The 72,089-nt window shown below is 37.9% G+C and overlaps 1 protein-coding gene across 1 annotated transcript; it reads right to left on the bottom strand.

The window, feature by feature from the left end:
- Positions 1-27,096: 27,096 nt before the first annotated feature.
- On the bottom strand, positions 27,097-59,400 carry ELOVL4 (ELOVL fatty acid elongase 4). Its single transcript, XM_046004187.1, has 6 exons — positions 58,996-59,400; positions 36,658-36,845; positions 35,426-35,506; positions 33,955-34,126; positions 31,611-31,738; positions 27,097-29,172 (listed from the first exon to the last, which is right to left on the bottom strand). Exons 1-6 carry the CDS (start codon positions 59,093-59,095, stop codon positions 28,897-28,899), a joined length of 945 nt encoding a protein of 314 aa, XP_045860143.1. The 5' UTR covers positions 59,096-59,400; the 3' UTR covers positions 27,097-28,896.
- Between the last annotated feature and the right edge of the window lie 12,689 nt (positions 59,401-72,089).

Below are 72,089 nucleotides of genomic sequence, written 5' to 3'. Positions count from 1 at the left end.
ATGGCAAGGGAAAATGACAAAATGAAAATGGCCAAATCTGTATATGCTCCATGAAAGTTCCCTGGCCATGGGGGTGACCTTCCAACCACCTACTACTTAAAGTGAGTTGTACTGACTAGAAGCATCAATATCATCAGGAAACTTGTCAAAAATGCAAATTCACAGACCTCACCCAGACCTACTGACTGACTCTGGAGGTAGAGTCCAACATGGACTCAATGATCTCTCCAGATCATTCTTACACATGCTGAAGTTTGAGAACCACTTCTCTCAACTTTAGAACCTCCCTTTGGAATCCTGCTTTGTCTAGTACCTACCCAGGCTGGGTTTCCCTTATTGAGCCAATACTCTCTTTAGATAAGCAACAGGTGTGTGGGGTTTGAGTGTTAAGTGTAAGGAGAGGTGGGGAGGACCAGGAGGAGGGGTGATTACGTATTTTGCCTAAGAGATAACACTCTATACTTCCTATTCCATATGAATAGAGAAGCTAAACAATTGTTTTAAACCAAATTTAAGCCCAGCATTGGACTGGATAAGCAGGCAAAAAAAAAGAATCTTGGGAGATTATCTCCCAGTTGCATCTTTCCTTCTTCTCACTCTGGCATCTAAAGATTACGATCATCAACAGCATTGCACTGTGGCTTAAGCATTTCTTCAAGGATCGACAATTCTCTTGCATCAGAGTCCCAGTTCAGGAAGAGTAGAAGGCCGTCGGTTACACTGGGGGTCCTCCATCCATATGCTGTATTGGACCATCGCAACCACGTGAATTCACTTGCCTAGAACACAGATACTACACTTGTCTCATGTGCATTTCCTACAATATTACCACCTTAAAAAATTACCCATCATAAGACTGAAAAAGAAGCACACATCTCTTTAAAGTCTGGAGAGACTGAACCACTCGGCACAGGGGGGTAGATCCTAACCAACACTTCCCTTCAAAGGGGGCAGACCCACCCTTCCCAGGAATGAAGAGTAGTCGCTGCTAATCCGTGACAAAACAATCCACGTAGGATTCCTAATATTTTCACAAGGAGTAGCCAGGCTTTAGGAAACTTGGCGTTGCTCATGTGATGTAGTAATTTTGCAGGAGGCTTAGCATAATTATTTCAAACAGAATTTGCCTTTTGGGCGGAGTCCAGCAGAAACATTAAATGTTTACACTAACCAAAAAAACAGTTTGAGCACTTTTCAGCATGTTGTAAATACTTTCAAGGAACAATGAGATTTTAGAAATGACTTGGAGGAGATGCAGATCATTTTGTTCCCCTCAAGATCATTGCTCACAATAGAGTTAGGATGCCCTTTACCTTTAATTTTTGAGCCAGTTATTTGTGTGCTGTGTGTCATGATAATTAGACCAAATTTAGATTCTCTTGCTCTTACCTTTCATAATTTTTTTTTTCCATTTGAGACTAAGGACAATAAAACTCTCACCCTCTATGTCGTTAGAGCACATGTTGTACAAGGTAAAAGTAAGGATTAAGTTGATGAGTCAGGTGTAGCAATGAAGAATTGGGTGGAGCTTAGCAAAATTTTGAATTTCATGAGGAGAAATTTTATTACCAAAACAATTTTTTCCAGGTGCTTTTCTTTAGGTTCGAAGGTAGATTACTATTATATAAGAGCCATAGCATTTTGATGGAAATGTTTTTTCAAAGACAGCTTATTTGCAAACATAAATGACTAACTCTTACATCATGGCTTTCCTGTTTTCATCCTTGCCTCTTTGTTAAGCTCGTGTCTGTGCACCAGAGGCAAAACCAACCAGAACTGAAAAACTTGGTAACTGTAACTCACTGTGGTTCGCCCGGGTGGCCACACCTCACGATAGGAGCCTGGAAATGCCAGTTTTGCTCGTCCCAGTCAAAAATGTTCCACACCTCAGAAACTGATCCTCTCCATTTCCCATCTCGTCCCTCTCTCCTTATGCACCACTTCATTTCCTCTAAGGACATGAATCTGCCTCTCCTTTTCTAGAAGGACCTGTGCTGCTTCTATCCTGAGTCTGATGCTTTGAGATCATAATTAAGAGAAAGAGTCCGGGACGTGGTGTCCTCTCAGGAGGCCCGTGTCCAGCTCCACCTCTGCACTATTTATCCGTCTGAGGTGGCTGGGGGGCACAAGCTCTCCTGCCCTCACTTTTCCTCACCGGCAGGATGAGAGGGCTGGCATGGATTCCGGCCAACATTCTGAGACTCTGGTTCTTAAGTTATTCTCTTCTACACTGTCCCCAGCTGACCTCCTCAATACGTACTTTACAGTTTGCAAAGCTCCTTCTTACTTTTACAGTTTAAAAAGCCTTTCAAACAGCTGATCTCCTTAGATCGGTATAGCCACTCTGGGGAATAGGCAGAGCAGTTTGTATTACCTTCATTTCGGGAGGCATGGAAATAGGCTAGCAGAGGATCTGCAACATGCTCAGTGGCTCATGGACTCTAAAGGGTGAATCCAGGACAGGAGCCCCGCTGTTCGTACCCCGTCACCATCCCACGGAGCTACGTCTCATGACATGTCAGTATGTAACAACTTAGAGGCTGCGTCCTTCTATTCTCACTGCCAATAGCTGAAAACACAAACTCCAATTTATTCAGTTTTTTGTTTCTGAAATATCTTCCCTCATCTGAAGCTCAGAAAACTTAAAAGTAATTCAAGGGATAGACTCCAACACTGATCAGTATAAATGGGTTGAATAAGGATTGTTGCAGGAATCATAATAGGCAGGGACAAGACTGGAGTAAAGCAAGTGAGGCCTTTGCTTTAGGCACCAAGTTTAAGAGGATGTAAAAAAATCAATAATCCAGATAATATTATAATGCAATATTTTTATAAATCAAAATTAACGGAAAAGATGCATCACAAACAAAATATCAACATCTTAAAGTTGGAATCAGTAGAGAAATAAATCAGTAGAGATAAAAATTATTTGAAGTCAATACTCCTAACTAAATCAGTAGTTTTGAGTCTCATTGGCTGAACATACCTATTCCCTAGGACAACATCTTATTCCAAGGAGATGCGCAATAAATATTTATTGATCTGAAAGAAATTCGTATTTAATTGAGGATATCTATAAATTAAAATGTTGACAAGTTATGGGAGTAATTTGAAATTTCTGGGGTAGACAGACTCGAGAAGCAGTGTTGAAAGGGCCATAACAAGTATTCAATCGATAGAAGTATTAATGGTGATGCTTACTATTGATTATGTTTCAGGGAATGTTGACTTTATTTCCAAAGCTTTCTAAAAATGAGATACCCATCTTCTTTTATGGATGTAGTCCAAGTTATCAGTTTAGTCCTGAGGTCAATTCTATATTAATGACTTTAGCCACTGTTAGACTAATCACAGTAGGTACTTTGACACACCTGCTTTTGCCAAACCCTAAGGCCTAACACATCTATTCAAAGACAAATAAGATATTGCTCAGCCCTCAAAGAACTCAACATCTGATAGAAGGCTTATACCTAGGTGGGATAAAGCTGTCAGAAATGCTGTGTGGCTCCATGGATTCCTGTTTCCAGTGTGGTGAGGACATCAGCGATAGAATGGGCACCTCAAGTTAGAGCTCTGAAAGCTTTTTCCTAGATAAATACTGTTGAGTTACTTGATGGTTAAGCTTCAAGTACAACTTTTTATTCCAGATTAACTCTGAATTCAGTAGTCTCTGTGGGTAAGCCTGAGGTTTGATACCTACATATGACCCTTTTAGCTGGAGTGCCAAACAAATGAATAATTAATACATTTTTGAAACACAACTCAACAATAACTGGGAAACTACTGATACAGATGTTTGGTAGATTGTGTAATATCAGCATGCCCAGAGAACATTCCCATAGTACCAACTTAAACTAGTAACAATGAATCCAAACTTGCTTAGCAAGGCAAACTCTGTCATCATCCTTTATGGATAATAAACACCTAGTTAGTTACTATTGCATACATTAATAATTACAAAATGACCTGGATCAACTTGGTCTTGACCAGCTCTTATTTTAACATGTTCAAAATTTTTCTTAACATTCACAAGCACTTATTATGTATACTCTTCTAGCAATATGTTAGCACTTGGCCATTTTCCACAACTACATATTAAAGGAATGGATTAAAATAGAGTGCATTTCCAGCACCATATTAACAATCCTTATTTCTGCAACATTAACTCTAGAAATTAGTAACTAATAGTAAAAATCCACTGTACTGGTTTTAGAGATTCTTTTTTATTTTATTTTTTTAATTTAATTTATTTTTTTTCAGTGTTTCAAAATTCATTGTTTATGCACCACACCCAGTGCTCCATGCAATACGTGCCTTCCTTAATACCCTAGAGGTTCTTCTTAAAATTGTACCATGTTCTTATATTAAACCATAATCTTATTTCCAGCAGATATGAAACAAGCTGACAAATTACCTGCTTCTTTGAGCTGATTGTATTTCACCTCTTTCCCATGTAGTAATGGCTTCTAATTATTTAAGGTAACAGTACAGACTAGGAAAGAGGATTCTGAGATTCTGGCTGGCTGAAGAGCTTGGTCAAATTTTTCTTGTTTGTACTGTATTTTTTTAAACATAGCCAAAATAAGGTGATTTTTTAAAATTAAATGTCTTTCCAGATTCATGTTTGCATTAACAAGTTTCAGTCAATGAATTCTTCAATTAATTTATAGAAAAGGAGAGTGATCATTAATGTTGCGTCAACAGCTTCCATTATATCTGTCACATATGAGACTTCAGTGGCTACCATAAGTGTTAAATGCAAATGTCTTCGTGTCTAAGGTATGAAAATATTGTTCCAAAAAGCTCTTCACAAATTGGAAACAAGCTTTCCTAAAGTGGTTAAAACTCTCATCTTTGTCCAGACCTCTATCTTAGCACGTTTTATAATATAATTATTTGTTTCTTTGCCCATATTCTCCACAAGTCAGCAGCTTCTTCATAAGTGTGGGATGTATATTATTATCTCCCTCAGCCTAGTACAATAATTGGTACATAAAATTTGTTTAAAAAAAGAACGAATTTGTTAAGTATTTGTGAAATGAATATATGCAACAATGTTAGTGTATAAAGTGAAATTACCATAGAAATGATAGTCAAAGTTCTCTTTATATATATATATTACAGGTTCTGACATAACCACACTACTTCTTGACAAGGAAGTGTTTCCAGAATTACATTGTTGCCTCTGCCCCAAATGTTTATATAAATTATGGTTATAATTTGGAAATCTCTGACTTAAATCTGAATATGAAAGGGTAAAGTTTGCATAAATCGTTGCAATTTTAACCTTTAAACAACCTTTACAACCGTTTTAAGTTGTGATTTTTTAAAAAGATTTTATTTATTTATCTGTTAGAGAGAGAGCACAAATGGGGAGCAGCAGGCAGAGCAGGCAGAGGGAATGCAATCTCCCCCCTGAGCAGGGAGCCCAATGTGGGACTTGATCCCAGGACCCTGGGATCATGACCTGAGCCAAAGACAGACACTTAACTGACTGAGCCACCCAGGCATTCCTTAAGTTGTAATTTTAATAATCTCTGAAGATGTTAAAAATTAAGTCTTTGAAAGATGGTTAATTTCAGGTGGTAATAGAATTCCATAGCCACATCTAGTTATCTTAAGAAGCACTTAACACCATAATTTATATATATATAAATTAAATTAATTATATATATAATTAATAAATAATATAATAATATAATAATAAATAAATAATATAAATAATATATTTATTTATTGACTGAATTAAATTTTTTTATTTATTGACTTATTTTATTTTATTTATTATTTTATTTATTATTTATTTATTGACTTATTTTATTTTATTTATTAAAAAATAAATTTTTTATTCATTGACTGAAATAAATAATATAATAATAAATAAATTAAATATATATATAAATAATATATATTTATATATATATATGACACTTCCAGATTAAAAGTTTATATATAAATGAAACTTCCAAAAACTAAAACAATATGTCTTTATACTAAATATTTAACAAATCTATGAGAAAAATATTAAATGACATGCATATCTGCTTTGCTTTTTTTACTCTTCCCCATGTTACTATCATCCCTTTCCCCTTATTATAAAATAGTTAACGTTGTACACCTACAATGGTAAGAAGTCCCATTAGGTCCTGGTGATTCATTTTATATAATTCTATGAATAGGAAGATCAAACTTTCCTCCAGTTGCATATGATATGCTTACTAGTCATCCTTGAGGCTACTTAAACAGGCTCCCAGTCTAGGGTATGTTGAAGGCAATCCCTTTCCTGTACTGAGCTGGTCGCAGGGGCTGTGAACTTTACAGCAGATGAGTACTGCTCCCCAAGGTGATTTATGTTGATATTTATTTATGTTTGCCCCAAGTATAGTTATATTGATAAATATAAATCAAAATGAAACAAGTTATAAGTCAAAATAGTTATTAATTAGGTTTATAATTATATGACACTAATCATAAGGATTACTATGATAGCAATATTATGGAAACCCTATGATAAAATTGACTATTTTTTGAGCATTTCATATGTGCCAAGCCCTAAGCTAAATGCTTTTCAAACAACATCTCGTGAATCCTCATCAAAACCAGGGCCACTCATGGGGCGCCTGGGTGGCTCAGTTGGTTGAGCTGTTGCCTTCGACTCAGGTCATGATCCCAGGGTCCTGGGATCAAGCCCTACATCGGGCTCTCTGCTCAGCAGGGAGCCTGCTTCCCCCCCTCTCTCTGCCTACTTGTGATCTCTGCCTGTCAAATAAATAAAATCTTTGGAAAAAAAAAAAAAACAGGGCCACTCAGTTATGATAGAGAAGTAGGAAAACCGACATGAATTTTTAATACAGAAATGAAATATGAGGTGAACTCAGTTTCTCATTGGAAAAAAGAATTCCTCTGTCCCCTTTCCCTATCCAGTCTATAACACACTGATGGCACAAAAAAAATGATGATTCAATCAATAATATCTACATAAAACTAAATGAGTAAATGAGGAACATAAATAATTAACTTTAAATGTCTGTGACTGTTTACTCAGAGAAGCAAGTGGTACTGCTTAATAATAGTTTATGGTTGTTATGACAATATATTTATAAAATCATGATTTGTCTCTACTAAGCAAGAATGACACAATTTTGGAATATATTTGCTCTAGGTCATGTCCCTTTAAAAATGATACATTGGGGAGGGGGGTTATGGACACTGGGGAGGGTATGTGCTATGGTGAGTGCTGTGAAGTGTGTAAACCTGGCGATTCACAGACCTGTACCCCTGGGGATAAAAATACATCATATGTTTATAAATTTAAAAAAATAAAAAAGTAAAAATGCTACATTACTGAATCCAAAAAAATAGAACTTATCAAGACCGAAGGAAGACAAGTCACAGGCTGAGAGGAAAAAAAACTGTGAAAGACACATTGGATAAAGAACTGTTGTCCAAAATATACAAAGCAAAACTCCACAAGAAGAAAATAAACAACCCGGTTTTTTTAAATGGACAAAAGACCTGAACAGTCACCTCCCCCAAGAAAATGTACAGATAGCAAATAAGGATATCAAAAAATAATCCACATCATCTGCCATTAGGAAATTGCAAACTAAAACAACAGGGAAATACCACTACACACCTATTTGCCCATCCTGACAACACCAAGTGCTGCGAGGAACTCTCATTCTTGGCTGTGGGAGTATGAAATAGAACAGCCTCTTTGGAAGACAGTTTGGTGATTTCTTACAAAAGCGAATCTATTCCTACCACACAATCCAGCAGTTTGCTCCTGGGTATTTACCAAGGACTTGGAAACTTATCTCCACACAAACCCTACCTATGGATTTTATAGGAGCCTCATTCATAATTACACTTGCACTCAAACTGTAGGAGACTTATAGATGTATACGAGGATGGGCATGGTATTAGTAATGTTTCTTAATCCAGGGATCCATGGCAGGCCCCTCTGGATTTAAAGTCATTAATTTCTATTATTGTCACAGTGCCCAACCATGAGCCCGTAATCTGATTATCTCTCCTGCTATTCTAACCATAGCTATTGCAGCACTGTCTTATAACAAGCACAAATTAATTCCCAATATAAAACAGTAAGAGCTAATATAGAAATTTAAGTTTATTACACTACTAAACTTCAAAATGCTTCTGTATTTGATTAATAAATCATGCTATTTCCTTTAGTGATGTTCTTTGCCTGAATTCAAATTATAGTATACTAATTCACTATCAACAATGTCAGGACAGCAGAGGTACAATTAAAACCCCAATAACTCTTTAATTGGAAGGTCTCCCTCTGCACTAGAGATTTTATTATTTGCATCTCATTATAAACATTTTCCTAGGGGGCCCCAAATTCAGAGCATCACTGTAACTGGTTTATAATAAATCATAATAACTAGCTATGCTATGCAAATAACAATGCACTGAATCCTTTACTAAGCAGTTAATACACAGTGTCTTATGTTATCTTAAAAAGGTTTAATACAATCAATTCATAAGAAAGGCTCTGCAATTTTCTAAATACAGCAAAGCCATTTGAGAAGTAGGTTTTAAGCTATAAATAGAAAACAGGAAGAAAATCATAAATTATCTTAAATAAGTAATGACTAGTTTGTCTCTTTGAGGGGAAAAATAACCTTTTTTGGAAGTGAATATAAAAACAGATTGTGGATTACTTCCAATTAAAGAAAGCCTAGGGTAGTAGTCTTTTTCCTTTTATAACTGTGGAAAGAAAAACAGTCCTGAAAATGGCCGAATTCTCCCCATTACTGCCACAAAGTAAATTAAGAGATAAAAATAAAACAGTTCCTCCAGATCTGAGAGTGAATGGACTTTCAAGGAGATGCCAAGAAAAATGCAAGGAATTCACATGAAGCAATTTCTACGAGCAACATACTGTACTAAATACCTTATAAACGTTTTTATATTTAGTTCTTATATATTAACTATCTGAGTTAGATATTGTTATCTCTGCTTTACAGATGAACAAACAGACCCAAAAAGATTAAAGAACTTGTTCAAAGTTATACCAGTAACAAACCTTGAATTTGAAGTCCCATTTGCTCTAAGAATGTCTTCAAGAATGTTTTCTTCTTCAGAAACATTAAAAAGCCCTCTGACTCTAGACAACAGAGTGAGCTCACCTATTTATTCTACCTATTTTTTTTAACCTGTGTACCTATTTTATAATTATTACCTACCGTTTATCCCTCTCGAGGCTCTATTTAAAAGATATTAGGGCACCTGGTTGGCTCAGTGGGTTGGGCCTCTGCCTTCAGCTTGGGTCGTGATCTCAGGATCCTGGGATTGAGTCCCTCATCGGGCTCTCTGCTTGGCGGGGAGCCTGCTATCTCCTCTCTCTCTCTCTCTCTGCCTGCCTCTCTGCCAACTTGCAATCTCTGTCAAATAAATAAATAAAATCCTTAAAAAAATAAATAAAAGATATTAAAAGAGTAGTAAAATGTCTAAGCCTACAACAGGGAGAATATGAAGGGGCCATCGCAGGAGAAAGATTTCAATAATTTCCTGGAAGATGGAAAGCACGTAGTTAAATTATTGACGCATGAGGTACGATAGAGGAAGCTGTTCCTGAGTCATGTGCAGTGTTGGCTATCGTGAAGAAGTGACCCAACATTCCCTCATAAGGCCTGGAAAATGCCACCCCGTCTCATTGTCTCATTGGGCATGAGAATTTGAGTTGAAGAGACAGGTTTGGAAAGCCTGTGTATGGCACAATGAAAACACCCATTCCTTTCTAGCACTTTCATCCAAAAAATTCATAGCATTACCACACCAACCTTTACTTCTTATGCCCTCCCTGAAAAAAGCAAAGTTCTTGTCTTGGACAAAAAAAAATATTGGTGAGAACTAAGGCAGCTAGGTAAGTATTGGCACTTTAAATTATAGTCACCCGCATTCTGGCAATGAAACCCGCCCCCCGGAGTGACAGCCCTGTCCTTGCCCACTCACAGTGAAGTAGAGCTTACCAGACAACACACCCTGCCATGAGCACACAACCCCAAATGAGCCTTGGTCTTGGGTCATGCTCAAATATGAATGACAGCAGATTATACAGCTCTGACACAGTAAGACCAAGATAGATACACTGAAAATTTGACTTGAGAGGAAATGGGTAACTCGGGGAACAAGAATAATTTTGAAAAATGCTTTAAGAATGTTAGAAAGATTCCAGAATACGTTGCACCTATAAAACAAAAATAAATGCTGTGGGGAAAATAAATAATCAGAGAATATAAATGTTCTTAGAAATTTTAAGTGTGATTGATGAAACAATAGAAAGATGGGAATATACAATCAAGCAATGCAGAAGAAATAAAAGGCAAAAAATATATATTAGTGAAAACATAAGGGATTCAGAGGATCAATTCAGGTGCTCTAAAGTCCAAATAATAGTTTTTTCAGAAAAACCAGAAAAAAGGTGAAGGGGAAGGAATTGTAGAAATGGTAGAGAATATTCATTTACTGAAAAGAAATGTATTTGTCAAATTAAAAGAGACTTCTAAATGTGTGACAGAATACATAAAAAATAAATAACCACACCAAGACAAATTACTGTGGAATTTCAGAAACCTAAGTGTAAAGAAATGCTTTCAGACAAGGGAAAACATGTCACTAACAAAGCAATAAAATTCAAACTGGCATTTGATTTTTCCTAAACAACACTTGTCACATGAAGACAATGAGTATTTTCTTCCCAAATTCCCAAGGAAAAAATACTGATATTCAACTTAGAATTCTGCACTTGGCTGAATTATTAAGTACACGAATAGACAATTTGAGAGATATAAGCACTCAGAAAATATACCACCCACATACCTTGTCTTAGGAAAGACATGGTCCAGAAAAATGAGAGAATGAATCAAGGAAGGGAAGACATTGATGCAAGAAGCAGCAGTTTTAACCCCTGGGAACCATGAAGGAAATTACTAGAATAACAGCTGTATAAAAGGCCTAGGGAGGACATATTCTGCAAACAACAAGGTGCGAGATAGCTAGGGACAAAAGAGCTTCTGTAGATTTTGTAGTACCCTTGAGACACTGGAAAACAAAGAGGAAATTCAAAAAAACAGAAAGGCAATCCGAAAGTCTAAGAATAACACAAAGCTATATAAAAAATGAAGTGTGATCCGGACATAGTACTTGGTTTTAAAGACCACTGAATCGACATACTCTAAATAATGCAAATGGATTTTATTGATTTTTCGACTTTTAGAATAATCTCGAAGACAAAACATAGGAGACCTAATTATTAGCACCACGCTCTAACCAACTGGGCTAACCGGCCAGCTGGTAAGAGACGTAATTATGATAACAGAACAGAATGTAAACAGTATCACCACTGACAATAGAGGCCACAAAATACAGACACAGAATACAAACTGGGGAGGAACCGAGAGAAAGGAAATAGAGGGGCATTTATATTCACATCTTACAAAATGTGAGATCACAGACACTTTCTATAAAGTGAAGAGAAGCTCAAGTAAAGAGAAGTAGAGGCGCAAGTATATCATTTGGACTTAAACAAGGTGGCTGTGATATAACGGAGCTGAATCCTCATCTATGTGAGTGGAACTCGGTATATAATCCCCTCGAGTGGGCGAATCTTGGAAAACCGTGTTTATTATTTAAAAATATAAATATTAGACCACCAGAAGATAGGAGATCTTTAGAAACACAAATAAGGGGTGGGTGGCTTGGTTTCAGCTCAGGTCATGATCTACGAGTTGTGGGTGGGATCCAGCCCCAGTCTGGACTCTGTGTTTCGTGGGAGTCTGCTCAAGATTCTCTCCCCCTTAGCCTCTCCCCAGCTCGTGCGTGTTTTTTTTCCTCTCTCTCTCTCAAATAATTTTTTTTTTTAAGATTTTGTATATCTATTGGTCAGAGAGCAAGAGAGCACAAGCAGGGGGAGCAGCAGGTAGAGGGAGAAGGAGGCTCCCCACTGAGCAGGAAGCCCCATTCGGACTCAATCCCAGGAGCCTGGAATTATGACCTGACCGAAGGCAGAGGCTTATCTGACTGAGCTACCCAGGCGTCCCTCAAATAAATAAGTCTTAAAAAAAAAAAAAAGAAAGAAAGAAAGAAAAGAAAAAAGAAACACAAATAAAAGACCACAGAAGAAATCAAACAGAAATGTCAAAAAGTGTTGCTTCTCTTCTGCACAGCAAAGGAAACAGTCAACAAAACAAAAAGGCAACCCACAGAATGGGAGAAGATATTTGCAAATGACAGTACAGACAAAAGGTTGATATCCAGGATCTATAAAGAACTCCTCAAACTCAACACACACAAAACAGATAATCATGTCAAAAAATGGGCAGAAGATATGAACAGACACTTCTCCAACGAAGACATACAAATGGCTATCAGACACATGAAAAAATGTTCATCATCACTAGCCATCAGGGAGATTCAAATTAAAACCACATTGAGATACCACCTGACACCAGTTAGAATGGCCAAAATTAGCAAGACAGGAAACAACGTGTGTTGGAGAGGATGTGGAGAAAGGGGAACCCTCTTACACTGTTGGTGGGAATGCAAGTAAGTGCAGCCACTTTGGAGAACAGTGTGGAGATTCCTCAAGAAATTAAGAATAGAGCTTCCCTATGACCCTGCAATTGCACTGCTGGGTATTTATCCCAAAGATACAGATGTAGTGAAAAGAAGGGCCATCTGTACCCCAATGTTTATTGCAGCCATGGCTACGGTCGCCAAACTGTGGAAAGAACCAAGATGCCCTTCAACGGATGAATGGATAAGGAAGATGTGGTCCATATACACAATGGACTATTATGCCTCCATCAGAAAGGATGAATACCCAACTTTTGTAGCAACATGGACGGGACTGGAAGAGATTATGCTGAGCGAAATAAGTCAAGCAGAGAGAGTCAAGTATCATATGGTCTCACTTATTTGTGGAGCATAACAAATAACATGGAGGACATGGGGAGATGGAGAGGAGAGGGAGTTGAGGGAAACTGGAAGGCGAGATGAACCATGAGAGACTATGGACTCTGAAAAACAACCAGAGGGTTTTGAAGGGGCGGGGGGGGGGGGTGGGAGGTTGAGGAACCAGGTGGTGGGTAATAGGGAGGGCACGTACTGCATGGAGCACTGGGTGTGATCCAAAACAATGAACACTGTTATGCTGTAAATAAACAAATAAACAAATAAAAAATAAATTAAAAAAAGTGTTGCTTCTGTAACAGAACTGAGGCAGGAGAAGAAGGAAGTGAGGGACTATTAATTTAAAATTACAAGATTCTGTATACTTTTTAATTGTTATATACATAAAATTTATATCTTAGAAATTTTTAAGTAGTCAATCCTATCAGATGACTACTTGTGACAAGCAATGAATGAGGGTTATACAAATTCTCGAAGCAATTTGCTATCACAGCACCTGTAATGACCCTTAAAAAGCACTACAAACTACATGATGACTTTAGAAGCAACTACACATACTAAAAACTACACTATAAGCAGAGTGAGAGTAACCTCTTTTTCAAAGGCAGCCTTTTTTTTTTTCTTTAAATATTTTATTTATTCGACAGAGAGAAATCACAACTAGGCAGAGAGGCAGGCAGAGAGAGAGGAGGAAGCAGGCTCTCCACGGAGCAGAAAGCCCGATGTGGGGCTCGATCCCAGGACCCTGGGATCATGACCTGAGCCGAAAGCAGAGGCCTTAACCCACTGAGCCACCCAGGTGCCCCTAAAGGCAGCCTTCTTAAGAGTCAAGTCAGATATAGAAGAAGCATTTGTTGCTAGAACCACATTCCCTCAATCTCTCTCTAATTTCAGTTCCAGAAGCGACAGTTCCTTAAAAACAGGCAATGTCCCACTTCAAGCTCATTTTGGTTGCTTTTCTTTGTTCTCTGCCTCAGGGCCATTACACTGAGAACAGACATGTTGCAGAAGTCAGGGGGAGGGGACAGGCACACAGAACACTTTCCAGTGTAATCAACAAGAGACAGAAATGTACAGATAGATGCCTGGGTCTCCCATCCTCCAGATAAAAAATTCTAAGATTTCGGGCGCCTGGGTGGCTCGGTGGGTTAAAGCCTCTGCCTTCGGCTCAGGTCATGATCCCGGGGTCCTGGGATCGAGCCCCGCATTGGGCTCTCTGCTCAGCAAGGAGCCTGCTTCCCCCTCTCTCTCTCTGTCTGCCTCTCTGCCTACTTGTGACTCTGTCTGTCAAATAAATAAATAAAATCTTTTAAAAAAAATTCCAAGATTTCTTTATGGTTTGTCAGAGAGTTCCCAGCAGAACTGTACTCCAGTCACCCGCAGTGCTAACTAACCTATTTGGAGCCTTTATTGGTTTTTCCTCTGTGCCTATCTTACTTTCTTTACACGCTCACTCCAGCTTCTTGGAATCAACTCTCAAATTATCTGTATCTAAGACCTTGTCTTAGGCTTTTCAGGAACCTCCTCCCACTGCAAAAAAAAAAAAAAAAAAAAAAAAAAAAAAGCAAGAGGTCTAGGAATCAAGACTGCTGAAACACATAGATGCCCAAGTTAGGCCAATTATTTGGCACCCCTTCAAATATAGAGAAACATTTCAGTACTTATTTTCCAGCATGCCTGGACGCAGCAAAGGGAAAAGGTCATGTTGAAGATAAGAATGACCATTTTAGATGCTAGAGCCGTATGAAATTGTATTGCTGCTGCCTCCTTTGAGTGGTTTGTATCATACTGTACTTAAAATTTAAGTGCTTGTGAAATTGCTCAATACTCATTTTTACTGGGCGCCTGGGTGGCTCAGTGGGTTAAGCCGCTGCCTTCAGCTCAGGTCATGATCCCAGGGTGCTGGGATCGAGTCCCGCATCGGGCTCTCTGCTCAGCAGGGAGCCTGCTTCCTCCTCTCTCTCTGCCTGCCTCTCTGCCTACTTGCGATCTCTCTCTGTCAAATAAATAAAATCTTTAAAAAAAAAATCTATTAAAAAAAATACTCATTTTTACTACATAGGGTTCTGTGCAGGAAACAGAAACTCATGTTTTCGAGCAGAAAGTGTTTTAATAGAGGAAATCAGGTGCTCACAAATGGTGGAAGTCTGGAAGGAGAGAAGTTAAGAGGCCACCACTCTATTTCGTAATCCAAGGAACCACTCTGTGACTGGAATTCAGGGTCAGGAAACTGCTTCAGCCATTGCTCCCATCAATGATGACATCACAGCTGCTCCACAGTAATGACGCTGATGATGAATGAATGTACATGGGATCCAGCTGCTGTCAATGTTAATTCTGCCTGAACGGTTTGAACTGCCTTCTCCCTCCAAAAAACACAGTCATTAAAGGGCATTTCATTGGCATAATATAAACCAGTTCCAGGACTCTAACTTCAGAGAAGTCTGGAAGTGTGGCTTTTAGCACTCCAGCCCTTGCAATTCATGATGAGGGGAAGGGAAGAATGAAGAGATGGAAATTGATATATCCATGGATATATGATATATCATATATCCATTGATATATGGCATATATCACCAGGCAATATTGGGCACAGTCCACCCAGCATCCATAATCTTCTGCCCATGTTTAACTCCCAAACACCAGAGCAAAACCAACATGTTCTCAATCTTGCATAATACAAGTAGCCTGCATATAAACAAAAATGTTCTCACTGTCTCCCAAAAGAGAAGATCTAAAGTCTGTTCATTGTACTCAACAATGTAATATTCATTTCTCTTCTTGGTCAGTTATAATCCCACCTTGATATCCTTTATAATAAAGAAAAAATTATACATTTTACCACCATTAATATGCCTTATTTCAAGTAGAAGTTAAAGAGAGCAGGAAATTTTTGGTTAGGATATACAAATATATACATCAAGCAAGAAAAAAATATGCAAAACGATCTCAGATCTTATTCCTGCAAGAACTGGTCATAAAACCATAAACAGTATGGTTAACTTAATTTTTCCACGGCTCCTTCCAATTTTGTTTTGCCTGGGCCATAACTTAAGTTGTACAGGTTCTTCTCATGGTAAGTTAACCTGAACCTTTATCGCTGAAAGGTTGGAGCACTTGATAGCCCTGTCCCTTGGGATTGCTAAAGGCATCCACTAAATTTTGCCACTGGCCATGTGAATACTTGGATCCAACAAAGAGAGTTGGTTACAGAAATAATCCTCTTTTCTTCCTTTTGCAACAACAATTAATCCAGCTGGTGCTATGTTCCCTTTTTTGCCTGCTTGCTCAATGCTGTAAGAATCCCTAAATTTCAGGTAGCAGTTTCAACTTCAAGTTCACTGAAATAGTAACTGTATCCCTCAGTAAAGACGCTCCTTGTATGGAAACTCAACTATCTAAACCAATACAGCACAAAGTTGCAAAGGTAAAAAATTCTCAGTGTTGAATGTAGGTGTAATAGCGAAAAGATCCATTTACAAACCTATGCCTTGGTTCCCAAACCCAAATATTCTGGCTAAGGGAGGAATAGTGCCATACATTTGAGACTGGCTCAGAGCATATTCTGCATTGAGTAGGAAAGCACCGAAGCTTCTCGAACTATTGTCTTCACCTATAGCTGTTATAGTCTTCAAGAGAATCTTTTACTGTTTTAAAGGTCACATGCTTCAGGGAACAGAGTATGAGTATATGGGATGTTGCAGATAATGGCTAGAAGCTCACAGCTCTTCCTAGAAACATATTTAGATTACACTTCTTGGTGTCCCTTGCTCTTAAGTGCTGTAATGGAATGAGTTCTTACCAATGGAGTGTGAGTTGTATTTGATGACTGTCACCTCCAAACGAGTTCCAATTACAGGCCACTCCTTCCATAAAATCTTCTGAGCAATCTCTGTCTAATCGCATCTCTGTTCCATAAAATCTTCTGAGCAATCTCTGTCTAATCGCATCTCTGTGACTGAATGCAGAAGGCTAGTTGAAGGAAGGAGACTTGGGGTCCCTGAACAATTGCATGGGGCCAGAGCCTTCCACCTCTACTGCCCTGCCCTGATGATTTCTTCTGGCTTGTGGAGTGCATGCGAGACAGAATTTTTTAAATTATCAATGTATTGTATTTATTATCCTTTCATTTGAGTGTGTTTGTTTTAGTAGTTGCCTATCTTGAAGAATAAATGGAAGCATAACTGAAATCCCAGAGGTGCAAGCCCATTACCCCAGTTCTTCTATTATATAATAATTTTCCAGTTGAGAAGCAATGTATTGTGGCATACCATTTTGTTGAATAAAACACTCAATAAGTCTGCAGCTGGATGGTGTTTCCTGGAAAATACGCTTTAGAATAAGTGTTATTCTAGTAAGAATTAATGGATGCCCTCTCCACAGTGGAGCCACCAAGTGGATGGCTAGTCCAGCCATGGTCCCATACCACAAGGACTGTGTTGGTCTCTGCTGTTGGCAGGTTGGACACTCAGTAGTCCTAGACACATCAGCCTTGCTGGGAAGTCCACACTGTTTGAGTCCCAATATAACCTCCCTCCCTATATATATTAGTTTCCTGTGGCCACTTAACAAGTTCCCACACTACTGTTAGCTTAAACAACAGAAATTTATTTTCTCACAGTTTTAGAGGACAGAAGTCTAAAATCAAGGTGTCAGCAGGGCCACATTTCTTTTAGAGGCTTTAGAGGAGCATCTGTTCCTTATCTCTTCCACTTCTTGACCTATATCACTCTAAACTGCCTCCATCTTCACATTACCCCTCCATCTTGTGTCATCTCTCTATTAGAGGAACAATTACAATGATTTAGGGCCCACCTAGATAATCTAGGGTTATTGTCTCACCTCAAGTTCCTGACTTAATCACATCTATAAAGACCCCCCCTCCTTTTTTTATCTAAATAGGGTAAACTTTTTAGGATTTAGGGATAGGCCTTGATATCTTTGGGACCACCATTCAGCCCATTACATTCCACCTGGCTTATTTTGTTCATGAACCCACTGAGCAAACATGGGGTGGCTCAGAAAATAGGCTAACTGATATCCGTAGAGTCGGTCTCTCTGTCCCTCTATTTGTTGAGAGCCTCGTCTCTAGTGGGTGCCTTTGGTAAGCATTTACATGGGACACAAATAATGTTACGTTCAGAGCTTCTCAGAACTTCTTATTACCAATCCTCAATTTTATCTCTTCTAAACCCTTGAACCTCTGGCCAGACCATTGTCAACTATCCAAAAGCCAATGTATATTTATAACTCTGGTAATTCTTCCTTCTGGAAAAGTGGGCAACAAGATGTACTGCTCAAAGTCCTTTCATTGGGAGCATTTTCTTTCCATATATCTTTCAGGGTCACTCCTAACTAGAGCTGAAATGCCACCACAGTCCACTTCCAGCTTGTGCTTGTATATTATATGGAATAGTTAGTAAACCAGGATAGATTATTTTCTTTTCCAGTTTCTCAATCAGGGTTCCAGCATAAATTAAAATTTATCTTCTGTGGTTTAAATGAGCTTTCAATGAAGAATTGCTTCTAGAGGTATAGGCAAGGTCAAAGGATCAAAGGATGGTGAGGTATCCAAATGCCATCAAGGGTGATGTTATTATCATTTCTAGAACTGAAGAAACGAGAGAAGAAATGTGATCCGGGAGCTCAATGAGAATTAAAACTATGGCAGGGACTATGTTTGTGGAGGGAAATACCCAGAGTCAGAGATAAAACACGGAAGTAGGGAGACAGCATAGAAGAGCTGTCCTACCTACTCTATCCATCTACCTACTGGTCTTCTATAGATTTCAACCAACTGGAAACCAGATGGCAAGGAAGACAAGGTGATGCAGTGTCCATATGAGTCACTATCTTAAGACACAAAACAAGGACAAAATGAATCAGAGGTGTGCACACACAACCAGCCAACATTTCAAGAGGTCAAACATGTGGGTTGAGGGAGAAGTGACAAAGTATCAGGAGTGATGCAATGGTACTTAGGCACTGATCCTGACACTTACCTGTGCCTTCATAACTTTCCACTTGATGAAAGAGTGCTGCTGTGTATGCTCTAGTTTATTACATGGTGGATCAGATAACACCCAGTCTATGACATGCAGCTCAGCTTACATGATCGTATGATATTCTGTGGTTAGAAACACAAATTTCTACCATGGTCCAGAATCAACCCAGGATCTGTTTCTTAAAAGAATCATTACCTGGAGAATAGGTCACAGCTTTGCTCTACAGTGTAATTCTAAATCAAGACTTTCTTTTCCCTAGAGGATTGCTTTCTGCCAGACACTGCAAGCACCATTTGATCTACTGGATCATAAGGCTCAAATGAAGGACAACTTGCACTGCAGTCCACAGCAGTAATGAAGCCTTCTCACAGTGTGGCCCTATGCAGAAGTGGCAGCCCTATGGGGTTACTTGACAAGTGAGTCATTGCAGTACCCTGAAATGTATAAATGTTGTTTCCAAAGTCCAATGATATTTACTAGTCTAAGAAATTCACCTCTTTAACAGTAATGGGTATAGCAATCATCTTTCACTGAGGAAGAAAAGTCTCAATCTCCTATAGATCACAGGACTACCAAAAACTTTATTGATGTCATGGCCCCTGAATTCATATTTTCCCTCCCCGCCCTCTGGCATACATGTTCCTTACCAGGGAATCTATGATACTTGCTACCTCCTATTCACCAAATGCAGTCAGCATGATGGACCAAAGCAGTGTCTTACCCCACGATGAGACAAATGAGGCTCCTAGATTATTAAAAAATACTGAATAATTGATACTGTCCTGAGGCAAGACCATGAGGGAATACAGGTGAAAGAAACTTCTGTAATCTCTTAATTGGAAAGGAGAAGAAAGCATTTAACAGATTGGTCACTGAGTATCAGATGTCAAAATCATGTTGATTTGTTTCAGTTAATTGAGTACATCAGGAACAGCTACTGAACTTGAAATTACGTGGTTAACTTAATGATAATCCACTGTTATTCTCCAAGACTCTCCAATTTCTGGTCAAGTCAAGCAGAAGAGTTATTGGGTGTATGATTAATGACCATCTATTTCAGTCCTAGGAACATCATAATAAATTAGCCAACATCAGAACTACTCATATACTAAGTCATTCTAACAACCACTCTGACTCTGCTGACCATTACTGTAACCATATCCCTTTCGTCTCTGGCATCTAAGTACTGCCATTTGGCCTCAGTCTTCTATAATACCATCATTGCTACTGAAGTCAAAGAGCTCATTTTATTTTTTTTTAAAGATTTTATTTATTTATTTGACAGGCAGAGATCACAAGTAGGCAGAGAAGCAGGCAAAGAGAGAGGAGGAAGCAGGCTCCCTGCCCAGCAGAGAGCCCGATGCGGGGCTTGATCCCAGGACCCTGGGATCCTGACCTGAGCTGAAGGCAGAGGCTTTAACCCACTGAGCCACCCAGGCGCCCCAAAGAGCCCATTTTAGAGACCGCATCCTCCCTCCCTCATCATCCTGAAGGTGATCAGAATATGTCACCCTAAAATATGCTGCTTTGACAAAAAGATTATTTTGAGCTGAAGGCAGTTGAGAAAAAGCAGACAGAAGAAGAGCTCTTTGCCCTCCCTCTATCTGCCTAACAGCAGGCCATGAATTTGTGAAGCTGCCCCCCTCTCCTGTATCAAGAAAAAGACAATAAGCCTTATCTCTGGAAACAATGATGGCACTGAGGCGAGTCTGCCCAAACAGAAGCTTATGAAATAACCCTTATCTACCATTAGTTCTCACCACGTTCCCTCGTCACTTTCCCACAATTTATCAGACTCCCTTTCCACAATGGATTGCCTTTTGTTACAATGGTATATAAGTCCCTAAGGCTAACGACTTCTTTGAGTTTTTCACTTTTTTTCCATGAAGTCCCCATACTCATAAAATTAAAAATATCAATATCAACAAAAGTGATAAATTTTTCCTCCTATTGTCTTTTGTCAGTTGAATTCACAAGTCTCAGTCACTAACCCAAGATTGTGGGGGAAGAGTTTTCCTCCTTATAGTCTCCAGCCTACAGAAAATAGCCACTAGAGAATTTTTCAAGCACCTATTACCAACGTACATTTGCCTATGTAATTCTCATAGGGAGGCAGTGGTCAAGTGCGTTGCACAGGATAAACCATCTCCAACATTCCTTACTCCCTAAGCTTCACATTATTCCAATGAATCTCTAGCATATATTTCATTTTAATGTAGGCCACCAAGGATTTCAAATTTCTGTTAAAAACTGCCAAGTCATTACAGCTACTTTGGTTAAGCTATATCCTCAACTTAAGAATTTCTGGTAGGGGCACCTGGGTGGCTCAGTGGGTTAAGCCACTGCCTTCGGCTCAGGGCATGATGTCAGGGTCCTGGGATTGAGCCCCACGTCGGGTTCTCCACTCAGTGGGGAGCCTGCTCCCCGCCCCCCCCCCCCCGCCTGCCTCTCTACTTGTGATCTCTCTCTCTGTGTCAAATAAATAAATAATAATAAAAAAACCTTAAAAAAAAGAATTTCTGGTAAATGTACCTATATTAATAATTTCAGTTCAAACTAAAGGTATGTTTCTTTCTTCTTTGTTTGGCACTCTTTGAATCTATTCCTATGCATTTCTACAAATGAAAACTAGCCAAATCCTATCATTCTAAGCCTTCTTCTCCCAAGGTAGATTTTGTACTTGTCTCCCTGAGGCACGCTATGTTCTAATTATCTTTACAGATCTGATGGCACTGAAAGAGTAGAAGCAGTCATAAGGAAGATCAGTATCCCTTTGGTATACCTTGATATACCTTGGTTGAAGCCATTAGAGGATCTCAAGCAATAAAGAAGTGAGGTTATCTGACAAGGGAGGATGGGCTGCTTTTCTTGGCCAGGGATATTTAATGGGATTTAGAGATTCAGGTTCTCAGATTCATCTCAAGCTATCTAAGTGTCGCCATTCCAATTCTTCAGGTACCCACCCCCCCCCCCCCAACCCTTCCCAATTAGTGTCACAACTTTCACATAGAAAACTATTGAGGAGGGAGCCTGGGTGGCTCAGTTGGTTAAGCGGCTGCCTTAGGCTCAGGTCATGATCCCAGCATCCTGGGATCGAGTCCCACATCGGGCTCCTTGCTCGACAGGGTGCCTGCTTTGCCCTCTGCCTCTGCCTGCAACTCTGACTGCCTGTACTTGCTCTCTCTCTAATAAATAAATAAAATCTTTTGAAAAAAAAAAAGACAAAAGAAAACTATTGAGGCTGTGAACTTAAGTTATAATTCTGCAGCTCACTTTGGATCATCACCCTTTGGATCTTGTCTTAAGATGTTTCAGAACTGTACATACAAGATAAAACAGGGACTGGTAGGGCAGCCAAGAATTTTTTTTTTAAGCATATATGATATCTTTTTGTATTGTTTTGTGGGGTTTTTTTTTAGTTTATTTATTTTCAGTGTAACAGTATTCATTGTTTTTGCACCACACCCAGTGCTCCATGCAGTACGTGCCCTCCCTATTACCCACCACCTGGTTCCCCCAACCTCCCACCCCTGCCCCTTCAAAACCCTCAGGTTGTTTTTCAGAGTCCATAGTCTCTCATGGTTCATCTCCCCTTCCAATTTCCCTCAACTCCCTTCTCCTCTCCATCTCCCCATGTCCTCCATGTTCTTTGTTATGCTCCACAAATAAGTGAAACCATATGATACTTGACTCTCTCTGCTTGACTTATTTCGCTCAGCGTAATCTCTTCCAGTCCCGTCCATGTTGCTACAAAAGTTGGGTATTCATCCTTTCTGATGGAGGCATAATACTCCATCGTGTATATGGACCACATCTTCCTTATCCATTCATCCGTTGAAGGGTATCTTGGTTCTTTCCAGTTTGGCGACCGTGGCCATTGCTGCTATAAACATTGGGGTACAGATGGCCCTTCTTTTCACTACATCTGTATCTTTGGGGTAAATACCCAGCAGTGCAATTGCAGGGTCATAGGGAAGCTCTATTTTTAATTTCTTGAGGAATCTCCACACTGTTCTCCAAAGTAGGGCAGCCAAGAATTTAAGACACAAGCTAATTTTTTTCTCTAAGCGCTGCAGGGCAATCAGAATCAACTATCTCACTCAAATCTCTATATTCCTCATTTCCATTACAATACTACAATGCAGCAGTCACTTGTTTGGCCAAAGGTTTTGCTTGCAATAATGATCTTTTTTTAAAGATTTTATTTATTTACTTCCAGAGAGAGAGTGAGAGAGGACAAGCAGGGGAACTGCAGGCAGAGGGAGCAGCAGGCTCCCCACTGAGCAAGGAGCCTGGTGCAGGACCCAATCCCTGGACACTGGGATTATGACCTGAGCCACCCAGGCATCCCGGCAATAATGATTTCATTCTACAAGGTCACAGGTGAAAATCAGGTATTTGCTACGTGGAAAATAGTATCCCATTTCCCAGTGGTTATTAAGTTATCACTGTCTGTAAACTCAAGTAGGTCAATAACCAATTTCATAGTATCTTCGGCAGCCTCTTTCCTGATCAAATTCTGGCACTGACTACTTAATTAGATAAGAGTCACTGTATGAAATAGATACCCCTCGGGTATTTCAAGCAGAGAGTACTTTAATTCAAAGGATTAGATTATTGGTGACTTGGAGGAGTCAGTCAGAAGGCCACCACTAGTCTTTGACTTTAAATTAGTATGACCATATTTGCCATGATCACTGTCACATTCCCACCGCCTGATTTATAAAAGTGGTGTCAAGACAGTGGTTCACATAATTCAGCTGCTGCCAACACCTATGTCTGTAAGGAGCCCATTTATATAATTGCATTACTACAGAAGGATGGCATCCACCTCCCTTATGCCTTCCAAAAATTTCGTGAGTGCCTCTTGTTGACATGACCTAAATCTGTGAGGGAATCTGAGAAATGTAATTTTTATTTCTTTAGACTCTGTAACACTGGGAGAGGGAAGAAGGGAGACGTATTGAGGAGATAGAGATGGATTCATAAAACCAATTAACATCTAGCAAACTAACGTAGTCCTGGCTTTCTGAAGTAGTTAATATGTAGGGTAGACGCTAGTATGTAACTCCAAATCTCTACTCTAATTATAAATTAGAAACGTGTTCCCCAAATTCTTGTCTTTTCTTTTTGCCTCACAGGCTCCCATAATCTTTTTCTTTCTGGAAAAAAGACCAGACGTCACGTTTACGTGGGCCAACAGTAATAATTCAAGCGTAATGAAAACACTTAAATGTTCGCAAATAAATACAGCTTTTAAGAGTAGCTATTTGTTCTTTTGTGATCGTGTAACATCTTTATTAAATTATCACTATGAGGACTGAACTAAAAGCATATTTAAAATCCAACTAAAAAAATTAATTTAAAAAAAATCCAACTGTACATGTACAGCCGATAAACCCCAACTATATAACATACTTATAAAAATGTAAACATTGTATTTGATTCCCAGAATAACTAAATTAGAACACAAGCCACTTTCAAAGGTGAGGTGTGAGTATCACTAACATAATGCTACCTCCTGTGCGAGACACATAATCTACCACCCTCTCATTACCAAATAGCTAGGTAATCAGTATTCCTGAAAGACTGGTTCTTAGGATAGCTTCCTCACAGAGAGGAGAAACTCAGTTTAAATATGATGCATCAGGGATGACAAGGAAGGAATTTCAACTGAGCGCTTTCCTCTTTCCCAAAGGCAAATTCAAAGAAAAATTTTAAAACTGAGAAAAAGAGCAACCTAACTAACCTAACTAGCTTCTCTTAAATTGCAGAGAAGGTATCCAGGGATTCCTGGAGAGACAGAATATATGGAATATGCATGTGGACTGACAAATTCTCTTTACAACTCAGTCTTATATTTAAATTGGGAAATACCCAATAATTTCCACACCCTTTTTAGAAGTGGCTGTATTCTTTAAACCTTCCAAGATAATTTAGTTTTCAAATGGCTTTTAATTTGGACATATTCTCTGTGTAGATGTTCAATTACAATGTGACCTTCTGGTAGCTGCATTAGATTATTATAATTAGGTAGATAAATATCAAGTGGTGTGTTTCAGCATGTATTTATTCTCCAAGGAGATACTACTTTAAGGACACAAGCCCTGGGAGAACCTCATCTATGAGAGTGAAAAAAAGAGAAAAAATTCTGTTGAATTTCTATTTAAGACAGGACGGCTCTCCAAGGAGTGAAAGTATGAAGGAAATCTGTTCACATGTGGACATGTAAACATGCCTTCATCTGGTAAAATGAAGAAGACAAAGAGAAAAGGAGACCTAAGTTGTAGGTCTTTTTTTCTTCACAGATAGAAAAAAATTTAGGGACTTCTGGGTGGCTCAGTCGGTTAAGCGAACACTAAGATGTATTTATCTCAGATCATCCCTTCCAAACCTACAATTCCCATTAATTAATCGTCATCTAAAGACAGCTATTGACCACCTTCTTCGTAACTCACACACTCTTTTAACGAAATATTCTAGAATCTCAGTCTATATCTGAGTGGTTCTATACGTCAATTATAATTCTTAACTTATACCCCTGAATCCCCTTCAGATATGTAGAATCAGGTTACATCCTCCTATTTTTAAAACTTGAAAAAAAATGTATGCCTTTCAATTTACAGCTGTGTCTTCCCTCCGTAGTTTAGGAAGGAAATTAGGAAATTCGGGAGAGAACTAGGAAAACCAACTTCTAATACTTCTATGATTTTGTTGTGTTTCGAAACAATGAAATCTGTTTATATTTCTCTGCCTCTTCATAACTGCTTTTCTGGTTTAGATGACATCTGCCTAAATACCTAAGATTAAGCACAGATTCTAAAAAACACTCTTAAGGACTTGATTTCCAAGGTGACTTGTCAAAATCACTTGCATACTGAAGGGGCAGGTGACCGGATCAGGAAGCAGGTGTTATGTTCCTGTGTGTGTAGCTCAGCACCTCAGCCCTGCAGCCCTATCTACCATCTAGCAGGATCCCAAGTTCACTTCGCCCAGGTCTGTACCTAGCACTCCACTTGAGCTCCTACACAATCTGTGGCCATCATTTTCTTGAGAAGGATGGTGTTAGGCATTCAGCTGGCTGAGCTTTAGGCTACAACAAGACATGAGCTGAGAGAGCAGGACAGTTCAGCATGATGTCACATTCTCACAAAGGTCCCAATCATCAGTATGAATGTAATGCCTGGATTGTTGTATTATCAGATGGACAGGGCAGCAAAAATCACTTCCACCTCCATGTTCACATTATTTATAGGATAACTGAGCTGCATATCTGAAACAAATCTGTAAATTAAAATATTCCTAATAAACTACAAAACACTAGATTCTAAGTTCTAAAATGTGAATATAAAAGTCCATATGAAATATTTTTGAATACCCAGAAGTATGCAGAAAGAGAGAAAAAAAGAATGACTAAATTAATAATGCTAAAACTGAAACCAGTCATCATTCAGTATCCATCAGCAAAACAAAGTCAAGGGTAACACAGAAAAGAGAGAAAAGAAGAGATACAGTCATTGATGATTCTACTGGAAAATGCACTGTACATGCCTAAGGTATTTCTAGCCATTGAAAATATTTAATAAATTCCATTTTCTGTGTAAGAAAACATTTCTTTAGTTAGCGACAAAGTTTTACCAAAAGGAAGGATGCAGTCCTCTTCCACTGATTTTTAGGTATGAGGCATGCAACTCAGTGTGATGCCTGAGAAATTATGAAAGCTACCAGAACAGGTTGCATATCACAGCTTAGAGTCATGTTAGATAAAGAACTTAAAAAACTGTAGTAAGAGCTGAATAATCTAATGTAAGAACATAATACCTCCTCCACCTTATTTTTGGAACAAGAAAAACCCATAGCATTAAAAAGTGTTAAAGCTTACATTCGAAATGTCAAATGTAAGAGTAGTTTAGAAGAAAATTATATGCTTTATGTCTGGATCCAAAAGCTCTTCCAAAGGCAACTAATTTTTAAAGTAAAAATATGCCACCATAAAAAAAAATAAATAAGCTTTTCTCCAGGAATCTTCTAGTTACACTTCTTTTCTACAGTAGAAATTAGCAGCAGAAAAGATATTTGAATATTAACAACTGAATCAAATAAACATCTAGCAGATGACTTATGTAATAAACTGATTAACAAAAAAAAATCATTTTTCCCACAGCAGTTGTATATTTATTGTGCTGAAATCAGGTAGCAGGGAATGAATAGGTCTGGGGAACCAGTACAGAATGTTCACAAAGATTTACAGATCTCTAGTCATTACACACTGAGCAGCAAAGACAAAGGGGTCGAATCCTTTCAGGTCAAACCATTATAAGTGTTGCAAATATTCTGTATTTCTCGTGACTGCATGCCTTCAGGGGGAAAAGTGTGTAATTTTAATGCACAATAAATATTTTATAGTTAACAAAATATTCTAAAACAGTTTGTCTGCATAAACAGCATACATCCTGCACATGCAGTTTTGACATGTTGAGATACTTAGAAATAGTCATGCTTTTTTTTTTTTTTTTTGGTCACATGTTTTCTTTCTGTAATGATCCCTGGTCAACATCTCTCAACAATTTAACCTATGCAATAAGACAATGTACAAGTTCTCTTTGCTAGTATATTTCCAGTTGTTCATTTATATTACATGAAACACTTCATTTGTAAATAGTAAACTTCATTTTCTGGTTCTGACTACTCTGACTTTTATTCACTTTACTTCTTAACAATTAACACCTTGTAACAATCACACACTAAATTCAATGATCTTTAGCACCAAGGAGTCAAGAATATTGCACCAAAATGGGTTTACACTTCATGTCTAGTTAATAAATAAGATCCTCAATGTTGTCATAAGGAAAATAACACTTCAAAATTAAACACACTGAAAGAGAAGAATAGTTTCACAGAAAAGTTGGGTGTATGCTATTTGTAAAAAAAAAAAAGCAAAAAAATACTAGTGGATTTGAAAGTTAATATTAAAATTTACATTAAAGGACTCCTTGATTTTTTAATTAAAATTTATTTAATTTTCAATGTTCTTTCCAACAGAAGAGGTAGGTATATTTCCACATATGAAAAATCGGTAACAGCCACAAATCAAAACAAGGAAAGCCTGATAAAAATCAACATACTCTCTTCTAACAGCACATAAATGTAACTCTTTTATGATGTTACTAATAAAGACATGAGTTGTTTCATGTTCTAATCAGACAAACTTAATTTTCATAATATATTTCTGATAGCAATAGGAGTACTGAAAGGCTGCCTTTTCATCACAAAAATTGTTTCCTACAGTGATTTGTGCCACAAGTCATGGTGACTTTGGGTCGCTAGACAGGATTTTACTGTAATTCTTTCTTATTTTCACCAACACCATCATCATCGAGCCTCTAAGAATCTACAGAGATCATCAGATTTTTTTAAATTTAATTACAGCCAAAAGGGTATATTCAGACTAGAGGTGGAGAGATTTGACCATTCCAGTCAGCAAATGAATTCAAATGTGCAAATTTTAAAGTATCTACAGTTTCAGCTTTGGACCAGAAAATGTAACGTAACTGATTGTAATCAGTAGGTAATAGTAATTTAGCCAAAAAAATCATACTGTGTTTCTGTGATCATCAGACTGAAGAATGACTGTATATAAGATCCATGAAAAAATCTCATGCATTAGACAAATGGATGTGAACAGAGGGAGAGCCTCCAAAGTCACATAATCATTGCTTTGGTCTGGACAACATCAAGGCTAATAAAAAAAATGTTTAAAATAAAACTTCATAAATAAAACATCCGGGCATTGCATTTAACACTTTACTCTATCTAAAGATTACTAAGACATAGAGCACATTTGCCTTTTTCTCCCCACCCCAAACCCTCATTTGCTTCTGTTTTCCCTGAAATTTCATATGAAATGGGAGCTTCCTCACTGTCAACAACAGTTAAGGCCCAGTTCAATTTACTCTCCTTTTGCTTTTCCGTTTTTCAGCTTTTTTCCATTTTCTATCACTAGTTGTTTCTCTGATTTGCTCACACCATTTGCTGAAATACCATTCACAGCTGTTTTTCCAGTTTTTGCTTTCTTAGGCTCTTTGTATGTCCGAACATAGAAGTTAAGAAAGAGAAATATGAAGCTGATCGCGTAAGCAATGAGGGCCCAGTGCATCCATTTGGGGAAGGGACAATCCGTGTAAAGAGACAGCGCTGTGTGGCCAATGGTCACATGGAACTGAACCTGAAAAACAAAACAACAGTGTAGGAATAGTAAGTAACTTTCAACAAATCAGAATCTTCTATCCAGCTAAGATAGGCCTGAATCTTGCCACACAGTGCAAAGTTCAATGGACTCCAGCCTCCTCTCATCCATCAGGTGGCAGCTCAGATGTCATTCCCTCAGCAAAGGCTTCCTGCCTGCTAGGACGAAGCAACTCGATCCACCTGGCCCTCTCAATCCCATTAATGTGGGCTTCTATTTGGTGTGGGCTTTTTTCCTGAGAACAAAACTATCTGGACATCTGAACTTCTTGATTGTCCATCTTTCCAAGAGTATATAACTTCAGAGGGTATGATTCTGTGCTGTTCCCTGAGGAGTCCTTGGCACAGGGTCTGGATTCATAGAGTATTTGTTGGATAATGTTAAATGATGTTATTAGTAAGAGGGAATATCAGTCGCCTAAGAGAATAAACTAATAGTACCATATACTCTTTTTATTATTTGCTTTCCTCCCACATTTTAGACTGACTTCTTTCCACAAAACTATCAGCAGAATGGTACATATGCTTTTAAAAATGAGCCTATCAAAAGGATTCATTATTTATTTCTTACAAAATAGCACACAGGTAAAACTATTTGAGTTAACACTATCTTTGTGGCACCTGGGAGGCTCAGTCGGTTAAGCGTCTCTTGATTTCAGCTCAGACCATGATCTCATGGCTCATGGGACTGAGCCCCATTTCCATGCTCAGCCCAGAGTCTGCCTGAGATTCTCTCCTTCTCCCTCCCACCCACACCCCTGGCCCCAGGTATTCACTCTTTCTCCCTCTCTAAATGAATTAATGCTATCTACAAATTAAGATTTTTGGTAAAATTTAGTAGATATTTGAGAATAAGTGCAGAAAGACTCACTGTCCACTTTAAAAGTTTTTTAAAAGAAGAAAAACCAAAATTAAGATGCTTTGTAGTTCAGATAAGGCAAATCAGTTGAAATTTTAATATATCAATAAATGAGTGGTTCTCAATACAGGAATTATGAATTCCACGGTGTTAAACAAGGGTAACTTTTTACAAGAGTAAGTTACATGATTAACCGCTGTGAGAACTTCTGGCTTGGAAATATTCTACTCTTCATGAAACTAACATCCTATCTGGAATGGGCAACTGCGCTTTCTCTTTGAAGTATAGCATTATCCATATTAACTATTATATTAAATATTATTAAAATAATTTATTCTATGTAAGCCCCAAATTTAGATCAGACTAAAAAACTTTAAATTCTCCATGGCAAAATCCAGATTTTAAGAACTTTTGCTTTCACAATGGTTCTTAGAACCTAAATCACCAAAAGGATTATGTATATAGGTGTGACTAAGTATGGCCTCACTCAAGGAGACTCAAGTGAGGCCTCCAACAAAGTAGATACAAAGAGTTCAGATGACTTCTGTCATCTCTTCATTTTCTTGTGCCCATTTTCTAATTACTGAGAGAAATTAATTACACAAACTATATAAACAGCTTACACAAAAACTGGAGGAAGCTTCCTGTAGCATTTTAGTTCCAAATGAATCTTTCCCACCCAGCATTCCCCAAAAGTTGTGTTTCCTGTTTGGCCAGCCAGGTGTTTAGCAACTTAAAGCAGAGATGAATAATGTTTTCAAATGTGATTCCACTGATAAATTGTGCACATGCTATGATTACAGCAAATTATAATAAATTCCAAGGCTTGAAGAATAGCTACCAGGTTGGTTTAGGATTTCCAGTTTGATGAGTGGGCCAGTACCTTGCTTGAATATTTCACTGAGGTACCCAGATGCTATAAGAAGTCCCACTAGGAGTTATGTGCTGAAAATTATCTGTTCTAAAGGTTAGCATTTAAAAATTCTAGCTCTGTTCTCTAAGGACTATGTGTTAGAGAATTAAGAGGAGTTCTCTTGTCTCTGTTCCTTTCCTTTACCCCACCCACCCCTTCCTCGGTTGTCTGGCTTCTCTTCAACTTTTATATCCTGAAAGTATGGGATCTGTCAACAGGGACTGAAATAGAATAGAAAACAAAATTCAAGCAAAAGCAGGATAAAGAGAGGTTATAATAACATTTTAAGTCTTGAAAAATCAGCTGAGAGAGAACTTATTTTTTTTTGGTCATATATGAGTCTATGTACGTTATGGTGTACTTAGACCTTGACTCATCCATTTCACAGATATTTTTAAACAACATTTCTCTTAGACAAGAATTGTGTTTAGTCTTTTAAGAACATTAAAAAAAAATTAATGGCAGTGACAACTAGGTCTATGAACAAGAAGCTCAGAGCCAAGAAGCCTCAACTTCCACAGCTGGAGCACATAGAAAGTCAACTTTGTAACAGAAAAGTGTCAAGGATGACTTAGCCCTTTAAAATCAGCAAATTCAAATATATTCAGTGTTTGACCAGAAGAAACTTTAGAAGCATTTAACTCACCAGCTGCAACATGGTCAAGTATCTTTTCCACCAAAGATACTTCTGAATCCATGGGCCAAATGCAGTTAGCCCATAGTATGAGTACATTATCACGTGGATGAAGGAATTCAGCTGTGCTCCAAAAAATGCTTCAGAAAAACAGAGTTAGAAGATACAGAAACATTTAGTAGTCAATAAACCATCTGGACATAAAATAAATGAATCCATATTATTTTCTAACTTTTAATCTTGAGTACAGACTAGGGATAAAAATTGTAAAGTAGGAATAATGGAAAAGACTTCTCCTCAGATCAAGTTAGGTATTTTTACAGTTTAGACTCAGGCTTTTAGGATATAACTAAAAATGAGTGTTCTTCAAATGAAAAGAACTTTCACAGCAGCAAGTTTCCAAATGGAGTACCCCAGTGATTTAAGTATGCCATAATACAGAACTATTGTCTATATTATTTTTCATGCTATTATTCTTGGGGAAAAAAAATCATGGTACATATAATTGTTTAAATAGATATTTAATGGGGCAATGGGCTGGCTCAGTTGGAAGAGCATGGGACTCTTGATCTTGGTGGGGGGGTCATAAATTCAAGCCTCACATGGGGTATAGAGATTACTTACAAAAATAGTAATAAAGTAAAAAGGACCTTTTAAAAAAATGGATTTTTAAAGCCTCATTATTGCCTTCAGAGGGCATACCAACGTATCAACATACATATATCAACATAAACATATCAACAACAAAATATTATTTATTTCTTAGGTTTCTAAACAGTTTTAAATGAAAGTAGAAGGTAAACTGTACTACTATACTATAATGACCTGTACCCTGGGTCCACAATAGAAAAATAGTCTCTTTCTAGCTCAATGCATAAATCATCTTCAATTCAGGAATCTGAAAAGCTGCAGACTTATCTTGACCAAACTGTGAATTCAGATACTCTTTCACAAAGCTATTTACAGTTTCCTTTGAGTAAGAACCAATAGGTTCATTTAAGGCCCATTTTAGAGCAAGAGTGGGCTCTGGGCTTGGACTGGTGATGGAGGCTTCAAACTGAGAGTTAAAGTTTAGTATCCTTTGTCACTCTTTCTCTCTCTTTTTTTTTAAGTAGGCTCCACACCCAGTTTGGAATCCAATGCGGGACCTGAAATCATGACCCTAAGATCAAGACCTGAGCTAAGACCAAGAGTCAGATGCTTAGCAGACTGAGTCACCCAGGTGCCCCTAGCTCAGTATCCTTTGACTCAAAACTACTATAACTGCTCCCCATCAAAATATTAATTGCTACATTTAAGCTTAGTTTATGCTTATCTCTGAGGAAAATCTTTTGGTATTTAAGTACCCACAGATTAAAAGCCAAAACTTTACTTTCTTCAAATTTTTTTCTTCTTCATATTTCTTTAAAATGAAATTAACCCCAATGTTCATAGCAGCAATAGGCACAGTCACCAAACTGTGGAAAGAACCAAGATGCCCTTCAACGGACAAATAGATAAGGAAGATGTGGCCCATATATACTATGGAGTATTCTGCCTTCATCAGAAAGAATGAATACCCAACTTTTGTATCAACATGACAGGACTGGAAGAGATTATGCTGAGAGAAATAAGTCAAGCAAAGAGAGTCAATTATTACATGGTTTCGCTTATTTGTGGAGCATTAGGAATAATATGGAGGACATGAGAAATGGAGAGGAGAAGTGAGCTGGGGAAAACTGGAGGGGGAGACGAACCATGAGAGACTGTGGACTCTGAGAAACAATCTGAGGGTTTTGGAGGGGAGGAGGATGGGAGGCTGGGTGAACCTGGTGGTGGGTATTATAGAGGGCATGTATTACAAGGAGCACTGGGTGTGTTGCATAAACAATGAATTCTGGTACACTGAAAGGAAATTTAAAAAATAAATTTTTTTAAAAAGCTAGAAAAAAATAAAATTTTAAAAAATTTAGTCAGATTTCTTATAAAATTTTAGGCAAAACGATAGAAAAATCTTTGTTAAATGCACATTCTTGTTGCAGCTATGCAATAATCAGACAGAATTAATTGTGACCATACTTATTTAGTGATCCTAATGATCTTTTTTGGGATTATTCTGCTTCGGAAGAAAATTCTACACTGTCTGGTATCTAGAGGACACATTTCCAGATTTGCCACTGGATTACTATATAGCTTTAAATAAATTACTTCTCATCAAACAAATAAACAAACAAAAAAGAAAAAAATGAAATTAACAAAGAAACAATTAATCATGAAAGCAAGTTAAAGACCAAGTCAAATTTCCAGCTTCTCATTACTTTTCCACCCAACATATATACATAATTTAATGTATGCAGATATGTCCCAAAATGCTTACCTTGTCCCCCTGCCACCCACTTAATTCCAATCCACCACAATGTAAACATTGTACAGTGATGGTATACATGAAGGAAAGAGACTTGGTTGTTTTTCTTCCTCAGGATAAAAAACACGGTGTCCAAATACTCAACCCCTTTAGATACAAAGTACCACCACAGAGCAGCAGCTATCTGTAAAAAGAAAGGAAAAGCATTTTATAAATAGCAGAGTGACACTATCGTATGGTTTTCTATTTACTGTTAAGTTAGTCTAAGCAGTCTTTATTGCACAAAATGTAGAAGGCACAGAATTATTTTTGCCTAAGTGGGTGTGAAACCTAGGCATCTATCCATGGGGAAAAAATGGGAAAGGAGTCCCAAGTCCCAAGTGACAATGATTTAGAGAAAATGTTTAGTCTCTTACATAGCTAGATGTCATGAAGTACAAAACTTCTGAACATAGAGTTATAAACAACTTCACACTGCTGTTTTTCAGCATGGCAGAAAAACGGAGATATTTACTTTGTAAAAGTATTTCAGTTGGTCGTGCTTAGCCTACATTATATCTCAGATATTCTTGCAAGCATGTTTGTGTAGCAACTGGCCTCTGTTAGCTTCTGTCTCTCACTTTAACATGTGCAATAAAGTAAATACCTCATCACAGTACTTTGTATTAGGCAGTAAAATCTTTAAAGTGGTAAATTAAAACACACACACAAACATAACAAATATTTCCTAGGTCATAAATATAATCCTACTTACATGAATAAGTCTTTTCTTTTCCTGGGCTCTAATTAAGACACCAGATGGTACAGAAAGATTATGTTACAATGCTGAGATTAAGGATCCAAGGATCCAGTGAGAGGTGACCTCTATAAGTGTTTTAAAATATTTTACAAGAACCCTATCATAAAAGTAACCTAAACTCAACATTTTTTATGTTAAGTACTTTTATGATATATGTTCTATGTACAAACAACAAAGAAGACAGTATATAACTGAAATCTATTTATAAATCTTTGTATGTCAAGAGTGACTAGAAAGTAAAATACAACATTATATTACCTGGTTTATTTTTCTGCAAACATAATAAAAACTGAGTTTATACCTGTACATATAGTGAGTGCTATGCTTAACTTACTACACATTACATAGTTTGTAGAACATTTGTTTATCCTCAGACTCTTAACAAGAAATTAGACTCTCTTTATGAGTTTCTATTCTTGACCCAAAACACAAAAATCAAAAATATCGTCTTTACAGTAAACATGCATTCTAGTAATCCAACACATACTCACTCTCACACAATCATACAGGACACTATAGCTATGAAAACATTTTCAATTATGTACTTTTAAAGAAAAGCATAGCTTTCCTGACTTAACACAATCTTATACACTTTACACCATTTTACAGAAGCATGTTTTTCAGACTGGGGATTATAAAATTAAACCCACTTCTACTAATTAACGGTATCTTGAATGTACTTACCCTAACTTCATTAACATTATCAGAATAATCCACACTCTGGCAAATATAGCTGTATCCTGCATTATATGATCCCATGAATAACTGGAAAAAGGGGGAATAATATTTAAAATAAAGTTTTAGTAGATATGGAATTTAAAACACTAAATATAATATCCAACCTTTCAAATTATTTTAAAGAGCAATCTTGTCTAAAAAAATTGAAATGCATTGAACATTTAATGTGTTGGAGTGTCTAAAATTTGCTCTGTGTCAATTTATTCCAAATTAAAAATCACATGTAACTCTTGGACCGAGACTTCAACTCTTATCTACTTCATAATATTAAGAGAAGTTTTGATTAACCATGACTCAGATCTAACACTTGCATTGATTTCTATTCTTGATCCAGAGTGGTTTGCATCTAACAAACAAGATCAAAGTATCCAAATAAATTAAAGTTTTTATGAAGTTGGGATTCTATAGACTAAGTTGTCAGTTACAGATTTCTTTAAAGGAGAGTAGTGTTTATCTTCCTAGCACCACCATCCAGTTCTCTGGGTTCATACAGAATTTTAATGAGGAATCTCTTGGGAAACAAATTCCTTCTACTTGGGAAACAAATTCCTTCCACTCTTACAACTTAAAAAATGTCTATGTCAATCTAACCTTTAGGATTTCTTTTCAGAATGTCACAGAGAATTTGCTGGAGTCCAGAAAAGAACAAGATGATTAGCAGCAACAGTGTATTATAGTTAACCATTTTTGTTAAAATACAATGACATTATGTAGTAGGATTTAACTCAAAATCAGTATTTTATATCTGCAAATTGTGATCAGTTACCAAAGCTGAAACTGTTGAATAAGAATTATGAAAAAGAGCTACAACTATTTATGTGCCAAACACTATTAAAAAAAAATCACTTATCTCTGATCTAGAAGGCAGGTATTTATCCCCAGTTTACAGATGGGGGAAAATAAGTCTCAGAAAAGTTAAATAACTTCTACTGTCAGTTAATAATGGTTATTTTGGAATCTAGTGTGTCTGCTTCAACACTGCATTTTAAACAACTGTCCTATACTTTCCATATGCTTCATATTTTTGTTATCTAAACATGAAAAATTTTAATAAAGTGAAATTTACTTTCAGAGTAGCCAACAGTTATCTTGGGATACAATATACAATGATGGCTTTACATATTCTAATTTCTTTTCAATAACCCTGAGGAACAATAAGGTGATTTTAGTAAACCTACCTCTCTGAAGATAAAAAAGTTAAGCAAAACCATTCCAAAATTATAAATAATGAGCACTAAGCGCATCTGGAAAGGTTCGCGGTCCTTCATCCATTTTGGACCCAGCCACACGAACAGGAGATAAAGAGTACTTATACAAAGTGTAGGCAATGGAGACTGCATCAGAGGCCAATTCTCCACACGTTTATCTAGAGAACAAAATAACATTAAATTCATTAAACAATAAATTTGTTTGGAATGAACTTGTTAGGAATTATAATATTTCAACTTAGTTTTTTTTCCTAATTTGACCAAATGCGGGTCAGTTTTTCTTGAGTCACAACAAAAATAAATGGCATTAAAACTAAAGAAGTTCTTTCCATAGTCTGGCTATTGTAGACATTGCTGCTATAAACATTCGGGTACACGTGCCCCTTCGGATCACTATGTTTGTATCTTTAGGGTAAATACCCAGTAGTGCAATTGCTGGGTCATAGGGTAGTTCTATAAAACAACCTGAGGGTTTTGAAGGGTCAGGGGTGGGAGGTTGGGGCAACCTGAGGGTTTTGAAGGGTCAGGGGTGGGAGGTTGGGGGAACAGGTGGTGGGTAATGGGGAGGGCACGTTTTGCATGGAGCACTGGGTGTTGTGCAAAAAGAATGAATACTGTTACGCTGAAAAAATAAATAAAATGGGGAAAAAAAAAAACTAAAGAAGTGAGACCAATTCTTGTGAGTAGCTTTTGAAAATAATGTTTTACTACATATAGCACACATTAAGTTTTATAGAGACCTAGAAAACAAAGCCCAGAAATAAGACCTGCTAGAAATATAGGGCAAGCTGGGCATGAAAAGTTGATCTATCAAAGTCTATGAAAGACTTCATAGACAGAAAATAAATATTTTAAGGAGAAACTTGTCTTTCATATTAAACACGTGAAATGTATCAGTACAATTTGGAAGCTGTGTCCTCCTTGCCAAAAGCAGGAAAAGAATAGAAAACTGAAGAGGTAGAGCAATGGAAGCCATTCCCTGGAATATTTTTGGATACTGAGGACAAGAGCAGAGTTATATTTGGGGGAAAAAATTAGGGGGATTAGAGTTCTATGATTTCTTTACAAGGAAATCACCATATTCAAGACATTTTCCTTTTTCTTTGACAACATGAGCCTATTTTGCTATGAATATAACCAACTTATGTGCTTTTCTTTAAAGCTATAAGCATTTACATCAAGTATGTGTAAATATTTCATTTAAAATGAGTCAACTGTCCCTAATATTCAAATATGCAATCCTGAATCAATTTTATAATTAGAGTTCTGCCACAAATAACATTTCTAAGAAAAGAGTGGTAATGAAATATATGGCTAACAAAAATTTATTTTCTAATACATTATAAAAAGATACTAAAATTTATATTTCTAAAACCTAAACAGCATTTTATAGGTTGTGAATCTAATATCTAGTTTATGCTTAGTAATACAAAAACATTTCTATGTTCTATGCTGAGGAAAAGAATACATTTTTAAAACAGCAACAACAAAAAATCCTACCTTTCAGTTAGTTCCTAAGACCTAGCTAGCCTAAATGAATTAAACTTAATTGCTCATTACAATGTCGCAGCATCTAAACTGTTAGCTTTACTAAAACTATATATGCAAAATAGCTCTGGATTAGATAATCAGGTTTCAAATATCTTACTTAAAATTAGTCTGTTTCTACATACTACTGATAGAAAATAAAATAAAGGGAAAGAAACAAATGGAACAATGTGAAAGGAAACAAGAAGTGACATAACTATGGTTTCTATGAAATAAAAGTTGTTAGAAAGATGCACTAGTGACTTGAAAGAAGAACACATATGAAAACAAGAAAAACAAAAGCTGGGTGCCTGGGTGGCTCAGTGGGTTAAGCCGCTGCCTTCGGCTCAGGTCATGATCTCAGGGTCCTGGGATCGAGTCCCGCATTGGGCTCTCTGCTCGGCAGGGAGCCTGCTTCCCTCTCTCTCTCTCTCTGCCTGCCTCTCTATCTACTTGTGATCTCTATCAAAAAAATAAATAAAATCTTTACAAAAAAGAAAAACAAAAGCTAATTTTCTTTCAGAGTTTACAGGAGAGGCTATCTATCTATATTCATGGAAATTATGGTTCTGTTACTCCAATCAAAACATATTCCAGAATTAAAAATAAATGAAAACACAAGACAAGAGAGGATAATCCTCTTATGAGAGGGTGTGGCTTAAAAGATAAGTGGCTGACTTCTATTGAAAGCATTGTATCACTATGGTCTTACTACTGATTGTTTTTCTTCATTATCATATTATCCCGCTATGTATCTCTCTATGACAAAGCCTCCCTTAAAACATGGAGTATTTATCTACTTACATATTTATTTTCTATAGGAAAAATACTTAAGACAAACGCCTAACTTTACTTACTTCAGGAACTAGAGAAGGAGTAGCTGTGGCTTCCTATTCCTATCCAGAAACTAGAGGGTAGACACTGTTTTTTCCACGCTCTTTGATACAAAGAGCAAAGGAATCTGCTATAGGAATATCCCATGTGACAAAGAAAGGAATATAAATTTAACAGTAAGGAGATTCTAATTTCTAATATTACGGATTAGATCACACTTCTTTTAAAAGAAAAGATTTATTCTCCACATGCAAGCTGGTGCAACCACTCTGGAAAACAGCATGGAGGTTCCTCAAAATGTTGAAAATAGAACTACCCTATGACCCAGCAATTGCACTACTGGGTATTTACCCTAAAGATACAAACATAGTGATCCAAAGGGGCACGTGTACCCGAATGTTTATAACAGCAATGTCTACAATAGCCAAACTATGAAAAGAACCTAGATGTCCATCAACAGATGAATGGATCAAGAAGATGTGGTATATATACACAATGGAATACTATGCAGCCATCAAAAGAAATGAAATCTTGCCATTTGCGACGACGTGGATGGAACTAGAGCGTATCATGCTTAGTGAAATAAGTCAATCGGAGAAAGACAACTATCATATGATCTCCCTGATATGAGGACATGGAGAAGCAACATGGGGGGTTAGGGGGATAGGAGAAGAATAAATGAAACAAGATGGGATTGGGAGGGAGACAAACCATCAATGACTCTTAATCTCACAAAACAAACTGGGGGTTGCTGGGGGGAGGTGGGATTGGGAGAGGGGGAGTGCTATCGTGAGTGCTGTGAAGTGTGTAAACCTGGCGATTCACAGACCTGTACCCCTGGAGATAAAAATACATTATATGTTTATTAAAAAAAAAAAATTTGGAAGGGGAGGCGAACCATAAGAGACTATGGACTCTGAAAAACAACCTGAGGGTTTTGAAGGGTCAGGGGTGGGAGGCTGGGGGAACAGGTGGAGGGCACGTTTTGCATGGAGCACTGGGTGTTGTGCAAAAACAATGAATACTGTTACGCTGAAAAAATAAATAAAATGGAAAAAAAAAAGAAAAGAAAAGATTTATTAAGGGGCAACTGGGTGGCTTAGTCATTAAACGTCTGCCTTTGGCTCAGGTCATGATCCCAGGGTCCTGGGATCGAGCACCCCATCGGCCTCCCTGCTCGGCGGGAAGCCTGCTTCTCCCTCTTCCACTCCCCCTGCTTGTGTTCCCTCTCTCACTTTGTCTCTCTTTGTCATATAAATAAATAAAATCTTTTTTTTTTAAGATTTTATTTATTTGACAGACAGAGATCACAAGTAGGCAGAGAGGCAAGCAGAGAGAGAGAGAGGAGGAAGCAGGCTCCCTGCTGAGCACAGAGCCCGATGCGGGGCTCGATCCCAGGACTCTGGGATCATGACCTGAGCCGAAGGCAGAGGCTTTAACCCACTGAGCCACCCAGGCGCCCCAATAAATAAAATCTTTTTTAAAAATTTATTTATTATAGAGAGAAAGGAGAGAGCACGTGCATGAGTGGAGGAAGAGGCAGAGGGCAGAGAGAGAATCTTCAAGCAGATGCCCCGCTGAGCACAGAGCAACGTGGGGCTCGATTCCAGGACGCTGAGATCATGACCTGAGCCAAAATCAAGAGTTGGCTGCTCAACCCACTGAGCTGCCCACCCAGGCGCCCCAATCCTATCACTCTTAATCACACACAGGATTCCTGCTGACTTCAAAGTAAGTTCTGAACAACAAGTAGAAAAAAATTGAGAGAAACAGGTTCAAAAATTTTCCCCAAATCAAGAATAAATAAAAATGCTCATTCTTTTTGATGTATAGTGTGGTTAACCCATGCCATTCTCTCCTTCAACAGTGAAGTTTAGAGAGAGAACTAAGAAAGACAATGAGAGGAAGAGACATGAGTAAGAAGCTGAAGATCTGACTGACAATGTGAAACAATAACAGAGGCCAATAGAAGAATAAAAAGGTAGAGGGAAGTAGATAAGAAATAACAGAGATATTAGAAAAGGCATTCTAGACTCTATCAGTAAACAGATGGCCTGAGTTTTACTATCAGCTCTGCTACTGCACATAGGGCTTAAAGGGCACAATCTGTCTTAGATCCCTTCACTTGTAAAACCTGCTCAAGAGAAGGGGAACGAGTTAGTGTTTCTCCAACTCGCATGAGAAAAAGAATCACAGGGGAGGGGGGTATAGTCAAAATGCAGGTTCTGACTCAGTAAGTCTGGGGTGAAGCCCATTTTTAGGAAGATTCTGCATTTTCTAGGAAGCTCCAACTGATGCTATGTCAATATTCCATGGACCACCCTCTAAGTAGCAAGAAACTAGATAATCCTTTAGGACTTTTTTTTTAACTTCTGAAAATCATTACTTTTAAACATGATAATTAGGAAGAAGAATGGAATTGAAGATGAGGAAAACTGGATCCAAAAAATGGGTAATTTTCATTGGGCAGGGGGCCCATTGTGCTCGCAAGTTCCTGCACATTTCTGTTCCACTTCAGCACTCATCACACATTACGTACTTGAAATTACATGTAATCTCCCTGAAGGCAGGGGCTGGGTCTCTTGTTCATGTACTGCAAGGCTTAGCGGGGTGCCTAAACAACATGTATTTGATGAATAAATCATGAGTGAGTAATTTTTTTCATATTAGTCCTTTATTCTCTATCCCTTCAAATAAAATCTAACAGTACATTTATTGATATTCCAGGTTTCTTCGTGCAGCAACATTTCCTACAGCTCTTCCCAGATCCTCCTTTATGCTGGCATACAACTTGAACATGCTGTCACCAGCACTTCAGTCCAGTATTTAGGGGTAGAGGCACAGTGTGTTCACTTCATTGCTTTCTCCAGGGAAAAAAAGCAAAGCTCCCATTTCTTTACCCAACAGCCCAAGTCATGCATTCAGTCAGCAGCCACTTAACAAAACCCTATCTTCAGCCGATAAAAGGCATGGTTCACACCATCTCTTTCTCAGATTAGCCCTTCCAGTTCACCAGGGTCAGAAGGCTCTTAAAAATTCCACCTCCAGTGAACACTATGAACACTTCAGTAACTGTCAGCTACCTGAACCACAGCATCACAACCCCATCCTACAATAATATTCGCGTGATATTTCTCCATGTCTTTGCTGTTATGTGTGTCTTTCTAAATTTGCACAATTTTTTCTTTAGTACTTCTGACAAAATTCAAATATCCATGCTTCTTTTTACTTGTTCCCTTTTCCACTTAAAAGGACTGAGTGAGTCACTGTAGTGCCATACAATGATATGAAAATTTACCATTAATAACAGATACACCACAAGTCTTGAACCAAAAAAAAAAAAAAAAGAAAAGAAAAGAAAGAAAAGAGAAATTAGAACAGTAAAGGAATACCATGAGTACTGAAGTTTTAGGTATTTTATATAACCTTAAAATAATGAATTATCCAGCCTTTCATGAACTCAAATGTTTCAGTAACATATTTTTATATGTTGCCTTTCTTCAAGAAAGATGAATTTGCTTAGATTCCCTCTCCCCAGTTTTATTGAGACGTAATTGACAAACTTTACTGTGTGAGTGTAAGGCATGCAGCATGATGGTCTGATTTACACGTATTGTGAATGATGACCATGATAGATTCAGCTAACATCTATCTTCTAATGTAGTTACAAGAGAAAGAAAAGAAAGAAGAAAAAAAATGCAGAAAAAAATGTTTTCCTTGTAATGAGAACTCTTAGGATTTACTCTCAACAACCTTCCTGTGTGCCATCCGGCAGTGCTCTAGTCATCATGTTGTACAGTACATTCCTAGCGCTTCTTTAATTCATAACTGGACCTTTGTACCTTTTGACCCCCTTCCTCCAACACTATCCTCTCCCTTTCACATCTAGTAAGGACAAATCTGATCTCTTTTTCTATGAGTTTTGTCTGTTTATTTATTTCAAATAACATATTTCAAGGGTAAATTTTCTATTCATTTCAGTTAAACTGAATCCAAATATAGATTATGCACATTAGAGTAAAAAGAAGACATATTTCCAGTATACTGTCACTATCCAAATTCTACAGTTATTTTTAAAAGATTTTTTACTTACTTATTTTTGAGAGAGCAAGAGAGTACGCACAAGTGGTGGGGAGGGGCAGAGGGAGAAAGATTCTCTGCGGAGCAGGGGGCCTGACGTTGTGGGATTAGATCCCAAGACACTGGGATCATGACCTGAGCCGAAGGCAGATGTTTAATCGACTGAGCCACCCAAGTGCCCTCTATGCATTTATGAATAGGATTCCATTTATTAGGGGAACGAATTTATTAGGGGGAAAAAAGAGAGAGAAAACAATTCAATTGAAACGCTATTCTTCCTACCACTACTGAAGTCAAACTCTGTCATCAAGAAATACCAAGATGCAAATAGGTTTTATATAACATTCTTACGAATTCTCTATTTGCAAAGCTTTGGGTGGACGGAGAAGGGAACAATATGTGGCACAAATATAAACTGACTCTAGTTGATTTATTTGTCAAATTGTCCTATATTTTATAATTATTAATAAGTTTATTAGCATGTTTATGCCTTCATGTGTTAGTGATTTTGCCATTATTTTGAGCTTAACAATTTGAAGCCATTACATGTAAACCTTTACCTAACCTGGGGCTGCAGAATTTTAGATTTAGATTTAGAAATGATCTCTTTATCTTAACAGTGAGATTCAGAGAAGTCAAGAGCCTCATGCATCCCACCAGCTATTCCAGTACCACTCAGTCTTTAATTTGAAGGGAGATAATTTCCATCAATTTCTTTATCAGTCATGGGTATAAGTGATATTTTAAGATAGAACTATGACTACCAATCATGTTTCTTCAAGGGAAAGAAAAAAAGAGAGACCTACAAAAGTTCCCTTAGTAGAAAGAAGGACGAGAGATACACTTCCTTAGGTGCTGCATCTGACAGAGCTATGTGATGTGGGGCTGGTTATTTGCTTCTTGACCTCTCAAAACTCATAGGTTTTGACAGACATAGAAAATCTACTGCTTTGCAGGATGGTAAGTGTAAGTCTTTTTTTTTTAATATTTTATTTATTTACTTGACAGAGAGAGAGAAGTCACAAGTAGTCAGAGAGGCAGGCAGAGAGAGAGGGAGAAACAGGCTCCTCACTGAGCCGAGAGCCCGATGCGGGGCTCGATCCCAGGACCCTGAGATCATGACCTGAGCCGAAGGCAGAGGCTTAAACCACTGAGCCACCCAGGCGCCCCGGTAAGTGTAAGTCTTAAGAACAAGGGATCAGGGGCACCTGGGTGGCTCAGTGGGTTAAAACCTCTGCCTTGGGCTCAGGTCATGATCTCAGGGTCCTGGGATCGAGCCCCGCATCAGGCTCTCTGCTCAGCAGGGAGCCTGCTTCCCCCCCTCTCTCTGCCTGCCTCTCTGCCTACTTGAGATCTCTGTCTGTCAAATAAATAAATAAAATCTTTAAAAAAAAGAAGAAGAAGAAGAAGGGACCAGTCTTAAGAATAATGGAAGGGCAGGTGAGAGGGGACACGATGGACTTCAAAAACAGACATTTGAATTATCTGTTGAAGAGAGAGCCAAAGCAGGAAATAACACACTTATTCTGGAAACTAAGCAGGCCTAAGGTAGAGGATATTTACAAAGGAAGATGACTGGAGCCTTATGGGTAGAGCAGACCTGGGAGAGTCTTACAAACTTTGCTGAAGAGGAATCTGTCTGGTAGATAACAGGGAGATGCTTAATTGCTTAAAAATAGGGGATCATATTTAGCTTTTGAAAGATAATAGCAGAAGCAATGGGAGATGGACTAAAGGGGAATAGGAGACATCACAAGGTGGGGAAACCAGTTGGATCAGTGGTTCTCAAACATCTCTATGTTGCTGGGCCACCCACATAAGAACCGTCTGCTTGTTAAAAGTGAAGATTGTTGGGCCCCACCCCAGATCTACTAAATCAAAATCTCTGTGGACAGGGCCCTGGACTGTGATCTCAAAGTTCCTCTGGTGATTCTGGTGGGCAGTCAGGTTGGGTAGCACTATAATACAGAAGTTATGGAAACCTGAATTTAGAGGGCTGCACTGATGATGATCAAGACAGGCAGATATGAAAGTAAAATCTAGACTTGGTGACTGATATGGATGTAAGAGTTCCAGGATTACTCCTAGATTCTGGCATGGCTGGTGGTGGAGATAGAGAAGTCAGGATCCAGGACAGACCATAAAGAGGAACGGATCTGGAAGGAGATGATTGGGTGAATCCTGTGTCTGAAGTACTTATGGACACCTGCTGGGTGGAGGTATCCAGTAGGCTCTACCAGCACTGCAGAAACATGGAGGAGTCATTGGCAATGAAAATCACATCAGGTATGAGGTCACAAGGGAAAGAGCACATGGGATGACAGAAAAATGTACAAGGATTGAACCCTGGGGAACACTTAAGGGAAGAGTGGGAGAAATGGCAGTGAAGCAAGCAGAGAAAAAGGAAAAGAGAAAATAACATGGAGAGCAAGAGAGTACGATGTTTTCAAAATGATGGGGTAGGCAATTAATGATTATAAATGGAGACTCACCTGCTCTTTTCTTTTCAGTAAGGAAATAACAGCTACTTCACAAGGTTGATGTGTGACGATTAAATGTAAAAGTTATAGCACACACGAATGCTGCAGAGTTGTTCCTTCTGTTGTAACCCATCCCCTATCCATACCACATTTTCACACAGGTGTGACCTTTCACACAGGTCAGGAATAATCTGAGCCCCTTCCATTAAAAGTCAAGTCCTCTAATGTCTTCTAGGCCTTTTCTTCCTGATCTAGAGAAGTTATCTAGTTTCCAAATATTGACTCTCAAGTCAGTCTACCAACATTAGAATCCTAGCTTTCTCATTTACTAGGTAAATACACTGAGTGAATTATATTAAGTCTCTTCAGCTTTATGGATGATAACAGGGTTGTTGGAAGGAATAAGATATTGCTAAATGTATGGTGCCTGACACAGAATAAGAGCTCAGTATATGTTGGCACTGGTATTATCATTGATAATAATCAAACCACTAAATCCTCTTTTCCAAGAGAAGAGTTTAACCAAATTAAAGAGAAAGTACCATTCATAATTATAAGAGTTTAAATGAGAAAACAGAACATTTTATAACTTATATACTGAGAAGACAGCACATTCTATAATTTATGCAGGAGAACAATACATAACAAGTCTAAATCTGAATTTTGAATTAGAGAGGCTGTTTTAAAAAAACTTTAAGAAAATGTAAACCAAATTTTAATAAATAATATTTGTAATCCAGTAGTTTTGAAGTAATTCAAGTCTTTTAGAAACACATACTTATATACAAACAACTGTAATTAATTCTTACAACAAATTATCCCTATGTATATTAAAAGAACTCCCTTAAAAATCTTTAATAGGTTGGGGTGCCTCGGTGGCACCATCAGTTGAGTGTCCAACTACTGATTTTGGTTCAGGTCATGATCTTGGGGTCCTGGGATGAAGCCCTGCATAGGGCTCTGAGGTCAGCAGGGAGTCTGCTTGAGGTTTCTCTCTCCCTCTTCCTCTGCCCCTCCCCCCATTCACGCTCTCTTTGTCTGTCTCAAATTTAAAAAAAAAATCTGTAATAGGCCTCCTTTTTGTTTTGGAAAGGCTGATTTTCTTAAAGCTTTTTAAAATACAGGGTATCTGCCAGTCAGAATGAATTTATCCCCTAAGGAGTCTAAGCTAGTTATCATTTCCCAAAAGAAAAATCAGTAAAATTTTTAATTTTAATTCTAGAATTAAAATTAAATTTAATTCTTAGAATTAAAATGTGGTATGGATAGAATTCCAAATTCTTAGAATTCACAAGAGTAAGCACAAGAGTAGGAAGTAAATCTAGTCAGTGATGACTTAAGACACACAGAACAGAGGGAGTGTCGTAGAGGGGCAAGGAACAGGACTTAAATTAGGAACAACTGGATTCCAGGTCTATCCATCATGTGCTAGTCCCATGACTTGGACCTGAAACTCTTGGAGCCACAAATTCTGCTATGTAAAATGGGGGTAATAATGAGATTATTCCAACCACAGTGTTGCTTTGAGGTTCAAACTGATAGCCCTCTGTAAGAAGCTCCTCCAACATTAACTCTTTTTTGCACTTGAAAGTACTAAATATGTATTTCTTTTGTAACCTTGAAAGCACACTATGATTACCTCTATCACACCATGCAGCTGCCCTTTTAGTCTGTTTGAGTGTGTCCCACACAGGCTGCGCAGGGGCCTTATTGTTATTTCTATAGCCACCAAGGCTTGCAATACTGGATGTACCCAGCAAATGGCTGAGGACTAGCAGACCAAATGAAGGCAACAAAGGATCTAGAAAACAAATATTATTTTGGCAACTACCACTGTGAGAATACATACTGGAGACATTTCTCAACTGCCCTTTTGATTCAGGTAAAATTAGCAAGAGTTATTGATCAATATGGTTCTAAAAGATACACAAAGTTCCTGTGGGGGTAAAAAAAAAAACAAAAACTAAATGCTTTATAGAAATGTATCCCATTTTTCGGTTTTCTTAAATATATTTTTAAATCTATAGCTTAAGAACATTTTTAATTCTTCTTTTTCTGTATTAGTACATAGTAGTAGATTATCAAAGAAATTAAGAATCCTCTATTTCCTTCCTATTCAAAGTGTGAAAAAGTAAAAAAAAGTATGTCTACTAGAAATGCAGAATCTCAGGCCTCACTCCAGACCTAAGCCAGAATCTGTGTTTTAGTAAGATTCCCAGGAGATTTACACATTAAAATCTAAGAAGAACTACTCTAGTCTACTCATAAATGTGGGCCTATTTTATATATTTGTTTTATTTATTTGTTCCTAGAGTCTACCCGAATGAATCAGCCATTTTTTTTAAACAATATCTACATCTATTTAACCTGCCATAAACAAAAGAAAAACACATGCCTAACAACCAACTAGAGATACTAAGTAACTTCTTCTAGGTTCTAGTCTAAAATGTGATGCACAATTCTCCACCCCAGGTAAGATCCTAGGTATCAGTGAGGGAAAGAAGGCAGAAGTAGAGGAGTAAGGGTCTTCATACAACTGGGTACAATGGGCATGTAATGACATGAGATATACCCTAGAACTAAAGCACAGATTCTGAAGAACCACTGATCCATCTGGTTTCCCCACCTTGTGATGTCTCCTATTCCCTTTTAGTCCATCTCCCATTGCTTCTGCTATTATCTTTCAAAAGCTAAATGTGATCCCCTATTTTTAAGCAATTAAGCATCTCCTTGTTAGCTACCAGATAGATTCTAACCTCTTCAGCATAGCTTGTAAGACTCTCCCAGGTCTGCTCTACCCATAAGGCTCCAGTCATCTTCCTTTGTAAATATCCTCTACCTTAGGCCTGCTTAGTTTCCAGAATAAGTGTGTTATTTCCTGCTTTAGGGATGCTATGAACATGCTATGAACATTAAATAAAGTGTATAAAATGCACACTACAGCAAGTCATAGTCCATAAGGGTCCCATACTAGAAGCTCAGTAAGTAGCAGTGAGTTTCACCATGTGCAAAAGATATCTAAATCCATGGTAAAAAAAAATATATATAATGGATCTATATATACATATTTTGGACCCTTGAACAACATGGGTTTAAACTGCAGGGAGCCACTTAAATATCTGAAATTTTTTCAATAAATACAATACTATAAATTTATTTTATGTTTTTCTTAATAACATTTCTTTTCTCTAGCTTACTTTATCATTAAGAATACAGCATATAATACTATAAGAATGTATGTTAATCAACTGTTATGGTAAGGTTTCTGGTCAACAGTAGGCTATTAGTAGTTAAATTCTGAGGGAGTCAAAAGTTATACATGGATTTTTGCCTATGCAGGGGATCAGCATCCCTTAAATCCTGCATTATTCAAGTCTATTGTATATTTTTTCCTCAAACCTATTATTGCCCCAGATTCTCCTGCCTTTTGGAGCTATTTTCCTTTTCCCTATGAATGGGATTTTATGAATATATCATATATACATATGTGTGTTTGATATAAAAGAATGATGCCTCACATCTTGGAAGCCAAGATAAAAATGCAGATAAGTGGTTTCCTTCTCACCCCACTTTCATATTTTGTTTGACTTCTCAGAAAAAGCAGTCATAAAACTTTCTCCCTTTGCTAATCTGGGAGTTCAAAGTCCAAACATTCCCCTTAGTGCCACTAATGACCTTACAGATTTAAGAAAACTGAAATAGGGGGTGCCGGGGTGGCTCAGTGGGTTAAGGCCTCTGCCTTCGGCTCAGGTAATGGTCCCAGAGTCCTGGGCTCGAGCCCCACATCAGGCTCTCTGCTCAGCGGGGAGCCTGCTTCCTCCTCTCTCTCTGCCTACCTGTGATCTCTGTCAAATACATAAATAAAATCTTTAAAAAAAAAAAAAAAAGAAAAGAAAACTGAAATGGTGTTTCCTTTTAGCAATAAATAAATAAATAAATAAATAAATAAATAAGATTGAAGCTACCATTGGAGCATGTATATATGTGTATATATATGGGAACTGTGGCCATAGTTCTCTTGCTTACAGTTCTATAGGCTGAATATCCAATGGGTAAAATATTATTTTACCTGAATTTATTCCTTTTCACTAATTACCAATAGTTTCAGGTTCTTACCCTATGAAATTTGGCAAACAGTTATGGAGATAACTCTCTTTGAATATACTTCTTTGTCCTAGCCAATCCATAATATAGAAGTCAACTTCATCTCAGGCTAAATACCATTTTTTATACTTTATATATGTATATCCATATATATGATTCAAATAAATAAGTTTCACTTTTTAGTTTAATTGAATACAACAGCCCTTACAGTACCTTTGAGTATTTCAGATGTTTTTCTTTAGTTTACCTCTGGTGGTAATTGTTCAGATTTAATATTCTAAGTAGTGATACTATATAGATAAGATAGCACTATAAGACAAGGTAAAGTAAGAGAAAATATATAGGTCAGAGGATTGATTATTGCTTTCCTGCTTGGCTAGTGTGATGGGGAGACAAGAGCACTGAGATAAGAGACAAAACAACTTGTTAAGCCCATTTCCACTACAGTGTTCATCCACAAGTGACTTAATCTCTGTGATTTTCAGACTTCTAAAAGTATGAAAATAATAATGCCTTCCAGGCCTAACTTCCAGGGTTGTAAAGTTCTTGGTAAATTGTACAGCAAAAAATAACAAATGTTATTTGCTACTTTCTAGCCATTGGGTACTTTTTTTTTAGGCAACAGTTATACATTCTCATTATAAAGCCATCTTACTATAAGCTGAAAAAACAATAAAAGATTGTCAACAAAAATAAACTAGCCAGTTTATCAGCAAAATGAGTTTATGCAAGGATAGCAGAGGAATTACAATTTTGGACATGAAAACCATGGTGAAACATTGGCAAGCCCTGAGAACAAAGGAGGAGAACATCCTTTTAATAGAGGGAAAAACAAGTTGGGAGGGGTTGGTTAGAATGATACATTGGAAGAAGGTGAGAGTTCAGGGTTGTGGCAACTTCTCATTGGCTGGCTTGCTATTGGGCAAGGGGAAAATCTTCCTCCTGCTGAGGAGTTAAAGTAAGCCTCTTCCTGTGGGTTAGAGTAGGTAAAGTAGGCCGTGACAAGTGGTACATGCCTGAGAGCTCCCCCTTCAGAACTTTCCAACTCCATTTATAAAATTGTTATTTGTTTTTCTATTTTTAGTTATCTCTGCACCCAACATGGGGCTCAAACTCACAATCCCAAGATCAAGAGTTGCATGCTTTTCTGACTGAGCCAGCCAGGTGTCTCCCAATTCCATTCTGAATGGCTTTTCCTTTACTCATTTTCACAGAATCAATGGTTTTACAACTGAACACTGAAGAAAGATCATGTCTAGAGGTACTATATTAATTTTATATGAAATGTTTTAAAAAATTATGGTTAAAAAAGACATAATGTAAAATGTACTTAACCATTTTTAAGTGTACAGTTCAATGATATTAAGTTTACCATATTGTTGTATGACCAATTTCCAGAACTTTCTCATCTGGTAAAACTGAAACTCTATACCCACTGAACAACTCCCCATCTCCCCCTTCCTACAAACCCTGGCAATCAACACTCTACTTTCTGTTTCTGTGAATTGTACTACTTTAGAGACCTTATATAAGTGGTATCATCAAGGCTCACCCACACTGTGGCATGTGTCAGAATTTCCTTCCATTTTATAGCTAAATAACATTCTATCATCTGTATATACTACATTTTGCTTATCCTTTCATTCACCGATGGATATTTTCCACCTCTTGGCTACTGTGAATGCTTCTACGAACACTGGTGTGCAAAATGACATGAAACTCTAACAATATCTATATGTGCTTACATTTTCATTTGATAAATAAAAATGAAAACAAAGCTTACTCCTTTGAATACTCCAGTTCAAAAATCACAAATGCCTTTCTGAGTACATCTAACAGGGAGTAGATGATTCCTTGTGGACTAATGCATTTGTCTTTCAAATTCCAAGACTTATATTCCAAGTAAAATGCAATCACAAAATATATTGAGAGCTATTTAAGAATCACAATATTCCATAAAGAAAAATATACGACAAAAACAAGATTTTTAAAATTAACATTTGGCTAAGGAACATACTTATACCAAAATAACTTAATTCTTTTGTCTTCCCATATGCTAAGACCTATATATTTGCAGAAATTTTACAAGAATTTTAAGCCACACTTCCAAATATTAGAAATGCTCAAGTGTCTATAATTGAAAATCTTTTGAAATGACATACGACAAAATTTTGCATTTCTTGTAGAAAAAAATATAAAGTCAGATTAAGGAGACACTATAGGCGATGTTATGAGGACTCAATAAAGTGGCCATAAGAGATGATATAGTTTCAACTACCTCAGGGGACAGGTAGGAATATGAAACCCAAAGGATCAAGAACAACTTGCCCCAAACCACATAACAAGCCATCCTTGGAATGGTATGTTACATAATAAATGAATGTATAATTATATATATTACATATATAATATACATTAACCTAATTACTTAAAGTTATTGCTATTATTTTTTACAAAATAGATAATGCTTGGTTTTTTCAAGAAATATCTAGATAATTAAATAGATACAGTATTATGGCAACAAACAGTGCTATGTCAAAGGAAATACTTAAATATCTGTATCCCTTGTTTTTCTATTCCTTTACCTATTTCTTATAGAGCAGATAAGAAAGTAAAAAGGATTAAATATGAATCTGTTATTTGTTCTATCTTAGCAAACTAATAACAGGTTTGTTGGAAAAGATTGGAATTATTGCACAGAGTGAGGTTTTAAAATCACTAATCAATATATGTTTATTTGAAATTGCTTGACCTATGTAAATATTTTTTTTAATCTCACATATACCCAGAATTTAAGAGCCAGCCGAGACCTTAGAGATTGCCTAATTCAACTCTCTCAATTTATAGATGAAAAAAGTTGAATTTGGAAAAACAAAAGGACCTGTCCAAACTCTCAGAGCTAATTAGTGAGACTAAAGCCTAGGACATCTAAATTCCAGTCCAGTTTTCTTTCCATTCTTTATTTCATGCTGCCCTCCTCACTTCCACACCCATCACAATATTTCTGCATAGACAAGGAAGAGAGAATTATATCTAATTTTATATCTCTTGAAAGTAACTATTTTGTGCTAATAAATGATTTAATAGTTTTATTCCTTCATTAAATATATCAACATCAGCTGAATTTATTGCTAACTTATGACAAAGATCCTTAAAAGAAAAAAAAAAAACTCCTTACAACTTAGTGTGGCACCAAACCTTGTTAGTGTTTAGTAACCAGAATATATCACTATTGAAATTATGCTAGATTATGGGTGTTATGTATTTGATACATATTAAATCAACAAATATAAGAGTATAAGAGCACTCCCTAGTGTTGGGGGAAAAAATACAAAGCTAAAGGGCAAATAATAAAAAAGGTTAAAATAGTTCAAGACGATAGAGTTACAGAAGGAATGGCACAAGGAAGTGCATTTGCAGTTGCTGAAGGGAAAGGGATCCAGTGAAGAAATGAACTGCTCTAGGGTACCATGGCCAAGAAAGGCTTTGTGAAGGAGGGTTCCTGGAAAGATGGAGAGGAGAAAGGGCAGTAAAAGCAAAGGGAACAGTGTGACAAGAAAAACAAAGATAGACATGTGCATGTTTTTCTCAGTGGGGAGGTATCCAAGTTGCCTGGAGCTGCAGGTCAATGGGCAAGGATACACTGGCTGACCAGGTTAAGAAGAAATTTGTAAACTTGATTTGAAAGGCCATGTGTTTCCTCCCTTCTCTTTTTTAAAATTCAAAACCCTGATGAGTTTTAAAATGTATTTGAATTCATTCTCATTCCATGGGAAAATAAAACAATAGCATCTTGATTTTAAAAGGAGAAATGTCCTGATCATGAAAAGGAAAAAAAAAAAAAAAAGAGCCATCTACAGTGAGAAAAGACAGAGTCTGACACACAACACCTCTCTATGTTCTTATATGTCTAATTTGAAATAATAAATGACTCAATTAATCCTAAAATAATACTTAGATTACTAATACTAAATCACTCACGAATGACATTATTGTATGACTTGAGAAAAAAATCTATCAAGTTCAATTTTAAAAGGACGACCACATCTTTGTGGATCAGAAAGGCATGCTCTGATATAATCACATATGTAATTCTTTTTTTTTTTTTAAGATTTATTTATTTATTTATTTGACAGATAGAGATCACAAGTAGGCAGAGAGGCAGGCAGAGAGAGAGAGAGAGAGGAGGAAGCAGGCTCCCTGCCAAGCAGAGAGCCCGATGCGGGGCTCGATCCCAGGACCCTGGGATCATGACCTGAGCTGAAGGCAGAGGCTTTAACCCACTGAGCCACCCAGGCGCCCCTCACATATGTAATTCTTAAAACCCTGTCTTCCTAAACCAAAAAAATCTAACTGTATAAAACTGTGTCCTGGCACCAGTTTTAGAATTTGCATTGTTTTACCCTTCTGTAATTTCATCTGTGATTGGATGTTCTATGATGAGGCTGCTGAGGAACAGACAAGAGTATCATATATTAAAGTCTAAGAGTCTGCCATCAAAAATAAGAACCAACCAAACAAAAAAATCCTAAAATGGTATGGACCTCCTAGAGGTTTCAGGGAGGTAATGAGAGAGAAGGATAACTCTAGGACCTCATTGAAAACATGGGTAAGGGAGATCCCAGGTTAGGAGCTAATGTTCCACATATTTCTCTTTAATTAGCTGCCTAGAATTTAGAATTTCTTTTCTCAAAGAAACGTTAAAAATGGCAACTAGGTTTCCAGGCTAGGCTAAACAAACAAAACATATTTTATACAATAACAGATTAAAGACTATACATTGACTGTGACAAATAATAATACTAATATAAATATACTATAAGACACATGTTTCTCTGGGACCTAGAACTCCCTGGGCCAGACCTTTTACCCCAGTTTATTTGAGCTGAGCTAAATGTCCCTTCCCACAAGCCCCCAGTTTCACCAAGCCAGGATGACTCACTGACTGTTAAAAACATTCCCAGTTTCCATGAATTTTTTGTTTTTGATGCCCTTCTCTTTAGTGCATCTATCCAAGTACTCTCTGACAATATATACATCAACACATCAACAATTTTAACTGGTGACAGTTAAAATATTCTAATACAACCTTACAACTCAAGACTGTGGTGCAGGTAAAAGAAGTGAGGATAAGAATAGTAAAGAAGGACTCTTCTGACTTCCCTATGTGCCAGCGAGGCCTGATTCTGACAGATCACAGATCATGCCTTCAGACCATGATACCAAGCAAGGTGGAATAGCCATGACTTCATAAGTGCATGGGTGGCAGTGACCAAGTGTGTTCATTCTCTCCCCAGAGCCCAGAACTATTCCACACATAGTAAGTGATGAGGAAAGAATAAATTATTACATAAGCCTTGCTTCCAAATTTCATCATCATCCTATAGCAGTCCTCCTTCTTCCTATAATACTCATCCCCTTCTGCCCCTCCAAAGTGAATTTAAGGCCAGCTTAGTTGGCCTTCTATGCTCTAAATCCAAATCCCAAGTACACACAAATTGTGCATCAAAATATGGGCTACTATATCTGTGAACAGAGAGTAACGCCAACCACCACCCCATACACACACACACACACACACACAAACACACACACACACATGCATATGTGTGTAAATACTTCATGAACAATGGCTGCTTAAAAACATGTGGTCAAGGGGCGCCTGGGTGGCTCAGTGGGTTAAAGCCTCTGCCTTTAGCTCAGGTCGTGGTCCCAGGGTCCTGGGATCGAGCCCCGCATTGGGCTCTCTGCTTGGCAGGGAGCCTGCTTCTTCCTCTCTGCCTGCCTCACTGCCTGCCTCTCTGCCTACTCGTGATCTTTGTCTGTCAAATAAATAAATAAAATCTTTAAAAATAAAAAATAAAAAAATAAAAACACGAAAACATAAAAAAAATAAAAAAAGAAATATGGCAGCTCAGGAAATATCTGGCCTTATTGTAGGCAGGCTGGCTATAAACTTTGTAGGATGCTTCTTTGCTAATTTCAGTTACACAAAAGGCTACTAATAAGCATTTATTAAAATAAATATAATGGATAATGTAGATAACTTGGGTATTTATAAATTGGAGAATATTAATATTCACCAGTTTTAAAAATTTACATACAACTTTGAATATATATAGAGAGAGAGAGAGCCTAGGATCCCAGTCCTAATAATTTTAATGTACTCATAAAGTAAAGGAATAGAAGAATAAAATATAATGATATCAGAGTTCCTACTCCCATGCCACCAGCTAGTATGAAGTTCTACATCAGTCTATATCTTCCTATTAATATAAACTGAGATTAACTTCTTGTTCAAAATATCTAAAAATATACAGAAGTAGAAAATTATTTTTGTTGTTTTTCTAAAAGTACAGTTTTTTCAGAGTTTTAGTATCATTGTATAAAGTATTAACAATTACAGTAAAAGTAACATTTTCTGTGTTAATACTCTATGGGTCATATTGTATATTTGCTAGATATGCACCTTTGAAAAGCCCACTTTTTTATACTTTCCTTTGAACATTGTTTTGTGTTTTATTAAACAGCACCATTTGATTATGATAGCACAAAATGGTATTTTTCCCAGAAACTGTTTGCCCTGGGGCATAAATCTCTGGAATCACCAAGTATACTCTACAAAATCTATAACTATTCTTATCATGACAGTCCAAAGTAGATATACTCCTTTACACTTAGGTAGAAACTTCAGTGAAGAGACATAGTTAATGAACAAATAAAAAAAAGTCAGAAGCATGACAGTACTCAAGGGCACAGAGCCTAGTTCATATCTTGCTCTCTGAATAATTTGTATCCTTTCGCCACACTAAGATTTCTCAAGACCATCTTTCTCTCCACCCATTTTTATTTCCCCTTCTTTCCAAACATCTGACTCATCAACTTTTTATTAAGCCTCATGTAATAAGGCTTCCAAATTCATTCACTCAGATTTTTGTAAAATTACAGCAAGAGGAGATCCTTGTGGAATGAGAGCATTGTGAATGAGTCAAAGAAAGGTAACATGGAGAGCATGGGATAGGGATGAAAGGAAATGGGAAACCACAGGGTCCAGGTCTATTCTGCCTGAATCTAACAAATATTCCTCTTTTCACTTTTTCACAGTAGCAAGGCAGAACAAACTATATCCCATTAAGCCTCTAAGTTGGTTTAAGAAATACCATCTACCTGCACTAGGTAGCTCATTACAGAAAGCACGGAAGCAGTCTCAGGTTTCGTAAATGGATAGCCAGAGCATGGGTGAATACCTCCTTCCCTCTGACTTACTAGTGAGAGGTCACTTGTGTTCCAGTGGCTACTCTCATTTCTCAGGCTTAGCCAACAGTATTATTTTATATACCCTTCTCAGGGTAATAGCAAGTTTTCACATGAAGCAACTACATAAAATTTCCTATTTCATTCGTGATATTTTTTACACCAGCACCATTAGGAAGGAATTAATCAACACAGAAAGGTGTGTTCTATCTTTGTGCTAGGGAAGCTCTGAGATAGGAAGGGAATGAGAGATGGGAACTTTTGGGTGTGGCTCTGACTGTATGGAGATTGGAGAACTTTGACAATGTCTGAACTCTGAAGTATGCAAAGTGCAATTATCTGACAAAGCTGATGTTCAGCTCCGCACAGTTGTGTAATGGGAAACCCTGATGCAATGCCTAAATAACCAAAATCACAGAGATGAAGGGAAGGGTATATCCTACCCAGTTTTTGTAGGTGCAGCATAACTTCAGTGTAACAGCACATAGAAGAAAGATTTAAGGAAAGATTCCATTAAAGACTGCCTTTTAACCACTTTCAATTGCAATGTCTAATTAAATAGTTTCTCAGTGCCAAACTTGAGATTCCTACTAAAGAAGTTAATGCCACATCAATGTCAAAGAACAAATTTTGTCACATACAGAAATAATTCCAGCACACATTTTCTCCACAAAACAAATCCCATGTATTGTAATCATGCTGTAACCACTGCTCCATTTACACTAACAACAAATACAAAACTACAAGAATATATTTTCATTCCTAGGGAAGAGAGGCAGAGTCACAACATGTAACATTAATCTCTTTGGCTACAGGGAGGCAGTGCAATACTGCAAAAAGACTAGGTAATTTTAAATCATAAGATCATTTCTAAAATCCTGTTGGGCTAATTTTTTATTGCTTTAAAACTAAAAGCAATTGAAGCGGGGGGCCTGGGTGGCTCAGTGGGTTAAGCCGCTGCCTTCGGCTCAGGTCATGATCTCAGGGTCCTGGGATAGAGTCCCGCGTCGGGCTCTCTGCTCAGCAGGGAGCCTGCTTCCCTCTCTCTCTCTCTGCCTGCCTCTCTGTCTACTTGTGATCTCTCTCTGTCAAATGAATAAATAAAATCTGTGAAAAAAAATAAAAAAAATAAAAGCAATTGAAGAAAATTAAGAAAATAAATGGTAAAGTGTAAAAATAACATAATAGCACAACTACTTCCACTAGAAGAATCAACCAACTGAGGATCCCTATCAAACTCCAGCCGCTAAAGGGAAAAGTTTGCTAATATAAGAAAACTATATATATGTAGGCTGCTGGACAACCTCTAGGTGCTGCTGTAGAGACCCCCTTCCTAAAGACTTATTTCTTCCCCTCTATTTTAGCCTCCCCCTCCCCCTAACTGCACTGCACTGCGCAAAGCCATTACAATAATTTCAAACATATTTGCTGTTGAAAAAGCCTCAGAAACTGACATTCTTCAAGGTTCAAGAAGCCATGGCTTTTTACTTTTTACTCCAAATTACACTATAGATGGATGAGCTAGACAAAATACTAGCCGGTTAGCAGGTTATGTCAAAGCAACCAGGAGGCCGAAGCAGCAAAAACACAGCTACCACTAAAGCCCTCCTCCTTCCCCCAACGCCCCCCTCCCCCGGGCATCTCGCTAAATGGACTATTATTAAATGTTAAAAATCAATCCTGTGCGTAAGTCAAAACTGTCAGATGAGACTGGGAGATGTGGGAGTAGGGCGGAGTGGTTCCTGCGACGAGCTCTCAGCAGCACAGACGCCATCTGATATGTCAGCTCCAGCATCCGAGAAGCTGAAGAGAGATGGAAGCTCAGAGGAAAACCGTGCAAACGTCGCGGGGGGAGGGGGAGGCCTTAACGTTCGGATCAGATTAACCAGTGCCCGATCGCGGGCCCCGCGCCCCGGCATCTCCTCTGATCCGCAGCATCCTAACAGCCGCAGGGAGCGAGGGACTGCAGGGCCCGGGACGGGTGTCTCCCCGCAGGGCCGGACGAAGACACGGAAGGCAGCCGCTTTACCTGCGATGGACCAGGTCCAGCGGTAGAATTCCACGGTGTCGTTTAGCGCCGTGGACACCACGTTGAGGACACTGCCCGGCTCCGAGTCCAGGAGCCCCATCTCGGCGGTAAGCGGGCGCCGGCGGCAGCGGGAGGAGAAAGCGGAGACACCGTGGGAGGGTTGACCACGGAGGCGACGGCCGACCGAGTGAGCGGCAGCCGGGGACCCCTCTAACGGCGGCGGCCCAGTTGCGTCTCCTCCTCCTCCTCGGGGCGCCGCGACGATAGGGATGCGGCGGCCGCGTCGACTAGCCGGGCGGAGTAGAAGGTACCGTCCAGGCTCCTAGGAGAAAGCGGAGGAGGAGGAGATCCCGCCGTGAGCGCCAGGCGCTGCACCAGTCTGTCGCCTAGCGCGGCCGCCGCTCCAATCTCCTCCGCCGAGTCACGTGGCCGCGCGCGAGGCGGAGGGGCTAGTGCCCCTCCTCCCGCCCGCGCGCTGGGACTCTTGCGCAGGGATGCGGCTGTCGTGGGACCGCGAGAGTCAGGTCCGCGCAGGCGCGCGCCGTCCCACACCTCTTGTCTCTCACCCTTTCCCGGGTCGCGCCGGAGCAAGACAATTGGGCCCCTCTTGGTTACCTACGACCGCGAGATTCCCAACCCTATCCTTCTCCGCCCACAGGAGGAGGGTACGCCGCCCCTGCGAGGGGGGATGCTGCCTTCCCACGGGTGACCTCGCATCCGTCCCTGATACATCTTAGGAAACAGGACGGGGAAGAATGGGCGTTTTGTGGGCGAGGATGAGGTAGGCGAGGTGCTTTGGTCCTTACCTGTCATTCACTTCTTTCTCCTTTGGGTTCCTTTTTTTTCTCACCTCCACCAGCACATGCCTGTCATGACAAGAGAAATACACAAGTTATCTAAGTTAGCCAAGTGATATTTGTCTTCCAAGCAGCCGTGGTGGAGAATGATGGACTGTGGAGTCTACTCATTAACCAGTTCACAAATAATTTGAATGAATGCTTGCTTGTGTTTTGTAAACTCTTTTAATATACGTGGAAAAATCAAAGCAATATAGTTGTATTAAATCATGTCGTTACAGCTTCAGAAAGTAGGACCGAGAGAGGACTTAGGATTAGAGAAGTCCTCTTGGACCTGAAGGATTTGAGATGAATGTAAAAGGATCATTTCTTAGGAGACAAAGGACAATCTAGGTGAAAGAGGAAAAAATATTTTTTTGTTTAGATAGTAAGGTGGGAGGCAACAGGATAATCTACCCCTGAAAAGTGAACCTCCTGAAAAGTAGCAAATATACACTACATACAGTTCTTAATTGGATAGTTTTTGACATCAAACAAGACCTAGGAGAATAGTTTGGTAAACTTCTCACCTACTTCTTGCTTAAATACTTGACCTACTCTCTGTTTAACCTTTTCTCCAATTGTTGGTTTAGGATGCTCCATTTAGAGGCCACAGAGTCAGGTGTGTGATTGCATCTGCTCTTTGACACTATTAAAATAATGTGAATACTGTTTTTTATCATATTTATTTGTTTTCCAGTTGATTTGGTTGTATATCCTTTGACTTTATTTTATATTGGAAACATCCTAGAGAATAAGAATTATTTTTGGTTCTTCGTTGAGGACTTAACCCAGTGCTATAAATAATAATATTTATGATGATTTCAAATTTATAACATGCTTATTTCAGAACTAAAGACTGTTATAAGTGAGAGGAGCTTTAAGAAGAGAAAAGGTAATTAAATGTAATTGATTTATTGTATCAAGCAACCACAATCTTCTTTAATGCTCTGTTCCTGAAATTAACCAAGTAAAATGTGATTTATCAAATGTATTTACCAGATTAAAGTTTTGGATTGAATTATGGTTTCTCAAGTGTCAACCCCAAGTTTTGTGTATCATAGTGATTCTAGTAGATATATATAGGTATAGATATATAGATATGTAAATATCTACATATACATACATTTTTTTTAAATCCAGTCAAGTCGTAATACCTGGAGAGTAGATAAAGATCAGTGCTCTCTACTCATGTACTTTGATGACCTAGCATAGTTCAGTTTAGTTTGACCTGCTTCTAGAAAATTGATTACTACTTTTATATTGTGAAATCCTGGATGCTTTCTATGGAGAACAGATCCCCATCCTCGCCTGTATTCACATGCACAAAACATTAGCATCTTTTTTTCCCAAGTATTTTTATTTAAATTATAGTTAGTTAACATGTATGGTAAAATCATACACTATAAAATCAGGTTTAGAATTTAGTGATTAATCGCTTACATATAACACCCAGTGCTCATCACAAGTGCCCCCTCTATTCTCTGTAGTTAAGAGTCTATTATGGGTTGCCTCACTGTCTCTTTTTCTTATTTAATACAGTGTGAACTTGTTAAAACAGCTTCAGACATTTTTCTGGCCTCTTTGTTGTAGAGGCCAATTTAAGTCCCTTTATTCACTAGGGGGCGCCTGTCACATATAAGAAACTCCTAGGCAAGTAATGACAAATCTAAGTTAGGGGTGGCACTTAACATTTCCTCCACACTACCTGGTCGTAGGTTTATTTGCATTTATGAGCTATTAAATATACACCAAGTACAAGAACCCTAGAACTTACTCACTCAGGAGCTCTATTACCCAGCATAGAGACTAACGGTCCAATACATACTCAATTCACAAGTTGTTTACAAATACTAAAGGCTGACCAAACCAAAGTCTACTTAATCTGTGCAGAGGGAAAGAGACCTACATATTTACTCACTGAGAGTGGCAGCCATTTAACCAAGATCTTGGTGGCATCATGACAGAACAAAATTAAATATAAGCATTCATAGTATCTGAAAAATTTTTAGGACTAGAGTTCTTTGTTATGGGTTAAATACATGTAAGATAAAGTTATCTACAAAAACCAAGAGAGGATATGGTTATAGTAAAAATTGATTTTATCTAGAATAGCAAAGTATTTTAACATTTCTTACAGCCCATAGAGAGTTAACATAAATCAAGCTATCCATCATTTCTCTAGTGTTTCTGCCTTTCCATATTGTCAATAATACCAGCAACCTGTGCTTTCAAAGAATCTATTGAACCAGGAGAGAAAGCAGGTAGCTTGATGAAAAATTGTAGAAAGACTTTAAATCTCACAGAAGTAAATTGTAGCTAATACTTAGCAGAAAATGGAGAAAATCATTGGTAATACAGTTGACCCTTGAACAACACAGGTTTGAACTGAATGGGTCCACTTATGTGGATTTTTCCCCATAAATATATTGAATAAATTTTTGGAGCTTTTTAACAATTTGAAAGAATTCAAAGATGAACCACATAGTCTAGAAATATCAGAAAAATTAAAAGGTATGTCATGATTGCATAAAATATAGATAGATACTAATCCATTTGATCATTTGTTGCCATAAAATATATGCAAATCTCTTATAAAAAGTTAAAACTTATCAAAACTTACCCACACGAACATGTAAAGACCATACATGGCACTATTCACAGTTGAGAGAAATGTAAACAAAGGTAATATTAAATCATAACTGCATCAAATTAACTAGTACATACTGTAGCATTATAATAATTTCATAGCCCCTTCCTGCTGCTACTGTGGTGAGCTCAAGTGTGAGTATCAAGCAGATACTGAAGTGCCAGTATCTGCTTAAAACACTGTGTGATACTAATCATCTCTGTGAGAATAGTTTGTCTTTCCAGTAAATTGCAAATCACAGTAAAAAGTGATCCGTTAGGGTTCTCACATATTTTTCATCATGTTTAGCGCAATACTGTAAACCTTGAATAACAAGGTTATAAACATGGAACCTATACAAAGTGTCACTAATGATGCTGGAAGTTCTCCCATGAAGCAAAGAAAAGTCATGACATTATAAGAAAAAGGTGAATTGCTTGCTATATGTAACATAGATTGAGGTCTGCAGCTGCAGTTGCCTCCATTTCAAGACAAATGAATGCAGTGTAAGGACTGTTGTTTACCAAAAAAACCAAGAGAGAAGGGAAGTCATGAAGCTGTTACTGCAGCTCTGCCAGCAGGTGCAGAAACCTTGCGTTTTTTGCAAAATCCCTTTTATCTTTTACTGAAAATGCAGCTTTTATGTGGGTTCAGGATTGATGTAAGAAGGGCATAGCTATAGATTCTAATATGATTTGAAAAAAAGCAGCTATTGTATGACAACTTAAAACAAAAGGAAGCTACAGTATGTGATGTTGGAGAATTTAATGCCAGCAAGGGATGGTTTGATAATTTTAAAAAGAAGTTTGGCTTTAAAAATGTCAAGATACAGGAGAAGCAGCTTCTGCCAACCAAGAAGCAGTAGATGAGTTTGCAGACACCATTAAGGAATTAAGAGAAAGAAGGAAAGAAAGGAAGGGAGGGAGGGAGGAAGGAATCATTAAGGAGAAAGGATATCTGTTTAAACAGGTTATTAATGCAGATGGAAGTGCCCTATTCTGGAATAAAATGCCACAAAAGACATTTACTAGTAAGAAAGAGATGTGAGTACCAGGATTTAAAGCAAGAAGGCATAGGCTAACTGTACTGTTTTCTGCAAATGCAGTCAGGTTTATGATCAAGACTGTTCTTATCTACAAAACTACTAACCCCTGAGCCTTGAAGGGAAAAGATAAATACCAGCTGCCAGTCTTTTGGTTGTACAACAAGAAGACCTGAACAACAATAACCCTTTTTCGGGATTGGTCCCATTAATGCTTTGTGCCTGAAATCAAGAAGGACCTTGTCCATAGGGATTGCCTTTTTAAAAATTAACATATAATGTATTATTTGTTTCAAGGTTACAGGTTTGTGATTCATTGGTCTTACACAATTCACATCACTCACCAAGGCACATGCCTTCCCCAGTGTTCATCACCCAGCTATCCTGTCCCTTTATTTTAGAGAGAGAGTGAGCAAGCAGGGGTAGAGGGAGATAGAGAACCCCAAAGCAGACTCCCCACTGATCACGGATCCTGACAGGAGGCTCAATCCCAGGACCCTGAGATCATGACCTGAGCCAGCCACTTAACCACCCAGGCACCCTGGAGATTGTCTTTTAGCGTTGTTTTGATACTGGACAATGCCTCTGGCCACCCAGAACCCCATGAGTTCAGCAGCAAAGTTGTTGAAGTGGTCTCCTTGCCCCCAAACACGGTATCTCTAATTCAGCCTCTAGATCAGGGGGTCTTAAGGACCTTTAAGGTTCATTACACATGATACTCTGTGGAAAAGATGGTTAATACTATGGAAAAGAACTCTGATAGGGAGAACATCATGAAAGTGAGGAAGGATTACACCATTGAAGATGGATCACTGTTACAGAAAAAGCTGTGAAAATTGTCAAGCCCAAAGCAATAAGTTCCTGCTGGAGAAAACCTTGTCCAGATCTTGTGCGTGACTTCATAGGATTTATGACAGAGCCTATCAAGGAAATCACGAGAGAGATTGTAGATATGGCCCCCCCCCAAAAAAAGCGGGGGGTGAAATTCGAGAGCTAATAGACACCACACGACAAGAATTAACAGAAGACAACTTGATGGAGATGAGTGCTTTTGAACCAATGCCAGATGATGAGGAAGAAGACATGGAAGAAGCAGTGCCAGAAAACGAATTAACATTAGACAATCTGACAGAAGTGTTCGGATTATTCAAGACTGCTTTTGAGTTCTTTTAGGACAGAAACTTCTATGACACATTTGCTTTATAATTAACAGTGGAAGAAAGATTGGTACCATATAAAAACATTTTTAGAGAAAGGAAAAGGCAAAAAATTCAGATAGAAATTCCAGTGTATTTCTGTAAAGCTACACTGGGACACCTAGAGTGTTTGCCTCTCCTGCCTCCCCTTCCACCTCCTTCACCTCTTCTTCCTCCTGAGACAGCAAAAATGTCTTTACCTTTCCCTCCTCCTCAGCCTACTCAGTGTGAAGATGTTGAGGATGAAGACCTTTGTGATAATCCACTTGCACTTAATGAATAATAATCATCATTTCATACACTTAACAAATTTATCTGTTGTGTATGTATGTATGTCTTTGTGTAAAAATCTCGTAACTGCAGCAAGAACTGTGAGTTGTTTTGTGTCATCATCATCATCGTTGCTTGAGCATTCGTTGTCTAAAACAAGGTATGTGGGGCGGGGACAGAGTTGGAGAGCCTATCCTTACATAGACATAAGGTGAGTAATACTTAATGATACCTCTATATAAACAATTTTCTTAACTTGTCTAATTAATTTCTTAGCATAACTTTTTACAAGGAAAATTTCCGAGTCAGAGAGCTTTATTTATTTGTTTATTTTTAGGGAGCTTTAGTTTAAAATTTTTTTTTTTTTTTTTTTTCTCATTTTATTTATTTTTTCAGCGTAACAGTATTCATTCTTTTTGCACAACACCCAGTGCTCCATGCAAAACGTGCCCTCCCCATTACCCACCACCTGTTTAAAATTTTTGATACATGATTACTCTCCAGAAATGTTGTATCAGGGACGCCTGGGTGGTCAGTTGGTTAAGCAGCTGCCTTCGGCTCAGGTCATGATCCCAGCGTCCTGGGATCAAGTCCCACATCGGGCTCCTTGCTCGGCAGGGAGCCTGCTTCTCCGTCTGCCTGTGCTCGCGCGCTCTCTCTCTCTCTGACAAATAAATAAATAAAATCTTTTTTAAAAAATGTCAATTCACAATGCCACCAAGATCTATGAAAGTGTGCTCATATCCCTGCACTCCATTTCTCTCCTGAATTTAATTATGCTTTGTAATCATTACCAATCTGATAGGCAAATATTATTTCATTATTACTTTGTGGTTTATCATATTTATTGGCATTTTAGCTTCTTTAGAGAACTGCCTTTTTACATTCTTTGCACACCATTAGTTGTGTCTAATTTTATTGATTTGTAAGATTTTATGTAATAAAGTTAATAAGTTTGTCTGCTATATATGTTGCAAGTGCATTTTCCCAGTTTATTTGTCTCTTACTGGATTTGTTATAATACTTCTCAACTGGGCATATTGGAGGCTGGAAATAAGTTAGACTCCCCTACCACCACCTCAAAAATAATTATGTATCAGAATGTCTTGTGATAATTCTCAAACTTTAGAACTCCTGGAATTTCTAATTGACATTTCTAGAAGCATATGCTACTCCCTTTCCAAGGAGATTTCCAAGAATCTTTTTTTTTTTCCTGAGATTTCCAAGTATGTTAACTGCAAATAGCCTGCATTGGGTAATCATCATTTTGGGATCATCCACTATGTACACCTAGTGTATAGTCTCTCTGTTATAGTCAACGCCAGTGTCCAGTCCTCCTTCGCATAGCCATCCTTTAAGGCCATTTAGCCACACTTCTACGCATGTGTTACAGAACAGAGAGAGAAATCTACCAAACCATGGTATTTCTGCCAGTTTTTCCTGGCTTGGTTACACCAAGAAAAGTTCTCTCACTCTCAATTGAATATTGTCTGGGTTTCCAGTTCCTTCATTTACTACATCCTGTAACATATCCATCTTTACCAGTGATACAAACCTTGACCAAGAAATCAATAATAAATGGAAAATGTTAAGGAGAATGCTTCTTCACCCTGCTCTTGTCTTCCCATTACTAAAAGTGAGTCTGGTTCTATTGTAGGAAAAGATAGACGGGTTCCTGAGGGGAAATTAATTCATCATTATAGAGGAAAGAAATTGGCTATTTTTCAAGAGCTTAGTATAAAAATCTGACCCTTGGTTCCAGGCCAGTGTTTAGCTAGTTCCAGAAGCCATCTTTCATGAGACATCCTGAAATTCTGGGAATGCCTTAAGGAAAATGACTGAAATGAATTTAAAGAAATTTTCTAGTAATTAGCTATAATGTTATGGGCTCAGCAACTGTGCAGTGGGACATGCACACAAGATGAATAACTATACAAAAATGAATAATGTTCTTCAGACTTTGTAGAAACAACTTTTACTCTGAAGAATCCATACACAAAACCAAAAGACACCAATAGAGGGAAAGTATTGACTTTTTTTTTTTTTTAAATCTTGACTTTTGTACCATCACTTATATATGTGGTCCCTTTTTCTGGTTTTTTTTTTTTTTTTTTCTTTCTCACCAGCTCCTTCTCTTCTTTCTGACCTTTGAATGTTAGAGTTCTTTCTAGCTGCTTTAATTGTCTTCTCTTTTTCTTATAATCACACTTCCTACCTAAATTATTTGCTCCATTCTCATGGCATTAGTTGCCACCAATTTATAACTCCAAAAATACATATCTCCACCTTAGATCCTTCTTTCAAGCTCATATCTTACGTGACACCTTCTCTTTGATGTGCCTTAGACATCTGAAATTCAGTGTACTAGAACCTGTCCCCTCCCCCCACACACACATCTGTTCTTCTTTCATATTTCTCTATATTTCCATATATGCCAAAAGTCATTACTGGCACTTTATTCTCTCTTACCAATCCATGACCAACTCTCAGTTCTACATGCAAAATTTATCTTTGGCTTCTTCCACTTACCTCAGCTTGACTACATACACTTTAACCTAAGCCTCCATCATCTCCTGCACCTTAATCACCTCAATCACCTCTTAACTGAACGCCCTGCATCCATTTCTTGCCTTCGACAATTTATTCTCACAACAGTTTAAGTCCTTTTTTAAAAAATCGTACACCAGATTATGGTGCTTCTTTGACTTAGAACTTCTTTATGCTCCCACTGCTCTCAGGAAGCTTCCAAGCCTCCACATAGTCCCCTGCCCCTTCTGCCCTCATCCTATGATGAAGCTATTCTTGACTTCTTTCAGTTTCTTCAAAGAGCCAAGCTCCTCCTTGCCTCAAGGCTTGTGCACACAGATTTTTCCTTTCTTGGAATGCTCCTTTCATAACCTTCTCTTTTAAAACTAACTTCCAAAAATTTTAAAGTTAAAATTAACTTTACTGTTAATATTATCACTTCCATCAAGAAGCTCTTCCTGGGGGATGCCTGGGTGGCTCTTTGGGTTAGGGCCTCTGCCTTTGGCTCAGGTCATAATCCTGTAATCTCTGCTCAGAAGGGAGCCTGCTTCCCCTCCTCTCTCTCTCTGCCTGCCTCTCTGCCTACTTGTGATCTTTGTCTGTCAAATAAATAAAATCTTTAAAAAAAGAAAAAAGAAGTTCTTCCTGGGGCACCTGGGTGGTTCAGTTGTTTAAGCGTCTGCCTTCTGCTCAGTCATGACCTCAAAGTTCTGGGATCAAGTGCTACATCGGGCTCTCTGCTCAATGGGGAGCCTGCTTCTCCCTCTCCCTCTGCTCCTCCCTGCAGCTTGTGCTTTCTATCTCAAATAAATAAATAAAATCTAAAAAAAAAAAAAGAAGAAGTTTTTCCTGATTTCCATGACTAGGTTTTATATGCCTTCATGGTATCTTTTACTTTTTTTATCATACTATTTATATCATTTAGTATTATGTATGTATATATGACAGAGTAACTGCAAATAAGAGTGCTTAAAATGTGACGGAAGTTTCTCTTTTTACAACTTACTGGAAGTTTCTTTTTATGACTTCGGTTGACCAAAGCTAGTAAAGAGAAAAGGGTCAGTAAAAAGTAAGCATCTTGTAACAACTTCAAAATACATTAAGTAAAAACAAAAACAAAACATAAAGTAATTTTTAGACTAAGGTTAAAAATTAGACAAGTTTGGGGCGCCTGGGTGGCTCAGTGGGTTAAGCCTCTGCCTTTGGCTCAGATCATGGTCTCAGGGTCCTGGGATCGAGCCCTGCATCGAGCCCCGCATCGAGCTCTCTGCTCCCAGCAGGGAGCCTGCTTCCCCCTCTCTCTCTGCCTGCCTCTCTGCCTACTTGTGATCTCTCTCTCTGTCAAATAAATAAATAAATAAAACAATTAAACAATTAAAACAATTAATTAATTAATTTTAATTAAACAATTAAAAAAATTAGACAAGTTCAAAATCATTGTCAGGGACTTTAATACCCATCTCCTACATTTGAATAAATGGACCAAAAAATAGATTTGTATCACAAAGTAAATTAATTAAAACAATTAATTAATTTTAATTAAACAATTAAAAAAATTAGACAAGTTCAAAATCATTGTCAGGGACTTTAATACCCATCTCCTACATTTGAATAAATGGACCAAAAAAATAGATTTGTATCACAAAGTAAATCACTTGACCTCGCTGAAGCTTATGGGATACTAAATCCAGTTAAATAAGAATACACATTCTTTTTTTTTTTAATTTAAAGATTTTTTATTTATTTAACAGATAGTACAAGTAGGCAGAGAGGCAGGCAGAGAGAGAGGGAAGCAGACTCCCTGCTGAGCAGAGAGCCCGATGTGGGGCTTGATCCCAGGACCCTGAGATCATGACCTGAGCCGAAGGCAGAGACTTAACCCACTGAGCCACCCAGGTGCCCCAAGAATACACATTATTTTTAATACACACAGAACATTCACAAAGGTCTAGGATTTTCTGGGTCCTCAAATAATTCTCAGTAAGTTTCAAAAGTATTGATAATATACCCTATTTCTCTGACCACAAGGGGATTAAATTAGAAATCAGTAACAATAAAACACTAATAACATTGCTAATTATTTATATACTAAGCAACATAATCTTAACACATGGGGCAAAAAAGAATTCCATTTAGAAATTAGAAAGGACCCCAAACTGAATAATAGTTATAACACAACATACTGAAATGTGTGGTATGTACCTAAAGCCGCTGTGAGGAGAAAAGAAATAACTTACAACACTTTTATTAGACAAGAGGAAAGATTTACAATCAATGCTCTAAGCTTCTAACTTAAAGAGATGGGGAGAAAAGTAAAATCAAAATAAGTAAAAGAAAATAATAAAGAGCAGAAATAAAAGAAAATAGAAAATAACCAGTTGAAAAAATCAGCATGGCCAACGACAGTATGCAAGTTAACCTTTGAAAATGTTAAGAAAATTGATAAACCCTGAGCTAAGATAAAAAGGAGAATGAAATAAGGATATTATCACAGAAACTGCAGGCATAAAAAGGATAATGATATTAGCCCTTTATCTGATATGTCTATAAGGAACTTAGCAAACTCAACACCCAAAGAACAAACAATCCAATCAAGAAATGGGCAGAGGACATGAACAGACATTTCTGCAAAGAAGACATCAAGATGGCCAACAGACACATGAAAAAGTGCTCCACGTCACTCGGCATCAGGGAAATACAAATCAAAACCACAATGAGATATCACCTCACACCACTCAGAATGGCTAAAATTAACAAGTCAGGAAATGACAGATGCTGGCGAGGATGCGGAGAAAGGGGAACCCTCCTACACTGTTGGTGGGAATGCAAGCTGGTGCAACCACTCTGGAAAACAGCATGGAGGTTCCTCAAAATGTTGAAAATAGAACTACCCTATGACCCAGCAATTGCACTACTGGGTATTTACCCTAAAGATACAAACATAGTGATCCAAAGGGGCACGTGTACCCGAATGTTTATAGCAGCAATGTCTACAATAGCCAAGCTATGGAAAGAACCTAGATGTCCATCAACAGATGAATGGATACAGAAGATGTGGTATATATACACAATGGAATACTATGCAGCCATCAAAAGAAATGAAATCTTGCCATTTGCGACAATGTGGATGGAACTAGAGCATATCATGCTTAGTGAAATAAGTCAATCAGAGAAAGACAACTATCATATGATCTTCCTGATATGAGGACATGGAGAAGCAACATGGGGGGTTAGGGGGATAGGAGAAGAATAAATGAAACAAGATGGGATTGGGAGGGAGACAAACCATCAATGACTCTTAATCTCACAAAACAAACTGGGGGTTGCTGGGGGGAGGTGGGATTGGGAGAGGGGGAGGGGGCTATGGACATTGGGGAGGGTATGTGCTATCGTGAGTGCTGTGAAGTGTGTAAACCTGGCGATTCACAGACCTGTACCCCTGGAGATAAAAATACATTATATGTTTATTAAAAAAAAAAAAATTTGGAAGGGGAGGCGAACCATAAGAGACTATGGACTCTGAAAAACAACCTGAGGGTTTTGAAGGGTCAGGGGTGGAAGGTTGGGGGAACAGGTGGTTGGTAATAGGGAGGGCACATTTTGCATGGAGCACTGGGTGTTGTGCAAAAACAATGAATACTGTTATGCTGAAAAAATAAATAAAATGGAAAAAAAAGATAATGAGATAATATTATGCACAACTTTATGCTAGAAGATTTGATAAATTGGATAAAATGGGCTAGCTCCTCAGAAAATGTAACTTACAAAACCAAAGCAAGAAGAAATGTGAAATCTGAATAGCTGTAAACTATGAGAAAAATTAAGTTTGTAATTTAAAAATGTCCCAGCAAAAAATTCCAGGCCTAGGTAGCATCATTGCCAAATTCTATGAAACATTTAAGGAAGAAATAATGCCAGTCTTACACATTTTTTTAAGAATATAGAGGAGAAGGTAATTCTTCCTAACTTATTTTATGATGTCAACATAACTCTTTTATCAAAATCTAACAAGGACTTGTCAAGAAATGTAAAGTATAGTCTAACATCCTCATGAACATAGACGTAAAAATCCTTTTAAAATTTATCAAAGCAGTGAGTTAAAGTCTCTGCCTTCAGCTCAGGTCAGGATCTCAGGGTCCTGGAATTGAGCTCCATGCTGGGATTGAGCCCCACATTGGGCTCTCTGCTCAACAGGGAGCCTGCTTCCCATGCACGCTCTCTCTCTCTGCCTGCCTTTCTGCCTACTTGTGATCTCTGTCAAATAAATAAATAAAATCTTTCAAAAGAGAGAGAGAGAGAGAACAAACATTAAAAAAATTTTTATCAAAGCATATTCAACAAAATATGAAGAGGACCATACATCCTAATGGGTGTGCACCAAATAACAGCATGGTAAAATACAGGAGGCAAAAACTAATAGAACTGCAAGAGAAGTCGAAAGCTCATTATTATAACTGGAGACCTCAACACCCCTTTTTGAGTAGTTGATGGGTGAAACAGACAAAAATATCAGTAAGTTTACAATTGACCTAAACAATACTATCAATCAACCTGATCTGATGCAAAGTACTCAACAACAGTAGCATATGCCTTCT

Source organism: Meles meles, chromosome 5, assembly GCF_922984935.1.
Source record: "Meles meles chromosome 5, mMelMel3.1 paternal haplotype, whole genome shotgun sequence".
Taxonomy (NCBI): Eukaryota; Metazoa; Chordata; class Mammalia; order Carnivora; family Mustelidae; genus Meles; species Meles meles.
The sequence above is the reverse complement of the archived record's forward strand: the minus strand, read 5'-3'. Positions and strand labels throughout refer to the sequence as shown.

Bases quoted from the DNA above. Each gene is read 5' to 3' on its own strand.
- ELOVL4 (XM_046004187.1), bottom strand. From the start codon at position 59,095: ATGGGGCTCCTGGACTCGGAGCCGGGCAGTGTCCTCAACGTGGTGTCC. The intron at 35,507-36,657 runs GTAGGTTTACTA...CCCTTTTTCCAG, and splicing joins ACTTTTTTATCTTCAGAGAG to TTATTCATGGGATCATATAA. The intron at 29,173-31,610 runs GTGAGTTAAATG...TTTGTTTTTCAG, and splicing joins ACTTGACCATGTTGCAGCTG to GTTCAGTTCCATGTGACCAT.